The following is a 72,089-nucleotide window of genomic DNA, read 5'->3' as shown; positions in this document are numbered from 1 at the left end:
AAGGCATGCCACAGGCCAACATTAAATACATTATAGCACTTGTGTTGGAGTATCAATCAAACACCATCCTTAAATAGGCAATAGATAACTAAAGATTCAATACTTTCCAGTTTCCAGCAAGTTCCATGTTCATAGTTAGTATTAGCAAGAAAAATGTTATTACTACCTTCCAAATTGTATGATGCTAATGCACTATTAGATAGATTCCAATCTGGAGGCAGTCGCGCTCTTTTTCTTTAAAGTAATATGAACATAAATAAGGTTAACTAATTTAGAATGAACAAACAGAAAATGTCTCATAGCAATACACATGCACAATTGGTGTCTTTAGAGGAATCTGCAACATATGTATATAAATTTTCTGGACAGCAACATCATGAAAGCGAAGGAACGGTTACATCAGAATAATTTTGCTTATATTTTTACTGGTTGCAACTTAGTGCAACACGTTCTCCATTTACAAAGGGCAGACATATGTAGCAGCATGCATATCCATTTTATCAGAGGATATGCATGCTAAGACGTATGCCATTAACCCGTGAGATCATTACGTAATACATTATATAGTTGATAAATAAATGCAGTAAATAAGACACATTATTCACCAGAAATCCCCTAAAGAAGATGAGCTCGAAGAATTGAGAAATGAGACTCTTCGTCTCTTGCTTGATAGTGTACTTCTCGAAGAGAATTCCTCGGATGCATAAAATTTATCAAGCACTGACCTCAAAGCCTGACGAACAGAAGTTATAAGAAGCTGGCACCTTTCAGTATCCTCAATATTCCTTTCATTGCCCTCAGTAATCACGAAAACGCTAACCATTCTGCTCCCTAGCGTAGCAATCTCTGCCCTTAGAGTCTTTAGGGGGAGAGTATCCAGAGCTTGTCGCAGATCAGAAATAAGTTCATGCTTATAGTCACAGCACAAAGATGCCTTGACAGAATAAGTGGCTCCGTCAGATCCCTCTGCTTGTTGTTCAACTTTAACTTCATCAATGTCTGTTGGAACTAGAACGCCTTTGGTAGCTTCTGCTGCATTCACTCTCAATTCTTTTATGTGGCCGATGACTTTAGCAAGTAAAGCAGCCTTGTCCATCTATAATAGAAATGCGCAATTTAGCTAGAATTAAACTCAAAACACTTCAAAGGACATGTGAAATAGTGATGGAACCAAAATTAACTTCACCGTCATCAAAAGGTGAAGTATCTCACCATTGCCCCTCTAAAATGTAAAGAAATGCATATAACGCTGGATTAAACTAACAAGGGGAAACAATTCTCCTTCTTACTTAACAGTTCGAGCACTTCTAACAGTGAAACTAGTCCTCTTCTTCTATCTACAGCCGCTTCATTATAGTCTGGCATACTTTAAACCTATGTTTCATGCAAAACCAAATTCTAAAACCATTTATACAATATTGCTTATCAAAAAAATTTAGTGGCATCCATTCTTCCATGAATCGATAAGCCCAATATCCCTATGGCGACAAGTTACAGAGCTTAGGATGTTTAGAGATCATAATAAAGCTCGAGTGTTACCTGATGAATTCATTGCAAGGACTCAACTGCTAAATCAGGTGTCATGCCATTTCAAAATACTTCTATTATTAATTGGGTAAATTGTTGTAGCCAAAGTTGCTAAGCAATATTAACAATTCAGTCCAAAGAAAAAAAGAACTATTCAACCATTCAAAGAAATCGCTTGACATCTAAAGCGTAGTATATAAACAACACAATAAACTCCTCTTCTACTTACCCAAATATGATCTCTAGATTGATTAGAAGATCCTTTCAGTTAGCTAGAATCTGTTACTTGAACAAAACAACATCTTGTGTAATTATATTAAAATATTTGACGGTACATTCTATACCTTGCTAAAAAACCGATCCTTGTTTACCAACCACACATCAGAGGAAGAAAAATCCGACCTTTCAAGGGAGTTGAAGTGGGTAAAACAGTACTCATTATGGAATTAATTTCACCAAAAGACAACGTTGGGACTAATTGTAATTCTGCTCAATCTACTTATGAGCTAGCCAATGGGCTTCACAAGTTTCAGTGTAAGCAGACCTTAACCATGCATCACAGAGATAGAGAGATTGTTTCCGAAAGACCCTCATAAATCAAAGTAGCTACTAAAAAAGGAAATACAGCAGTGGAGAAAACAAGTCAATTAATACAGAAAGCAGTACAGCTCATTCAGAAAAAGAACAGTACCAACAACACAAAAGACAACAGATGTTAACAGCTATCAAAAAACAACAAACAGTAGACAAAGTTTGATTCTTGAAACAAAATAAACTGAAAATTTACCTTATTAGTGCCAGGTATAAGATTCCTAAGAGTACCCAAATGACCATTAATCCTCTCCCTCCTCCTCCTTTCAGCTTCACTATGATTCTTCAAAGCAATCAAAGCTTTTTCTTGATTATCCCCTTTTCCCCCTGGTTTCACCATTGCCTTCACAAGCTCACCATTCTCATTATCCAAAACCAATGAAGAAGATGATGACAACCCATTTCCTATTATACCCTGAAACCCCCCATAAACTTCATTCAACCCATTAAAAGAACTTAAAAAATCCATCTTTTTTGCAGCAAGAAAAACACCCACTTGAAAATTACAGAACAAAACCAGGAGGACGGTTTGTGGGTGATGACCAAACAGAGATTCTTGGACTGGGTTTGCTTATTTTTTCAATTCTAGTAGGTACTTCCATCACTTAAACAGAGATAGCTTATTGTTATTGGCAAAGTTTCTGAACAAGAAAAGATACAATTTTCTTCTTGAATTGAAGCATTATTGAGGGATTTGTGATGAGCCCCAAAGTCCAAATTTTGGAAGATAAAAACAAGAAGATTTTGAATGGTCCCTCAAAGAGAAAGGGTAGCCAAGAACAGTGATGGACACTTTAGTATTGTTGATAAGACAGTCACTATGTACTACTACTACTGCTAGTTGTTTCTTGTTTTGGAAATTAGTGGAGAACTCTATTTAAACCCAACATTAGTTTCGTCAACTCGTTCGATTGGGAACAAATTATTTTAGAATTGATTGTCCCAAATTAGATTATTCTTGAATAAGTTATTTCAACATATATATGAAATAACTTATCTTATTATTAATTAAAACTGTCTAATACCTCAAATTAAACACAAAATAAAATAATCTTATATTTATTACTAATTAAAAAACTACTCCTAATATAAAAAGGGGTAAGAGGGACAGCAATGACTACCAAATCATATAAATTTTTTGCAATGTAATAAATTTTAAAATGTCAGAAACTGTAGTTGTCTCATGTCTGTGACATTTATTATAAAATCCTGCTGCAAATATTGACATGTTTTCTTTCAAAATATATCTCATAAAGTGAGGCTTTTGAAAATATAGAGTATATTAGTTTTTACAACTACCTTACGGTAAAAATATTTTTCTGATACTTTCGGTTTAATAAAAAAATAATTTAAATTAGTCTAAAAGAAGAAGTAATAGAAATACTAAGTAATAGCAAATTGTAACAAAAACAACACAGTAACAGAACAATAAACATAATAAAATAGTATACTAGTTAAAGTACAAAAAACAACAAATAATAACATAAATCGAAGCATAAGAAATTATAGAAACAATGTCACAACTACTAGCAATCTAGTATGAACGAATAACAAAACGCAGTATTATCTACTAATCTTCTAATCTAATTTGTGTCTTCCACAATCTCATATTTAAAGTCATTTCATCAGTAAATTAGAAACTTTATCTCATAGAGTATAATGTACATTTCGCTATTGCAGTCTAAATATATGAATAAATAACATTATTATAAAATTAAAAAAATACTATTTGTTATAGCATATTATTAAATAATGTATTTTATTTTTGTTAAGATTTTAAATCTCACATGTGTAAGTTCTTTTTTAACTTTATAATGTATTTTCCATATGAAAACAAATTAAAAAAGCAGGAAAAGTGCTAATGTGAAAGGAATGTGGTAGTGAACCTTCAGAGTTGTTTCAGTCCAAAATCTTATTTTGTCCTTTTATGGTGTAAATTAAAGGGGTCCTCTTTTTTCTCATATAATTTGTCGTTTACCCACTAAAATAATTACACTGTCCATTTCATTTTATTTGTCTCAAATTCTTATTTGAACAGTTCAAAAATAAATTTATATTATAATTTTTCAAATAAAAATGGATAATTAAACCAAAATCGATATATATCTATCATATTGATTTGATTTTTATAAAATTGATTATATAAATTTAATTTTGATTTTAATCAAATATTGATCCAAATCGAATAATTAACATTCAACACTCCTAACTGTGATGATTCAATCGTTTTTATCATTGTTGTTTGCTCACCTCTTAATTTGGAAAAAAATAAAAATTGAGTAACAATTAATGTTTAGTCAAATTTTTCGAATATATTTTCTTATAAATACTTTCAAGTTTAGTTTCTGAAAATCAATTTTTGCTACTCCCTAGAAGCACTTATTTTCTCTTTAAAAATTGGTCAACCAATCTTACCTTTCTTAAAATTAAAAAAAAAAAATACTTTTGGTCTAGTAAAAACTTAACCAACTAGACTATTAGTCAAAAATAATCTAGAAAAAGTAAGTTTATAATTGTTCCTTACCAAAGTGACTCACTGACTTCCATTATAAACTCACTATCCTTTAGTATTGGCCCTTTTTGAATACTGTCATAACCTCTTTTGTCTTATATATAAAATAATCACACTCATTCGATATCTATATTGAAGTTCGATTAAGTTTGAATTTGCATAGAAAAGTTTCATATTGAAGTAATGTGTTCCCTAACAAAGGTGACTTCATACCTAGAGAAACTCGAACTCAAAACTTTTGACAATACAACTCTGATTGGTATCTTGACTAATAAGGTCATATTTTTGACAAAATGCTTGAAGGAAATTAAATTTGTTTACCAAAGTCATGAAAATGCACTATTAGACTGTGTGTGTATATGGTCAAGTTAGGCCATCAGACAAAGGCAGTTGGGTAAGGGGGCCACTTTGTGGGTGACTAGTAACCAGCTCACCTCATCACTTTGCCAAAGAGCCAATCACTCACTTACCTACTCCATTTTTCAACTCTAATATTGAGACCCTTCAACTCAAATTACACATTATTATCTTCAATTTTTTTAATAACATAGTGTACGGACCAATTAATTTGGATGCACCTCGATTAATTTGATGATGTATATTTGTTATTTCTCATTAATATAAGTATCAAATTTTGATAAATGTGATAAGTCACCTCCTACGTTGGAATTAAACATGTGTGAGCGTACTTTCGTGATTCTCAATCAATAACTGTTTATTTTGTTGTTTTGTAATCGTTATTTTATTTCAATTCTGCTTTGATTCCACTTCTCTTAAGTCGAGGATCAATAAGAAACAGTTCATCATTTCTATAAAGGTAGAATGAGGTTTATGTATATCTATTCTCAAAATTTATTTATGAAATTATATTGAGTGTATTATTATTATTATTATGCCTCAAAGAGATATGTTTTAGATCTCGTAGAAATGTTTATATGTACAATTAAGTATTTTATATTGGATATAACTCTATATAGATAAACTTTTTGATAAATATTATTTAATTAAGAGAAAATGGTCAAATGACCTCCCAACCTATTACCGGATTTTCAACTACACACCTATTCTTCGCGGGAGTTCTATTACCCCTGAATTACTTTAAAATAGAATAAATAACCCCTTAAGTGCTGAGTAGGCATATAAAGTGTATGTCACTTTCTTTGAGAGAGTGAGTTGCCTATTTTTTTTCTTTATTTCCATTTTTTTTTCTAATTTTCTTTCTCTTTCTTTCTTCTTATTTATGTATAAAACTATACATTTTTCACCATTATCATTATTGAAGTTTTTTCAATAGATGTTTGGTATGAAAATTATCAACAACTAATGCATTTTATGAATAAATAATTTTTCAATAGACTTATTTAGAACATATCTAACAAATTAAATTTATTTTTAAAAATCATACCCATTAATTAATTTTTTTTAAAGTCATGGACTCAGAAGTAACAAAATCAAAGTGAAGTAATTGTATATTTAAAAAATATCCTCAAACTTATTAAAAGAAACTAAAACAAAACAATTTCTTCTACATTTTTAAAGAAACATCCTACATGTTCTCCTAAAACCCATGAATAATCAAAATAAAAAACTTAAATTATAAATTAATCATGAAAATTTTAGAGGAGAAAGAATAAAGAATAGGGAAGAGAAAAGGGGACTTGAATTTTTGTTTTTATAAATTTTTAGAGATATAGAATTTATTGAGGTAAAAAATGGTGTTTATTATAATTAGAATTGAAAAAATGATTGGGGAAGAAATGAAGAGAAAGGAGGAATATTTTTTTAAAAAAAAATAATATTAAATGGTGAAATACACGTGTCAAGTGTGTGTATTTCACCCAAAGACACATGCCTGATAAAGACATTTCAGGGAGGAAATAATTCCACTTTAAAATAACTCAGGGAGGTAATAAAACCCCCGTAAAATATAAGTTAGTTGAAAATCCGGTAATAGATTGGATGGTCATTTGGCCATTTTCTCTTTAATTAATAATCTAATAAAAGTGATAAAGTAACTTGCTATCAAAGATTAAAAAATTCATTAATAATGTAAAGAGAGATTTTATACCGCCATCTGTATATATTACTTTTTTTGCCTATTCGGTGTCCAGGGCATATATTAGAGTTCTAATTAAATTTGAATCACACACTATAGAGTTCATTCGGGTGTAACTCTTCTAACAAAATTTTCTCTATATTCAAGGCTTGAACTCGAGACTTCTAATTAAGGAAAAATTAATTTCACCACTACACCACCATCCAGATTCGTCAATATATATATATATATATATATATATTATACATATTCTTTTAGAGGCTTTTCCCTTTGTCATTATGCATCTTTGGGCTGATCCTGTTTGTTTTGTTTGCCATTGTTCTACAAAAGCAACATTGTTAAAGTTGAGACACAAAAACCAAGATTTAGATTTTGGCATTTCATATTAGTTTCTTTTTTCTTTAATGACTATAGGTTTAGACTTAGAAAATATAGCTAAACCCATTATAGCTGCTTTAATTAAGATCAATTTTATGTTGCTGTACTTTGCTGATCTCAGTATCTAGAAGAGATCAACCTAGTGTCTCTAGTTTTGGCATATCTATATCCTATTTTCCCTCATAGTTACAGGGTCAGAATTTTAACGGAAAAGGGTCAAAAATATCTTTATACTATTCGAAAAGGTTTTAAAATATCTCTCATCCACCTATTGGGTTAAAAATAGGGAAAATTGTATGAAATAACAAATTATTAATTCAAATTAAATGTTATAGCCATAGTTTATTTTAATTGTATTTCGCAGCAAACATCCCCTTTTTTTGTCATCTGATTCGATAAACAATTAGTCATTTTCAGTATACAATTAGTCATTTTATACATTTCGGTATAAAATGTATAAAATGTGTTTGTGTTTGTATAAAGTGAGAGAAAAATATATATACAAATACAAATACATATATTTTCGTCCTATACACTTATAATTATACAAATACAGATCTTATTATACAAATTATAATGTGTAAATGAATTTATACAAAACTGAACAATTTATATAAAACTGGATGTTTGTAGCGAATTATACAAATTAAAAGCTCCATAGTAAACTTAAAATTTGCTATGAAGTGCAATTATGCAAACTCAAACTATAACTATAACATACAATTATGATTTTTATATTTGTTATATGTGAAAGATGCTCTTAAAAATACTCATCAGTCAACCTTTTTGATCCACTATTACCCTTTAAACTAATAGCTTTATATTTTTTAATTAATATTATTATTAATTATTATGTGGCATCTTTCTATTGGATAAAGTTTAATTCCAACCCACCAAACTTTCTCCTACCCCACCCGACCCATATTGACATCCCTTGACCCAAACCCAATTACAAGATCCATTAAAAATAAAAAAAGATTGAATCATCTCTTCTCCCCTAAACCTAATATCATATTTTTCTTCTTCCCCTTTTCTTATTAAGCTATTTCAAGATCAATTTCACCCAATTTATTTTATCCTTAAACACATAATCTATTTTATCCTCATTATGATGAACCTTGGATTTAACAATGGCATTGTAAACAACGAGTTTCTAGCAAAAAATATCATCCAACATCAATTGTACATAACTAGTTACTCAAAAAAGCTAAATGCATCTCATCAGCAACTCATCTACCCCAACATAATCCTGCAGATCCCTCTTGAGTAATTAAATATTTGAATGCATATTCTGGACAGAATATCTGAAGTTTTTATTTGACAAATTCATCTATGTTAATTATGCACTAATGGTTACACCAACATAAAACAATGTCACTATACATAAGTGTTTTCCCAAAATGCAGGAGGTGTAATTAGCCTTTCAAAAAAACAAATTATGATTATAGAGTGACCATGGTGCTTANACATAATCTATTTTATCCTCATTATGATGAACCTTGGATTTAACAATGGCATTGTAAACAACGAGTTTCTAGCAAAAAATATCATCCAACATCAATTGTACATAACTAGTTACTCAAAAAAGCTAAATGCATCTCATCAGCAACTCATCGACCCCAACATAATCCTACAGATCCCTCTTGAGTAATTAAATATTTGAATGCATATTCTGGACAGAATATCTGAAGTTTTTATTTGACAAATTCATCTATGTTAATTATGCACTAATGGTTACACCAACATAAAACAATGTCACTATACATAAGTGTTTTCCCAAAATGCAGGAGGTGTAATTAGCCTTTCAAGAAAACAAATTATGATTATAGAGGGACCATGGTGCTTATGTGCCTTATAATTACAACAACTTATGGTTATTTTGGACGAAATTGATCTTGAAATAGCTTAATAAGAAAAGGGGAAGAAGAAAAATAGGATATTAGGTTTAGGGGAGAAGCGATGATTCAATCTTTTTTATTTCTAATGGATCTGGTAATTGGGTTTGGGTCAAGGGATGTCGATATGGGTCGGGTGGGGTAGGAGAAAGTTTGGTGGGTTGGAATTAAACTTTATCCAATAGAAAGACGCCACATAATAATTAATAATAATAATATTAAATAAAAAATATAAGGTTGTTAGTTTAAAGGGTAATAGTGGACCAAAAAGATTGACTGAGGAGTATTTATAGTCAATAGGTGGATGAGGGGTATTTTTAAACCTTTTCGAATAGTACATGGGTATTTTTGACACTTTTCCAGAATTTTAAGTAAGATATTTAAAATATATAAAAATAAATACATAAAGAAGTCGAATAGATTAAGGAAATTCAACATCTATATATAAAAATCATAATTTTAATTTTATATATATAATGTAATTTTTTGCTAAAAATGTTCTAATCCCTTGGTCCCATTTAACTCCGCCATGCTTCTAGATTTATGCCGACCATAAAAATTAAAGAACAAGTAAATCTTTTTTTTAATTAAAAAAACAAAAACATCTTCAATTCATATATATTTGGAAGATCTTTTGTACACAAAACAAGAGGTTGACTATATGGCCTAGTGGTTCAAAATTCACCTTGTGGTTTTGAGTTCAAGTCTTAGGAATTATATTTTTGTCTTTCAACCCCTCTTGGTGAAAATCTTGTATTCGTCAATAGTGACGTAGCCATGATTCAAAACGAAATGTTATTTTTATGTTCAGTGAATTCGAACAATTTATATATATACTTAAGAAATATATTTTTACCCTATTTTTACAGTATAATATTTGAATACAAAATCTTAGTAACTCAGTTTATTGACTATATGAACTCCATTTTACTGTGAAAATTCGAATCCCCACGTAAAATCATAATATTACTGAATAATTTGAAGAAGGATATGTATGTTTTGTTTAAGTACCTGTTAGTACGTACGTGGATGCAAAATAATTTTTTTAATTGCTTGATGTTGGGGGAATTAATATTAATATTAAAGGGGGCAAGGTCATGTATGCTCATGCAAATTAAATTAAATTAAAGAACGTAACACGTCGAGATTAAATGACAAGAGCATCAACTACTCAATTCATATTTTAATTATTAATTAATTATACATAATTAGTCAACGGATTAATGTGAATCTTATCATTATTAATTCAAAACTCGTGCCTTTTACACTGTTTCCTTGTAAGAGGCCAAGTCGATATCGATTTGATTAAACTTCAATAGAAGAGAATTTGAAAGAAAAAGAAAACGTCGTTATTATTATTTGGTTCATTAATTATATATATTTGTCTTTTAAGATTTTTGTACCTTTTTTAGAACGATATTTATGTGATAGCCTTTAATCATAAAAAGTATGTATTGGTCTAAATCAAATTTAATTTTACCTCTCTTTATATGTCTTGTTTTACTTCACTAATTGAAATAGTAAAGATGATCTTTAAAAAACGAGAGTAAATAAGGACATATTCTTTTCCTATATAACTTCAAAAGCTATGAATGTTGATGATCGAGTTTCATATCGGATGGAAAAAAAAAAGATGGATGGTGATCACTCACTTCTTTTTCATCTGACGTGAGACTCCTTGGGAATAATCTTTCTCTCATGAACTAATTAATTTCTTTACGATGAAACAAAGAAGTTTGTTACAATGGATACAAGGACAGAGCCAGCTAGGGGCTAGGAGGCACGGGAAATTACGTGTGTACCTCTTCGTCTAGTTTAGGTGTGCACCACTTTATTTGTAAAAACATTGACTCTGTCACTGATGGAGTAATATATAATAATTAATCGTAAATCAGTATTGCGCTCAGTTGGAGCACATTAATATTAAACATAATCAACCTTTCGATATATACCTAAGATTTTCATGAGCAATATTTTCCAATATGCCTTTAAGTTTTCTATTTTTTTTATTTCTAAATTGGTGACCTAAATTTCTTTAGAAAAATATCTTAGTGTATCGGCCTTTTAATTAATCTGTCATTGGATTCCACTGTTTAGTTGAGGTTTAGTTGGGAACGTATAATCAGAAAAAATAAATTTTATAGGTGAGGATATAAAAGGAAAATAAATAAAAATTAAATGGTTGGATATGAGTTTAATTAGTTATAAAAAGAAATAACTTTATTTAACTACTCCAATATAAATTATAAATCACTTTGAGTCAACTCTCAGAATAATGAAATTCTGTAATAACGTATTTAGTTTTAATTAGCCTAGTTTTGTAGCAGGCCAGAATGATTAACTATGCTTGTAATTTTTCTTATTCGATGTTATTAATTAAACATGATAAACATATGAATATGCCTTCATTAATGTATCAAATTATGTACTAGTAATAATTACTCTATTTGATTGTTCATATGGGTTGTAATCAATTCTAATTTCATTTTCATTTTTGGTAAACATTGCTAATCTAGTAATTTGATTCATGTTGGGTATATAATAAGAATAATTGGAAAATTGAGGGGAGATAAAAGGAGGAAATATGAAGTGTTTGAATAAGGAAATACTTCTACTAGTTCTTAAAAGGGTTGGAAAGAGGGATCTCTTCGTGTCGTTATTGTCGCTCGCTCGGCTTTGACTTTGAAAAATGACCGAGAGATTATTTTTTGGACAAAATTTTCTTTAATTAATGGCCAGCCCAAAACGACACAATCCAAATCGGATCCATGCGACTCGATCTTGGGTTAAAACGTCTTTTTCATTTTATTTAAATTTTTCATTGTTTTAAATGACTATTCTGAAATGTTGTAACTTTTAGGAACAACCATGACTATTCTCAAAGGTTGCAAACTTTCATGAACAACCATGTATTAGTGATTGTTCTGAAATGTTGCAAACTTTTAGAAACAATGCTTGTTGGCTATAAATACTTATAATTCCTCAGACTTTTCACTATGAAATTTCTGAATTTCTTCTTATTCTCCTGCACAATTAAATATTTGTGTACTTTGCTCTAGTTGAGTGGTTCACTGACAACATTATTTTTGTATCAATACACTAGTGAATAGAATCGTTCTATCATGGGAGGATATATTCCTTTAAACGTCGGGTACTAAAGGAGAATAATTTTCTCAAAGGGACACTGTGCATTCAATAAACTCGATTTTCTTTCCTTTCTGTTTCATTCTACATATCCTGGTATGTTTTTACAGACATTAATTTTTTGTTGAGTATACGTTTTAAACTTTGTTTGTTATGTTTCTGCAACATTGTTGTTATAACTATTTGTTAGTACATATTAAATAACGATTCCTACGTAAATAATTGAAAGATTTAATAGTTCATCGGAATTTTTACTTGAGTATACATTAGTCGATTTTTGAGTGGGTCGTTGTATCGTAGTAATAGGAATATTTGCACCTAAGTAGCGACGGAAGTCTACTTTAAAGTCCAACACCTTTCATAGTGGGCCTCGTAAGTGGATAGGCCCAATTAAACCTATTACATAATGGGCTTGTGGATCTGTAGCCCAGGACTACCTATGGATACCCCAAGTTGGAAAAATTAGCAATTAAGTCATAATACCTAACATAATTAGTCAAAATAACAACACTTTAAAATATTTATTTAAAATGACAGAATGACAATGTTTTATAAAATAATATGTATTCAGATTTTAGTATTTTAAATTAATTTTATTTATGGGAAGAGTCCTATATTGGACCAAATTATATACCAATAAACGTTTAAAGTGAAAAAAATAAATTAAACCAATACCATTAACTTTTTTTCATCACCATTCACGTTTCTTCCCCAACTTTCACGTTTCTTCCCCACCTTTCACATTTCGAGTTTATCTTTCTTCAAGGTGCTAAATTGTTGTTCATCAAGAAATTTTCTTTATTGTTAAACGAAATCTCTTTATTAATTCAAGCAGATTTCTCGGTTGGCAAGGTAATTTTCATTATCCATTTCGATTAGTTATTTATATTTCTTTTGATTTGTTTTCAATATCACCGTTTATGGTTTATATTTCGCATTGTACATATTAAGGATTTTCCGTCATTTTTTTCGATTTTTATGCAAGTTTGTTTACATAATATTTATGTATTTCAATTAGTTATTTAGATTTCTTTTGATTTGTTTTCAATATCACCGTTTATGATTTATATTTCGCATTGTACATATTACAGATTTTTCATTAATTTTTTCGATTTTTATGCAAGTTTATTTACATATTAATGTAAAATTTATGTATTTTAGATTTTTAGTCGATTAAACAATTTTTTTTTAATTTTTTTCTGATTTCGTTTTAATATTTCAGATTTATTAGAATCTACAAATTCATTCATATGTTTATTTTGTTTGATTTTTAATACATTTATATTTGCTTTTAGGGTTTTAGATTTGGGGAAAGCATCTGTCTGTCTACAATGTCTGAATTAACAGTTTATTTGTGTATTCATTCTATCTATATATCAACAAGTTTTACATTTTTTTGTTTTTACATTGTTTTTCAATCTCAATTATTATACCAACATGTTTGTATTTCCTTCTTAATTTGTATTCATCTTAACTGTATGCTAACAATTCTGTATTTCAATCTCAATTTATATGTGAACAAGTTTGTATTTCTCTTTTGTTTTGTATTCAACCTAATTGTATACCAACAAGTTTTGTATTTTATGTGCCTACTTTACCTTTCAAAGTCAATTTGTATTTCAAATGAAGAGAGAATTTAATTTCTTTTGTATTCACAACTTTATATTCAAGCTCACTTTGTATTTATAACTTTGTATTTTCATCTCACTTTTGTATTCATATATTGTTGTATTCAACATATAGTTCATGATCCATTAGTTTGTATTTTACCTTTCAAAGTCACTTTGTATTTCGAATGAAGAGAGTATTTCTTTTGTATTCACAACTTTATATTCAATCTCACTTTGTATTTATAACTTTGTATTTTCATATCACTTTTGTATTCATATATAATTGTTGTATTCAACATATAGTTCATGATCGATTAGTTACATTAACTTAATGGGATACAAATTATTGTATGCATTCAAACAGAAAAAACAGCTACTAAACTAAAAAAATAAAAATTCATTTGTTATACATCATAATTTGGAAACAAAACATCCGAAAAAAGCTATAAATCCCAATGCATACAAAGATTTCACTGATTCAATCAAAAAAAAAATACCTGATTTACAAAAATATATCCTTTTACCTTCTCTATTTGACACACAACGCGGTTTCACATGGAAATCTTCCATTTAAATCAATTTTACAATTTCCAACCCCCATATGCTATCTCCTATGCTTCATTCAAATATTATTATTAATAATAATAATAATAATAATAATAATAATTTATATATATATAAAGCTGGATATAGATAATTTTGCTAATTCACCACTTAAAAAACTTTTTGAAAATTTTACAAACAAATGTGAACATTTCAAAAAGAATTAACAAGAGTAATATATATAAAAAAATTAATTAATATTTTCTTGATTTAGTAAGGTGGTCAACTAATATGGTACAATTATTTTTAATATAGTGATCAACTAATATGAGACGAATGGGGTATATTATCAACCATTAATGGCCTCAAAAGTAAAATATTTTTATTCATGTAATTAAAGAAAGATCCATCTAAGTAACGTGTATCCTTTTCTTTTGGTCGTTGGTCCCTCATCTTTATAAACAGGATTATTTGATCTTTAAGTTTTGTACATAACAAATTGAAAATTAAAAATGAAAAAGAAGAAAAAGAGCAAACACTAGTTGAAGCTTTGAACAGTGGAGAAATATTCTCTAACAACATTTTGGTGGAAGAGTTATAGAGGAATTACAACTTTTAAAAGTAAATTAAAAGTAACATAACTGCGTACTTTCAAATAATTATTTAACAAGTATAATAATGAAACTTTAAAATAGGAATTATACCAATAAAAACGTAATCTTTTCAATTCAAAATAATCTCAAATCTTCTCTCACCTAAATCATAACTTAAATTATTTAAAAGTAATTTTATATATTTTTACCCCTTCCTAAAATCGCTCTANAATCGTTCTATCATGGGAGGATATATTCCTTTAAACGTCGGGTACTAAAGGAGAATAATTTTCTCAAAGGGACACTGTGCATTCAATAAACTCGATTTTCTTTCCTTTCTGTTTCATTCTACATACCCTGGTATGTTTTTACAGACATTAATTTCTTGTTGAGTATACATTTTAAACTTTGTTGTTTATGTTTCTGGCTTTCTGCAACATTATTGTTATAACTATTTGTTAGTACATATTAAATAACGATTCCTACGTAAATAGTTGAAAGATTTAATAGGTCATCAGAATTTTTACTTGAGTATACATTAGACAATTTTTGAATGGTTTGTTGTATCGTAGTAATAAGAATATTTGCACCCAAGTAGCGATGGAAGTCTACTTTAAAGTCCAACACCTTTCATAGTGGGCCTCATAAGTGGATAGGCCCAATTAAACTTATTACATAATGGGCTTGTGGATCTGTAGCCCAGGATTACCTATGGATACCAAGTTTGCTTAGACTTGTAACTAGTGGATATGGATCAGCCCAGCTACTAAAATGATCCAACCTCAATATAGACTATGAGTCTATGACCCAATATTTAGGGTGTGTTCAATATCCTATTTTCTCATGTTTGATTGATCGGTTTAATTTTGAAAATAAGAAAAAGTGACTTCTTTTATGTATTTAATAAATAAAAGTAATAAGACAAACAAATGATATTGTCTCCTCCACCCTCACAACTACCTACGTACCCACCCAACCAGGGGCGGCCCCACGTGGGTTTTAGGGGTTCATCTAAAATTCCTGAGCAAAAAATTATATATAAGGTAATTTTTGTATATTTATGTAGTTATATTAGTTTTGAACTCCCTCATGAACAAGAAGCAAGTTATAGCGCAATGGTAAGTCCTTTTTAATTGATCCTCACGTCCAGGTTCGAATGACCTTGTGTCAAGGTTCGTTCTTTTATTAGCTTCTCTTCATTTAGTTTCGGGGTTCGAATGACCCTCGCGTCGAGGTTCGAATCCCATTGTGAACATTTTCTTTTATTAGCTTCTCTTCATTTAGTTTCAGGATCAATTTTCACATTTTTTTAAAAACGTGCTAAAAGAGTAGATTTAAACCCTAAAAAATCTAAACGTGTTAAAAGGTCTCTTATAACGGAACTAACTTTTTGTACCTATAAAATATATATTACTACTTCCTTGGAATTATGTTTTGTTGGCTTATTCACACGTTTATACTTTTATTTTTCGAACACTGAATGAAAATCCTAGATCTGTCTGACCCAACCCATCAAACCCCATCACTCTATCCTCGTCCATCATCGTAATTTGTGTTAGATATATATAAATACTTTTAGGATGATGTTTTTATTTACACATCAAATACAAGAAAATATTTTTTTTAAAAAAAGATTTGTTTTGTAGAAAATATTCTCCTCTGTATTGAAGACACCTCTAGTACAAAATTATTAATTTTGCTAGGCCTAAGTGGCCAGAAAGTCGGTGTTAATAATTGAATGTCGTGCGTAAATGCAATTTAAAAGACGGAGCTTTCAAAAAGATTATACTGATTTTATTTCAATTCAATTAAATGGAATTACTGTGCCACAAACTTTGATTCCCTTTTTAAAGAAATTAATTAGTTTTTGCTAACAATAAATTCAAATTGATAAAATCCAAATTATATATTGTATCTAGACGCTAGAGCCGTCAATATGGGCTAGACCCGTTAGGCCGGCCTGGCTTAACCCGTGATTTGATAGTGCTGAGCTATGATTTTTGGAGCCCATTTAAGAAAAGGACTTTTTAGTCCGGCCTGAATAAGCCTGTCGATTTGTGGGGCTTGAGAAATATGGATAGGGCCTGCCCGTGGCCAAATAAAAATAAAATAGAGTATTAAAAATAACAGGAGTCAACACTCAAAATCTGTTTAAAGTTTGAAATATTACAATTTAAATACAAATTATGTTTATAAAATATGTACTACATAAAATAAAGTTCCTAAAATTTCTAGGGAATCACTTTTTTGTGTTTTATTATGATCATTGGAAAACAATTAGGTTAATATTCCTATTTAGCTATTTATGTTTTTACTTGAAATCAAACTTAATAAATATTATATTGATAATTTTATTTGTGTATTTGATTAACAGGTAGTAACACTAGTCGATATTTATGATAATATTTTTAAATTATAATTTAATTTTAAAAAATTATAAAAAAATATACTTTTAAGAAAAGAGGGTTGGCCCGACAAAGCCCATAACCCACACACTTGTGGGCTGGGCCGACCATTTTTTGGCCCACATAAAAAATGGGCTAGCTCGGCCTGGCTCGTCAAATTGCAAAACCTGTATGAGTTAGCCCGGATGGGGTGGGCCAGCCCATATTGACAACTCTACTAGCCGCGATAAAATTAATTTATAAAATTATAATCCAGCTAATTTATTCATATTTAAATTGATTATTAAGTTAATTCATATTAACACGCTTAATTCAATTCATTTAGATTTTAAACTAATTCAACTTTAAATTAATTGTTGAAATTAAATGTGACAAATATTATAAGCGAAAGAAGTGGGTATTAGTAGTATTTTTTTAATGCATCGACGGAAGTGGACAACAAGAATATTACGCGAATGCAATAAAAAACTTATTTAGTGGACCAAACGTTCTTTAAAATCTCATTAAATAGCATAAATTTGTCTCTAATTGCTACCAAATAAAAGAATCGGCTAACGATCACGCTTTTAAAATAAGATTAATGTCCAATTCATTTTTACGGATTATTATATTTATTTATCATTTTCAGAAGCGGATCTACCTTAATAAGTGGGGTATAAAAATTAGAATATAATTAATAGTGCACAACGTATGAATATTTTTGTGTCATTGGTACAAGGCATATGAATCACCCGTGAGACCATGATTTGAATCCGGCTAAAGCGTTATTTCTTTATGTTTATTTTAAGTTTTGCTTAAAGATGATATTTGATGCACCCAAAGTCTTTAAATCCTGAGTTCGCCTCGGATCATTTTTACCTTATAAAAAGTATTTTTGCTTTCCTGTCGTATTCTTAATATATTTATTACTTATTTTAAAGATTATTTTTTACAACCTAAGATACAAAGACTATATAATAATTAAAATAAATATTATAATAAAATATAGGTATTAATTATTATTTTAAAAAGCGTGTAAATTTCAGAAAAATATATCACTGTTGTCTCTAATTTTGTCATTTTTATAGACATGACACATTTCACGTTGATGCCCCACGTGCGCACGTATAATCTTATATCTCGATATTGATTTGATGAATTAAGTAATTAATGATGAAGTAAAATAAAAAATTTATAATTATATTTTCTATATGTTAAAAATGACAACTAACAGTGAAAAATTTAGTTTTAAAATATTGAACAAATAAATAATAAAATTAATTTAATTAAATTATATTTCAATTAATATTTTATTAAAAATATATATAAAAAAAAACGACAACTAAAATGAATCGATGAATTAAAAGAGTAACACACCATAGTCTTAGTTCTATTTTTTAATGGTCTTAATTTATTGTCTCGTGAAACTTGACAACACTACATTTAAACGGCTCTTGCCTTCCTCAAAGGGTTCCTCCAAATTTATTTTAAAATTTTAAAACTAAAGGAAAATTCTAAACTTATTTTTGGTCATAAATTTAATTAAAACATAGTGTTTGTTCATATATTTAGTAACACTTGCAAAAATATAATGACTTTTAAATGGTGTATTTCGAGTATAGTTTATTTTTTAGATTTTTTTTATGTGTCTGATATTTATATTATGATTTCAACTAATTTAAATTTGCGTTGCATAAAATTTATTTAAGAGAAAAACGTTATTTTCCATAATTTTTTCTTTACTCAAAATTTGAACACAAATCTGATTAAAAATTGGAGGAACTCTATTCATTCTATCAGGACCACTACAACTTTTATTGTTAGTTCAATTTCTTTTTATTATGTCCTTCAAATGAATTTCAATTTGAATTGTTTTTCTGAGTATAGTTTTTTTTTTTGGTCTTCTCATCTTGTTTGATATCAGCTTATTATATGATTTATGACCATATGGGAATTCCCTATTATATAAAGAAGTACTTTTTTTTTTCATTTTTATTTCACGTAATGATATTTTAAGATGTTGAATTAAAATGTTTGTCGTTATTCAAATCCCAAAGGAGTGGTATTGTTACATTTTTTGCTAATCAAACTAGCTTTGATTAATAATTGATTTATTTTAATACCTAATTTTAACATTTTCAACTATGAAATCATATTAATAATACTCTTTATAATAGTTCCAATTACGTGAATATTAATTGAAAATTATGGGAAATTGGTCATTAAACTCGCTACATGCTCAAAGGAATTTATTTAACACATTAGATAAACTACAATTGAATCGATAAAATAATAACATTTGATTTATACTGATAATATTAAAAAGTAGATTTGTGTTGAAACAAATATACTAACTAATATTCACCCGATTTCCAAGAATTGGTTAGGTTTGAAATTACTTCTTGTTGCTTGTGTTTCAATCATCATACTATTTTGTTATGTAATATCGTTCGTTTAAACTTATTACAATGTAATATCTACTTTATTACTTGCTATCTCTGTTTTATTTTGTATATTTAGTTTCTTATTTTTGAGATGCAATATGTGAGTCAAAAATCTTCTAAAAACAACATTTTTATCTCTACGAGACAAAAATAAGATTTGCATATATTTTATTCTTTCAAAGTACACTCATTGAATTTCATTGATTTTTTTTTTAATTGTTATTTAAGATGATTTATGCATTGATTCGTCTGTAATGATAAAGTGAATTCATAATTATGAAATCTCAAATTTAAATTTCAATAAGATATTGATAAGTATATACTGGTACAATTACAAGTTGGCTCAACACCATATATATAGAGAATTTTTTTTTGAAAATACTATAGGTTCTTTGCAATATGTTTTTTTAATTTCGAGTTTAGACCTTTGTCGTTTGATTGGGAACTAATTATTTCAAAATTAATTATCCTTAGGTTAGTTATCCTGAGATAACTTACCCCACCTTATATATGTGATAGCTTATTCCATTACTATGATATAAATGGTGGGATAAGTTATCCATAAGTTATACCAGACATGTCAACCAAACAAGACATCAAACTTCTTTCAGTACTATCTTTTTTTTATCTCACAACTATATATTTTTATTCCTTACATCAAACGATCCCTTAAGATTTATGTAATGAGTCGATTTTGTCAGTGAACGCGAATACGTAAAAGTACCAAGCCTTTACCCTAGCAAAGTACCACTATCACACTGCAACATCTATAAAACGGAACTCTCCATTTATCATTTTCTCCCTCTGCTTCCTCTTATCCCTCTCTGTAACACTTTCATTTGTCTGCTTTCCACTTCACAATCATGGCGGCGGCGGCGGCGACTTCCTTCTCCATCACCACTTCCACTCCTCCTTCCTCCTCCTCCTCAACCAAATCCCTAAAACCTTCTCTTGTTGGTAACTTAGGGTTTCTATCCTCGTCAACACCATCGCTTAAGCCTCTCAGAGCTCAAGCCGCCGTTTCATCTGGCAGCTCAAACTCCGGCGGCGGCGCGCTTGCGGCTCGCATGGTCGCCGCACCTGCTACCGTCAAAGCTCCTGCTTCGTTCGATTTTGAAACATCCGTTTTTAAGAAGGAGAAAGTAACCCTCGCTGGAAATGATGAGGTGCATTCCTCATCTTCTCTATTTGTTTGTCCAGATTCACTCTAATCGTGTAAATTTATATTTTTGATTGATAGAATGAATCAATCTAGTCTAGTTAGCTTGAAAGTTAGTTAAAGTGATGCTTATGAGCTAAAAGTGGCTAAAGAACTGTGTTTATGCTGAAAATTTATCTGTCGTTTTTTTAAAGTTTTTGACCATATGAAATATTGTGGTGCAGTACATTGTGAGGGGAGGGAGAGATTTGTTCAAGTATTTGCCTGATGCTTTCAAAGGAATCAAGCAGATTGGAGTTATCGGCTGGGGGTCTCAGGTATATCTCATGGATTCAGTTTTTGTCAAATCCATTTTTAATTAGAAATTGCCTTTGATTGAATGATGTTCCTTAGTCAGAAATGACTGGTAATGAGATGTTCTTATTCCAAGGAATTAACTGGTATTTGCAATATAAACTTTAAGGAAAAAGTTCCTTATAGTAGTACTTTAGTGTTGCCTGTCTAAAGTAAAAGAGAAGGATGATATTTTTGAGTGCTATCTGATTGGTGAAAATCTTGGTCAATAGAATTTTTGAAGATTCCTTTTTCTATAATATTGGAATCTGGCAAATATTCCTTTACATTTTCAAATTTCCTAGTGAGCTATTATCTTCTGATGTAATCAGTCACCCAGCTTTGAACTGCTTTTTTCTGTTGCTCTTTCTGAATTGCTCGTAGCACTTCATCCTATGTTGAATTCTTTTTCTATTTGCTATTAGGTTGTTGATGATATGGTTTCTATGAGTTATCTTCGTCTAATTTTGCTGAAAATGGAAACTTTTTTCCTTATATGTGAGATAAAAATATTTTACATGCTTCCTTTCGTGTTTTGTGCTCTTTTTTTCGGTGTTTTGAAAAGCAAAAAACAAGAAATGAAGCACACTCTTCTTTGGACTGCGGGGTAAAATTTATGAGAAGTTAAAAAATGTCAATATACATTAATATAGCGCTTTACTAATTTCAATTTCCAATTCAATAATGTCAATATTAATCGAACTCCTCGAAAAGTTGAGATTGAATGTGCCTTCAAACATTTCTTTTGGATCACTTTGCGCATCATTGTTTGAACCACACTTCTCTGAACTGCATGGTTTCACCCGTGAAATAATAGCTCCTTGGTCTCATCGCTTCATCACTGGAAGTGACAGCTTTTAACAGCACTGCTCTTTTTTCTTCTCTTTTCCATATTCAGATTTGCTTAGTAAATACCATTTCTTTTGTAGGGACCTGCTCAAGCCCAGAACTTGAGGGATTCTCTCGCAGAAATAAAATCTGACATAGTTGTTAAGGTAATACTTCATCTTCTTCTGCTTTCTCCTTCCCATCCCACAGAGACAGATAACAGTGGAAGATGGTGTTTGAAATGGTGGTGAATGTGTTATACTTTTGACATATTGTTAAGCTTACAAGTGTAATTTCTGTTTCATGTAGATTGGTTTAAGAAAGGGTTCAAGCTCATTTGCAGAGGCCCGCACAGCTGGGTTTACTGAAGAGAACGGAACCCTTGGTGACATATACGAGACTATCTCTGGCAGTGATTTAGTGCTGCTTTTGATTTCTGATGCTGCTCAGGTTGGACATTGTTTTAGCCTCTGTTTTTATTGTGGCAACATTTGGTTATTACGTTTTTTGATGGTTACATTTTATTGAAGGCTTCCTTCACACAATAGTTCAACCTCTTGGCTAACTTAGTAGATTTTTTTTGGTTGAGTCTACAATTATTTTGGAATAAGATATGATATTGTTACTTTTTGTCTTCTGTTCATCATCTTTTGAAATCACATTCACGTTTGGGGTGCTAAAATGTGTGAATTACAATGTTAGGGCCAACTTTTGTCTTGGTATAACTATTGCTAAAGCATAGAATTTTAGTATTTGGAATCAATGTAAACAGAAGCATTCTTGGAAGGCGGAAGGGGTTTAAATATTGCTGTCTAATTTTTGTGATGTATGTGCAGGCTGATAATTATGAGAAAGTGTTCTCTCACATGAAGCCAAACAGCATACTTGGGCTTTCACATGGATTCCTCCTTGGCCATTTGCAGTCAATGGGCCTTGACTTCCCAAAGAACATTAGTGTGATTGCTGTATGTCCCAAGGGAATGGGGCCCTCAGTCAGGAGATTATATGTTCAAGGAAAAGAAGTCAATGGTGCTGGAATTAATTCAAGTTTTGCAGTTCACCAGGTCTATTTCAATGACCTTTCTCTACTCTCTTTCCTTCAAGCCATTAATTTATGTTCAATCAGTCTCACACGGTCACACCTTTTACTATCTCCAGGATATTGATGGAAGAGCCACAGATGTTGCTCTAGGGTGGTCTGTTGCCCTTGGTTCTCCCTTTACTTTTGCTACTACTCTAGAGCAGGAATATAAAAGTGACATTTTTGGAGAACGAGGTTAGTGTGTTTTCAAGTCTATTTCTAGCTTACTAAAGCCGTTATGGTTGAGTAATTGTGGTTCCCTCATTAGGTATTTTACTTGGTGCTGTCCATGGAGTTGTGGAGTCACTTTTCAGAAGGTACACTGAGAATGGAATGAATGAGGAGCTTGCATACAAGAACACTGTAGAATGCATAACTGGAGTCATTTCAAAGACCATATCAACAAAGGTCGGTCTTCAATTTTTATCTTCCGAAAGAGTATTATGTCGAGGAAGATGCTTATGTAGCACTTTTGTTAAAATTTCCCTAAAATTGTGGTATGCACATGTATCCGTTTTCCAGGGCATGTTGGCTGTGTACAACTCATTGACTGAGGAGGGCAAGAGGGAGTTTGAAGCTGCATACAGTGCTTCATTTTACCCCTGCATGGAGATTTTGTATGAGTGCTATGAAGATGTAGCTACAGGAAGCGAGATCAGGAGTGTTGTCTTGGCTGGCCGCCGCTTTTATGTAAGTCATCTTTTACTCTGTAGTTTTATGATAGTAACTTGGCCGGGTTTGGACTTTGGTTTTAGTTTAGTTCTTTAATGATTAGGTTTCGAGATGTTTTTGAAGAACAATTCTGGGGAAATTTTGCACAAGTGGATTAATTTGAGAAAATGTTTTTCCCAGTGTATTTGGACTAGTTTTTGTCAGACCTTTGGTTTTTCAGTTACAGGAAAATAAGTAAGATCCCTGAAAGAGTGTTTTAGAAACAAACACAATTGTTTCAGGTTTGGAGCACTATCTAAAAACTTTGCTAATTAATGTGGGCTTATTTTTTTACCCAATCAGCTATGAGAATAGCAGAAGGGCATTGGTTTTTTCTCTATATAAGTTTCGAGACTATAATCCTCCTACTAAGCCAATGTGCCTTTTTTCGGTGAAATCTTAATTTTGTTCACATGTTAGACCTGGTACTATAAGGTCTTCATGGGGATAGTTGAAGAAAAGCGTCAAATACTAAAATAAAATGATTTTATCTTTGGTTTCTGTACACGCAGGAAAAGGAGGGCTTACCTGCCTTCCCAATGGGGAAAATTGATCAAACAAGGATGTGGAAGGTTGGTGAGCGCGTCCGAGCAACCCGACCAGCCGGTGATCTTGGTCCTCTGTATCCTTTCACTGCTGGTGTCTTTGTGGCATTGATGATGGCCCAGGTTAGCATTTCTACTTTATACCTCTATTTTTATTCTTATATTTTATGCTTGAGCAATGGAAGTATTGCATGATATTTCAGGATATGCTTGAAGTGCTCTTTTGCTCTGGTCGCTTTCTCTTCCTTTTTAGATAATCATATTTACTCTTTTGCTTATGTGCCTTGGATTCGATACTTTTAGGACATCCAGCGTAAACGGTGTTAGCATGCCACTTGAACATCTGAATCTTGAATTGAGAAAGTTGTGCTTTTTGAAGAATTTTTTGCCTTGGAGCTCAAATGAATCTTACTATTTTTTTTTAAGTTCTAGAAAATCACTATGGAAAGGGTTGCCAAATGATGAAAGATTACGTGAATATAATATGTCCTGTTCTCTGACATTCCTTGTCATCTAAAATATTGTCTTTGGAAAATATGAACAGATTGAGGTTCTGAGGAAGAAAGGTCATTCTTACTCCGAGATTATCAATGAAAGTGTCATCGAGTCTGTAGATTCATTGAATCCGTTCATGCATGCTCGTGGAGTATCATTCATGGTTGACAATTGCTCTACAACAGCACGTTTAGGTTCCAGGAAGTGGGCCCCTCGATTTGATTACAACCTCACCCAGCAAGCACTTGTAGCTGTGGATAATAATGCCCCTATCAATCGAGATCTCATCAGCAACTTCCTTGCAGATCCCGTGCATGGAGCTATTAAGGTATGTGCGGAACTGAGACCCACAGTTGATATTTCTGTAACAGCAGATGCTGATTTTGTCCGCCCCGAGCTCAGGCAATCTGGCAATTAAGGGATTTACGGGTCACTTTGTGAGCGAGTTAGAATTTTGTGTAATTGTGAGGTGGAGATTTCATATTGTTGATGTGTGTTGGTGAAGGCAAGAATACTTAAATCTGTTAGCTTATAAGAATCTTAGCCTTTTTCGGGTACTAGCACTTTCTCTATGCAACCTTTTGCTGAATAACAGATTCGAAATTTGGGAACCCTTTTAGCAACTATAAAATGTGGGTTATGTGGCAGTAGCATGTTTCAGTCTCTACATGTGTAATTTTAACAGTTTTAGTGCGGTATTTTTCTGCCATTTTTCATCTAACGTTATGAACGAGAGCAACCACTTATTATAAAGAAATTTGTGTAAAATACCAACTTTACAAGTATGATAAAATATGTGCAAAGTATCAATGTTAATTTTATAGATATCAAAAGGTGTGATGCAACTTCATATATATAAAAAGCAAGTACAAAAAGATTAAATGCGCAATAACATCATCATAATGGACAACATATTAAACACAAAAATTAGTACAAACTTAACAATAAAGTTGAACTTTTGCATTGTTAAGCGATATAAATAGTACAAAATAATCAAATTCATAAATGACATATGTACTTGACAATTTCACCATAGGAATAAAAAAAAGAGTAAACAAAAATTTCGTATGTAATATATTGAAATGCAATGTAATATTAATAGTTATGACCAAAAATTGGAAAGAAAAAATAAAATAAAATTCACAATTAGAAGTTTTTCTGAATATAAAAGTATTTGCAAATCTCAAGGTTAAACTCGTATTAAGGCCCTGATAATACTAAAATAAGCACCGAATTCACCTGGCATGAGAACATAGAGTAAAAGGAGAAACTGCAAAAGACTAAACTAAACACAAAATTTCATTGTTTTCAATCCATTGGCAAAGCACTAACAGTAACTATGAAATTCATCCATGGGACTGTTAATTTTACAGAAAAAATGGTAATGGTAGGCAGGCTACTAATCCATAACCATGTGAGCAAGAAACCAGAACAACGATTGAAGTTCTGAGTTTCAAAAATTATTTGATGTTTTTTTTTTGTCACCCTGATCCCAAGAAGACATATTTCCTCTTTCAGGGTAACAGATGTAACTACTCGCTATGCTAATGCCAATCATATCCTTGTTCATTTTACGTTAAGGTCGCAATCATCCTGTATAGCAACTTCAGAGAAGAGGGACTTGAATGCACCTAGGGAGAATTCAGACAGATTCAAGGCAGCATTGGCAATGGATTTGTCTTCCTCAAGTATTTCTATTTTGTCTGATTTTCCCTGTATGAATGATGCATGGAAAATGCTACACTTAGTACAGATGAGAAAATTAAGCAAGATAAAGTAGAGAGAGTGCTAAAACATGTGAACAGTGGACATAGTGATATGATAATTAAACATCGGCAAGCCAACTTCTCTGTACATCTTGGAAGAGGGTAGACAGGAACTTAAATGTTTATCAATTATATCGTAGTTGTAAGTATCTGTCTAAGCCTACCACACAATCCTACACAAATTTGGAAAAGACTTCAGTTGCTGTAACAGGAAAAATATGTTTTGGTTACAGTATTACAACAGCAGAGTGTGTTTCTGCTGTAATCATATGGAATGTCTGTGCCATAAACTCGCAAATGGACTCAGTAACAGGTACATTAATTTTGTGGGTTTGACTAATCAACTAAAGCAAGTATGAGAAGCAAGCATACATATCATCGAAGTTGTAGGACCCAGCCCCATAGATAGAAATAAATCCGACATGACAATAAAGGTATCCGATGGATTTCAAGTAGTGGTTCAGTAGTTTGATGAAGGATGAAAACTTAAAGAAAAGGGAAGTTTCTTAGAATGTAAGAAATTCTAAGGAGGTCTGATTTCTGTTCTAAAAAGTAATTCTCTTCTGGCACTATTTTTATTGGAGGAAAAGTTTTTCCTCCTATAAGTATGGTTTTATTCACTTAATTGTATGACAATCGAGAGATAGAGAAAGATGTAGTTATCCATACAATAGCAACACATCCAGTGTAGTCCCACAAAGTGAGGTTTGGGGAGGGTAGACTGTACGTAGACTTTATCCCTACCTTAGAGGTAGAGAGGTTGTTTATGATAGACCCTCAGCTCAAGGAGTAGTTCTCCATAAGGGAAGAAAAAGAACTAAAGTGAGTGGTATTCTTGTGAGGGTGTCAAAGAAAATGTATTCCGAGCGTGTATAACCTAGTGGGTTTCCTCTTTTGGGTGGGTGAGTCTCTCGAAGACTTTGAAATTACCAGAGCAAAATTTTCAACTATAGTGATATTGTTTTGCTCCTTTTGGGTTGTGGCTTTTCCCTTAAGTTAAAGAAGAGTTTTCCACGTAAAAATATCATTATCCTTCCTTACTTTCATCCTGCTTTTACTATGGTTATCATCCCAGTGTTTATCCTTGAGTTTTAGCTAGTATAGGAGCATGAGAAGGGGTTTTCATAGGCACGGGCATACGATCAGTACTATTTACATGCAACAAGAATAAAGTATGTGCATGCCTAGCCATTTGCAGTGTTGTAATGGATGGAATACGACGAGACCCTTGTATACCTAACCATTGATGGGGTTGCAATGGATTGGAAGGTGTGAGACCCCGGTTTTGGTTGAGATGTTTTCTCAAAAAGAGAGTTGGGCCAAGGGTTTTTTCACAATGTAGATCTTTGTGAGGAAAAAAAAAGGAATGCAGGAGTGAGTGGTACTTCTGATAACCGAGAAATCCCCGAAGACCCCGGCACACGGTTCGAAACTTGGTGGATAATAGGTCCACCCTTCTCCACTTAAGTACCAAGTTTTTGTATGTGACCGGATTCGAACCCATGATGGAGCCCAACATATCACGTATATGTGCTCTTGCCACTAGAACTGCCTTGAGGGCAAGGGTGAGTGGTATTACAGTAAAGGTATTAAAAGAAATGAAATGTATTTTGAGTGTGTATAATACAGTGGATTTTGGGTTTTCAGTTTTGAGTAGGGGACTCATGAGGAAACTAGAACCTCCAAACTACTCTGTTATACTGATACTATTTTGCTCTTTTCGAGCTGTTGTTTTCCCCATAAAAATCTTGTTATTCGTTAATTTTTACCATGGTTACTATCATCCCGGTGGGTAATACAGGAAAATTAATAAAACTATATATATCACCTCATCGTGTGATCCTCTGATGTAACCTACAATCACAACTTCCATTTTGCCAGGATGGATCTGTTCGTCACTTGAATCAACTATACAAGCTTGCTGAAATGGAGTAGAAAAACGACTATGGTCATCTTTAAACTAAGAAAACATATAAGAACGAGAAATTTAAAATAGCAGCAGATAAAAGATAAAAGAGATGATAAAGCTAATGTATGTCAAGTAGGAATTAGGGACTATGCAATTAGACAAATTGTAACTATAAGCAACATCATGCATGAAGCAATTAAAATGCCTCGAGAAGATTACTGACGAACTTTTTCTTCTGCTGAAGAAAACCAGTGAACTTTTTTCATTGCTTAGAACATACGCACTTCCAAAAACTGTGCTACACTATTTGATGCTTAGTAGACAGCATGTCAAACTATATATAGCAGTTGTCCACTACACAGACACATTGAGTAATGCTCAATAAACACTTTATAACAGTCACAATAAGTGTACAGTTAAACACAGTATTCTGCAATACCCCTAACTGAAAACAAATAAGCAACCATAATACTGAGAGTTCCATGAGCATCAAACAGTGTCAAGTGAAGCAGCATTGGGTTAGTTTACTCACCATCTTCCTCTTAGAACTGCAGCAGCCATGTCCCCAACCAACGCCAAGAACAATCTTTATGAACTTGTACGCCTCAGGTTTTGCCCAGCCAAAATAAACTCCAAACACTTGATCTGGTAGAGTAGACGGCCCTTCATCTGGATATGATCTTTAGTCAGAATTCTGAATCTAATAACACAAATAAGAAGGAATCAGGGAGGGAGGATATGGGGCTTGTCCAAGACCTGCAAAATCATGGAGGAGGCCATTTTTGTACAGACCCCTGAAATGAACAGGTTCAACCAGCAACGCATTATCAACCCCTGCAATCATCAAGTAATAAAAGTTGCATTATGCTAGAAGGACATGCAGGACCAGAGCATAAAGAAGGTATACTGGAAAGAAACATACAGTCTTCAAATGGTGGGAGACCCCATACTTCCGGCTTTAAATCTAGGAGTGAACGAAGCACAGAATCAGCTATTGTATATTGATCAAATTCAGAATGGAAAGATGGCACAGCTACCACCTTCATTCCAGCAGCCTTGCCTGCCCTGACTCCAATACTGTCAAAGTTATTGGGTGAGGAACTACTGTCATATCAATTTCGGTTAATAAAAAATGTTCAACAGTCGTGCATTAACTGCACAAACAAGGAGCAAGTCAATTTAAAGAAAAACAGGATTACTTTGATTTCTAAGGAAGTATCTGAAGCCCTTCACATGCATTGGTGTGTGCCACAGCACAGCACAAATATTGTCAGCTTTGACTAGAGTTAAGATGGCACACACTCACATCTCATGTGAATCATGTTTAAGCTGTTCTAATTAGCAAAAATGATATGCTGGAATAGATCACCAGCTTTTGATACCAAAGCAGCATTAAAATTAGTAGAATTACACACTGCAGAAATTAAGACTTCCATGTGTAGGTACGTGTATCAATGAGTTATTTCAGTCTTGTCCAGAAAAGATCAAAACCAAGAGGCATTTATGGTTAAAGCCTCATGTCCTAAGATAGGCACAAGACTCATACCCACCCCAGTTTGCGATTAATGTTTCTATTGGAGGTAAAATAACTTAACATGCTCCATGCACCAGGAATGTGAAATTCAAGAACCAAATTTTTACACACATAACGCAAATTCACTTCTCAGTCCCACAAACATTGTTAGATGGAATTACGTACTCATGATATCATCATATCAACATATGTTAAGAATCAAAATCAGCTTCGAGAGTGTGTTCAGCTAGTCAAGTTAGCTATTAGTAGGGGAAAAAAAAGGAGGAATGTCAAACTTTTTGAGGTACATGTTAATCTGGTAAGAGTTTAAGCAGTAAACTAATGCTAGACAGCTAGTTATGCTGATCGCTTGTGACGATGTAAGTTTGATCCTTGAGAATAGAAATACAGTCACTTACATGAAAGGTGGATGATTTCCACCACTCACTAGCACACAACATAGGCATGCAAAGAACTGTCCAACTTAAACAAGCTAACTAGAAATGAGAAAGAAAAGGCGACTTACACAGAATCCTCTATCACTAGGCAGTGAGCTGCATCTGCACCCATTTGTTTTGCAGCTTCAAGAAATCTAAAATCAATTCAAGAATTCACAGGAAATCAGAAGAAATATATTATCTCACAGGTGACACCAATTATCAACCAATGGAAAAGAAGTTCAGTCTGTCAGTGATATACACAAATTTTGCAAGATTTTAGACTAACAATAGCTTCTGAACAATGAACATGTATAGCACAAAATTGTTATTCGGTACTTATTTTAGACATAATAGGAAAAGGGGAGATTAATTGAAGACGCTTTAAAGGAATTAGCTATAGGGTTCTTGAATTGAATTACTTTTGCTTACATATTTAGTCTTTTTAGTCAACCATGAATATCTAAATAGCAGAGATCAAATGATAGATTTCGGTAACTTTATGAGCTTCTGAAAGAATAGTATCATGAGCAGTTTGTACATGCTATTGTAATTAAGCACCTTCTTGGTTCTCCCGCTATCAATGAAATATTCTCAGATTTTCTTCAAGAAAAATGTGATAACACAAACTTCGAGAGGAATAGAGGATAAAGTAGTATGTCATATCTTATGCATAGAAGTAACCAGAACTATTCAGAGAATCACCCACAGTAGAAAGCCTAACTTACATGTCTGGAGAAGGCTTCCCTGATTTAACCTGATCACTTCCAAGAATTACGGAAAAACATTCTTTCCAACCTAGTTCAATGAAGAAAAAGGATTATGTTAGCTTATAATATACACCTTCACAAGGAAACAACTGAAAGAAAATTGATGTGCTGACCATGATTGAAAGTTCATAAAGGTGACCTCATTTAGGAAGAGAAGGAAACATTTTTTTAACAATAATATGATTCAAAAAAAACACTTTGCTGGCTTTAACAAAAAGAATTTTCTCAGTCCTAAGGAACTGTCTTATGGACTATTTACTTCGAAAATAACAACACTAATTGATGAAGCAAGAAAATAAAAGGATAATGTGAAAAGGAGCATAATGAAGATAAACTACGTTTTACATTAATTTCTTAATGAGTTATAGCACAACCTTCTTGGAGAGAGACTTTCCCATCTATGTTTTTCCTTTTGGAATTTGAAGCAAGGGCAAAGGGAACTCCATGCTTATGGAGATGTCTTATAAGGCGATTAGCACCAGGAAGTGCTTTCGCTTGCAACCACCTGAAACAAAATCGGAAAAAAACTATACGTGAATACTCTGTTGCGCATTTGCTTAAGCATTGAATATCTTAAATCAGTGCAGGGAAGCTGAAACTAGCTAATCTATCACACCGTCAACACAATGTAAGAAGATGTGAAAAATTATTGACAAGTGGAGGCGACTAGTGCATAGTGTTTTAGTAGATTCTGTTAGTTATACAGAGCAGAGCATTAATATCGTGCGGCTAGTCAAATTATTAAAGATGTCATGGAAACAAATATTTCATTCTCATCATGTCATCAACTAGAATAGGAGACATTATCACAGAACATTTCACTCGAAGACATTAAGATATAACTTTGTAACAGAGTGTAGGAAAACGGGAAGATGCATGTGCTCTTAAAGCAACACAAAGAAGACTTCTATTCAACATGTAAGAGCACTAGGAGAATGTAAGGATCAATAACCATGTTACTTATCCAATATGAAGTAAAATGAAATGCACAAATATGATGATTTTGTAAGAAGATGACATCAAACAACATAGGCGGATCCAGGATTTGAACTTAATGGCTTTGAGTTCCGAATTCTACCTCAACCTATTAATTTGTTGTGTTTGGACTCTATGTTTGATACTATTTTAATGGATTTTTTAACACATATATTAGGTTTGAACCAAATGTATTAGTTTGGACACAGACAAATCCAAGATTTGGAGTTTATGGATTCCTATAGTGACCTCAAGTTAATATACAGTAATAATTGGGTTCACATTCAAATATTTAGTGGATTGATACATATACTGGGTTTGAGAAAAAGCCGATGAGTTCACGTGAACCCATAAGTTATGTTGTAGATTCATCTCTATTTTGGACAAATCCATAACTAATGCACTAGGTCTGCCACTGTTAAGTGTCAACCAATTATGCTTTATAGTAGTTTACAAGTGAATATCCATATAACAATATATCCAAAATAAAAAGAAACAACTAATATATTGAGAGACATGGTTTAAAAAACACTTACAAGTCATGATAAAAGGGCATGACTGCTTGGACATACTGATCCGGCGTGATAGGGAGGTCGTAATCACTGACAATGCCAATAGCGTACTCTTTCTGGGCCATGCCCAATCTTTTCTTTTCCTTCTCCTTATCTGGCACCTTCCCATATCCAGCCAGAAATTCCTTCAGAATTTCCTTTGTCAAGTGCTCTAAAACATACACATCCAAGATTTAGTATCAGTGGGCTCATAGTGAGGTGCATACAACAACATACCCCAGTTTAATCCCACTTGTGGAGTCTGGATAGGGTTGTGTATACACATCCTTACCATATCTCGTGCACTTTACTTTTAAAATTGTTTCTATGGGCCTAATTTAGATTATAAGTTTAAAAACTCAAATCTTTCTTTCTTAAGCTTTATCCCACATATATTGCATCCCACAAAATGGAACTGATAGAAGCACCCAAAGGTGTGGCCTAGCGGTTAGTAAAGTGGATTGAAAATCATGTGGTCTCATATTCAAATCCCAGCAAAGACAAAAACACTAGGTAATTTCTTCTCATATGTCCTAAACTTGGTGGACAGAGTTTCCTAATACCTAATACATGTTGCTGGTAGGAGGTGACAACCGACAGGTATCACGGTAATTAGTCAAGGTCATTGACATCAGATATTGACCCACCTGGTGAACTGCCTAGGTATAAGTCCTAAGCGCAAGCTGACTCAGACACCATGGATTTTTTAAAAAACAGGGGCTATATCCCTACATTGTCAGAGTCAAAAACACCATTCAGTTGAACTCATAGTAAAAAAAAACCCCAGAAATGCTACAAACCCAGAAAAAAAATCAAACAAAAACAAAAACAAAGGGAGTGGAAAAAGAGGACCTGTACTCAAAAGGGTACCATCCAAATCAAAAATGACAGTTGAAATTTGAGTATTTCCATGTTCTTCTGCAGAATGAAGATCCCCCATTGTTGTGTGTTAGAGAAGTTTTAGGCTTTGCTGTGAAATCTGATGAATGAGCAGAGAAAACATAGAATATGAAGGATTTTAAAGAAATATTTTAACGAAAGGATCAAATTCCAATTTGCAATGGGCAAAGGTGCTTACACAGTGTGGAGAGTCTTTTTCCCGCCTTCCAAAAGTAATTATTCGGTATTCCAAATATTATTGTTCCACTACGTATATCCTAAATTCCAATATCCTCTTCTTTCTTTTTGAGTGATGTTCCAATCAACAGGCACTTACATTATTTAACTTGTCCACTATTGTGAAATTTGGATTTTCAATATGAGGGTTTGGAAAAACAAAATGTTGTACTATCTGAAATTTTGAACCATCTCAATCCCTAAACCAATTATCATTTTGTGTTTAGGAGATAGAATCTCAAGTCCGGAGTTAAAAGGAGAACAATTTTTTTTGAAAATTCTAAAAAATAATTTTGTTCACTGAGACCTAAGTAACACATTTAAATTAACTTATTTTTAGATGCTTTCAACTTTTAAGCACTTGTTTATTTAAAGGTTATAAAATAGTTTTAATCACCCACTTTTAGGCGTCAAAGATAGGATAACATCTACTTGTCAATTTATAACATACTCCCTCCGTTTCATAAAGAGTGACCTGGTTTGACTTGACACAAAGTTTTAGAAAATAAAGAAGACTTTTGAATCTTGTGGTCCTAAATTAAAGTTATGTCAAATGTACTAAATTGCCCTTCAATCTTGTGGCTTTAAACATGCCACGTGGAAAGCTAATTAAAATGTTACCAAAAAGGGAAAAAGGTCATTCTTATTTGAAACAGAGGGAGTAACTTTTTAATATTGTCATTCTAACTGGCGACACCTTGAAATGCCATATTCGTTTTGATGCTCTGTTACATTATTATTGGTGGAGTAAAATACTAAGAATTTTTTAAGAAGTTAATTTGATTAAAACACTTGTAACGATAGCTATACGAATATGAGTTTCCTTTTCAAGTTATTAAAGATGTTCAAAATGAACAAGTGGTTATAAAAGAAATTTATTTTGAAGAGTGAAATTTCTCCGAGATGACAAATTGTTGCTTATCAAATGCCAAGGGACAATTTTGAAATTTGCACTGTGCCAACAGTGGCGAGAGCGGGATGCATATGCATGTCATCAAGTTATAATAGATTGATAATGACAAGTCAGTATACTAGTGAATAGTTATTTGAAAAGTATAAGACGGCAGACTAAGTGCCCGTTTGGATTGACTTATTTTAGGTGATTTTACGCCAAAATAGCTTTTAAGCAGTTTTAAAATATTCGGGTAAAGTTAAAAAGTGCTTATAAGCACTTATTTTAAAGCCAAAATAACAAAAATAAACCAAAAGCCACAAGTTGGAAATCCTAACTTATGATTTTTGGCTTATAAGTCATAAGCCAAAAGCCAATCCAAACAGGCCCAAGGGGAGGCACAATTGAAAGAGGATTTTAAACATGAACTAGCACAGGCAAACTTCCCTTTTTTCCCAAGCATGGGCAGCTGTAACCATGCTATTTGGTCAAATATAAACAACACCTGATGGCAGTTCCAAGAAACAGATGATAGAAAAGATACTCAACATGAATACGTAACCGTCCACTCTATTAAAAGATACTCAACATGAATACGTAACCGTCCACACTATTAAAGTAAGCAGAGACAAAATACTTATTCTTCTTGAATCAACTACTTTTGGCCACATACAAGGATATAAGAAAGTCAAATATAACCAATCAACCTCCATCAAGATGTAGAGAAAAAGGAAACGTGCAACAATCTTCCCCTAAGAAAAACCAAACAGCACAACTCCTTGGGAAAAGTCATTAGTTATCAACAATCTACCCCCACCAAATTTGTCAAGGCATTTTTGTCATTGCTTTGGCTCAATAAGCAAGAATAACTGGCACTAATTCTAATTCTTCATATCCTTTATTTTGGGGTAAAAGATTACTCATGCAGAGAGAATAAATACTATTGGGGTAAAAGATACCAATAATATGCACCAACATAGAGTAGCAAATATGCTCAGCTTCAAACTAAATGAAAAAGGAGAGAATAATGGAAATTAAGTGACATTGAGATAATAAGGGTGAGAGGACAAGCAAATAGCTGATATCCTCCACTTGGCTGCGGCAGTCATCTGAAAAATAAAACCACCTATAGACCAGCAATTATCTAAAGACTGAAACAACTCACTATACGGAGAGAGGAAATAGCACAGGGATACAAATTACACACTGAGTTGCAGACAACCAATTAACATGTGAAGAATCTGACACGACAGACCCATAATAGAAGTATCTACTAAGACTCAACAAACAAACACCCCCCTTGGCGTATCCTTGTCCTCACACCTCCAAATACACATAGTAGTTCTAACCATTAGGCCCATTCACTGCAAGAACACAAAAAAGTATATTATGATTTGGAATGACTACGTAATTGAATTACTACCAGTCTAGAAAAATCTAAAATCGACTCAAAAGGAAGGAGACTGGATATAAAGAATCTACCTCTGCATCTTCACCTCCACCAGCTTTGTTTGTGGCATCTCCCTTTTGGGCATCTTCTGTGAAAGGGCAACAAAATTTTAACACGCAAAATTAGCAAGTTTTCCCCTCAGATTCAGTAAATTAGGCAATATATTCATCTAGCTCCACCCCCAATACTGCTATTAATATCACGTTTTTATGCCTTGTCAAACTATCTTGCGCTGCATTTATCATATATTTCTAAACGAAATAATTACTCACTGGGGAATAGCATTTTGATTGAAGGGCACATGTAAACTAACTGAAAAAATTGTACAAGTACACTGTCAAAATACAAGCAGATACCCAAGATTCAGCTGAAGGTAACACCAAGAAAACTGCATGGTTAATCCTATGCAAGAAAAGAAACCCATGACATAAGAAAAACCCTTCAAGAACTAATACTTCCTTGCCTGACTCTTTTTTTCTCCTTCAAGGAATAAGCAATGCCACACTTCTTCTTTATCACCCTGGACTTATTTTGTTAAAATAGTGAGTTAGCACTTAGTATTACAATATCATCTTCTTAACTTTTCCTTTCTGAAACCAAGAAATCTCGGAAAGGCAATGGTGCACATTTCAAAACTTAGGTGATAATGGGCCCTTCCTTCTATTACTCCACTTAAATACAAGGCTTCTATATGTGTCAGGGTTTGACCCATGACAACTTCCCAACTCGCATATCACACGCTATGCTCTTACCTTTATACCAAAGCCCTTGGGGCAGTTCTCTTAATGCTATCTAAAAGGTTGCAGAACCAAATTAGTTTTTTCTGTAGACATCTCACATGTGATTAAGCTATCAAAACCACTGAAGAAACTATAGCAACTACTAGCAGAAAAGACACGCAAAGATCTCAACCAAGCCTGAGAATAGTAATTTCAAGCTAAACAGAGATAATTATAAGAAACAAATAAGTAGATAAATAAAGTGCTGTCAACCAGGGAAAATTATGAACACCAGGAAAACTCTAGATTATACAAACGCCAAGGTGTCATAGGATATTAGGATATGAGTCAAAGCATACCAGCATCCTCTGGAAGATCAGAAGTCCACAAGGTGAGGTTGTCCCTTAGAAGCTGCATAATCAAGGTGCTGTCTTTGTAGGAATCCTCATTCAGGCTATCCAGCTCAGATATTGCTTCATCGAAGGCCTGTTTTGCCAGATGGCATGCCCTGGAGAAAACAGATTATAATCAGCTGAGCCTAGAAACAAGTATGGACACACCGATTAAAAAAGGTATGGACAGCTTCAAGAAGATGAATATACAAAAGACAAACCTTTCAGGTGAATTCATGATCTCATAGTAGAAAACAGAGAAATTCAAAGCCAGTCCCAAACGAATTGGATGAGTGGGTGGTAATTCCGCCTCCGCAGCAGTTGTAGCTGACTGCACAAGTTTTAGCAACAAACAATAAGTGGAAGCAGACAGACACACATATATCACCAAATTAATAGGGAATTCAACATCTAAATGCAGCATACAGAATTGGAGAAAAGAAAAAAGGAAAGAATTGGATTTTATTATACAATACAAGAATTGGGTTGCAGCCTACTGGTAGCTACTCTGACCCACTTCTCTTAGATGCAGGTTCTAATCCATAAAAAAGACACTCCCTCTTCTACCTTCCTTCCACTATTCACAGGCCTACCGCCACCCAAAAAAGTTTTTAAATAATGGGACACAGACTATCCTGGTCAAAGAGGACTGTGATAATACCCAAGCAAATGCTAACAAAAGGAAAAGTGAGCTCTAAGTTCTGGTGGGGTTTTAAGCACAAAATGCAAATGAAGTGTGGGATTTAAGAAAAAGTATTAGTTTCATTCTAAGACAAGCTTTTGAACAAGCAAACTCCTCTCACTTTGCAGGTCATTAGATTATGAATCAACCATTCACTGACAATCAACCTACTTTTACTGCTCAACCTTTTACTTGTGTACTTAAGAACTGCTTTGAAGAGTATATATATTAAAAACAAGTAAAGAAGCACTATTCTCAGAAACAGCGAATATTTGTTTATGACAGATTAGAGACTATAGAAAAAGTTTAAATTAAAATTACAGTTAGAAACACTGATTCTAACCAAAAAAAGAAAGATTCAAGGGATTAATGATAGCATCTAGGACATTTTCCACTATCAAGAATAAGGGGGAGCATGGGAACTGACATGTGAGTCACTCTATTTTTGAGAAGCCAAGTCGCAAGCAAACCATATACCTGATATGCTTTCAACGAAAGCTCTGCAACCTCCTTCTTGTCATTACCAGCTTTAAATTCTGCAAGATAACGATAATAGTCCCCCTTCCTGCAGGCAGAGACAGATCAGCTTAACAACTCCAGTTTTCTGAACTTCCCAAAACAACATATATTTAGAACTCAGACCGACAACAAACAGAAATCAGAACCCTCACATCTTGTGGTAAAACACAGTTGATTCGCCTGCAGTGCATGACGGAATTAGATGCTGATCAATGACCACCATAATATCATTGCAAATGTTGGTGAGCTCCGACTCCACCTTTTGCAGGTACTCCTTGATTCGCTTGACATTTTGCTCATTTCCTCTAGATTCTTCCTTCTGCTCAATAGAGGACAAGATCCTCCAAGATGCTCTCCTAGAACCTACCACATTCTTATAACCAACAGAAAGAAGATTCCTTTCCTCCACAGTCAATTCAACATCCATGTTTGCGACATTCTTCATTGCTTCAACCATTTCTGTACCACAATTCACAATTCCTTAAAATCTCAACCAATTACATAAAATATGAAATCTAGTTGCATTTTCCATGCATTTAACCAAACAGATCAAAAAAAGGTAAATCTGTGTAGAACTTCCAAGCAGATAAAAAACATTTGCTAACATATTAATTCTGAATACATTTTTAAAAATCCTTAATACATCAAAAGCACCAACTGTATCATATCAACGAAAACTCAAATTCCAAGTAACCGGTAATCCATTTATGAGTAGTTCAACATTCTTCAAGCGCATCAACTCTCTCCGTACGAATCCTTAAAGGTACTGAAGTCCTACAACCTACATAAAACGATCAGAGCCTAATTGCATTTCTATTGCATTTAACCAAAGTGGATCAACAAAGTTTGTGTGCTCAACTGCTGACCTAAGTCCATTTGCTGATATATGAAACTTCAAAAGCACCAATTGTTGCATCTCAATATAATCAACTTATGAGTAATTCATCCTTCAATCGGATCAACCATCTCTGTACTAAAAGTCCTACAACGTACATAAAATGACTAGAGTCTAACTGCATTTAACCAAAACGGATCAACAAAAGTTAATCCATGCTGACCTAAGTCCATTTACTAATATATAAAACTTTAAAACATCGAAAGCAACAAGCGCAGCATTCCAGTAAAATTTTACATTCTGAGCAACAAAAACATAACTAACAGTTCCATTTCCGAACCTTTTCAGAGTAATCACATGAGAGATACATCAAATTAAAGCATATACTCAAAAGAAACAGAAACAATAACAGATCTACACACAGTAAAAAGTAGAAACCCTAACCATCGTAGCGTTCGGCTTGCTCAGCGAGCTTAGCGACGTAGACGAAGTTCTCACGTTCTTTGGAAGAAGCCATTTCCGATCTCTCTCAAATTGAAATCAAAGATATTTTGTAATGAAGACAGAGAGTTTGCTCTATTCTCTCCCTTTTTGCTTCTCTGGTTCTGTGTGAATGTGCTTTCTCGATGACGATTTTACGGCAGTAGCTACAGTGAGTGGAGTTTTATCTAACAAGGGCTTCCTTAAAAGGGAAATAGCACTTGTCATCCTTTAACTTTTGTTTTCTACTAGAATAGCCCCTAGAGAAGTTCAAATTAAATTTAACCCCTACAAAAATTTATTTTTTACATGTGACTGTCCTGTTAATTTGTGACAAATAAAATATGTGGGAATACATTGAAACCTTTAAACTTCCATAAAACTTTAGGAGTCGTTTGGTAGCTAATTAGAGTTATGCAGGTATTTTTAATATAGGGATTAGTTATGAGTGAATTTATGTATAATTTTATACAAAATTTTCACGTTTTATCCTGCATAAAATAATACATAGATTCTCTCATAACTTATACATGTATTAATTATGCAGATTTCTAAATTATCAACCAAAACGTTAAATTAAACATATTAGTACATGGATAACTTGTTTCTCATCCAGAGCACTAACTTCAATCAAGATCTTAGTAGGCTAAAGGAAAGCAGGAATAATATGCACAAATGACTCAAGTAATCCACTTCACCATTAACTCTCTCATACATTTGCCAAAAGCCAAAACATAGCCAAAGTCAATAAATCAAGTGCAACATAGCTAATTAGGTAATGAAGATCTTTTGTTCTTCCTTTCTTTCTTCTGCAACCATTTCCCTTTCATTTTTATCACGTAAAAATGACTCCTCACAAGCACCTCCAACACAATTATTTGTCCATTTATCAGGTAAAACTAAGCTCTCTTTGTAATAATCAACATAACGCGGATTGTAACACCAACCATTTGTAGAGTTACCAAGGCCAACATCTTTAAACTTTCCAACAACATGATCAACTGAAACCAATACTGTACGATTCGCTTTCACCATTTTTCCTTATAGAGTCATTGGCCTCACCAATTCATGAGTAACCACAAGCTCATCTAGAGCAGACCTTCCATTATAGTAAGCTGTCAAGAAATAATCATCACGAAGAGGAATATAATTTCGTGTAAAGTAACGAGACATAATACTGAACTTTTTCACCCATGAATCTATGTGACTGTTCAGTGTTCACTTTGAACACACAAAAGCCTTTTGGAAGTCCAATGTGGTACTCTTGGGAAGATACAAAAACACTTCTAGTTCTCTGTTTGAGACTCTTCAGTTCTAAAAAAGAATTGTATAGGCCAAAGAACCATTTCTCCGCACACTTTCTAAATGATCAACATCAGTAACAACAATATGATTTAAAGCTGAAACTGTAGCTACAAAATCAATTTACTTCTATGTTAGTGGCTAAGCTGTTCGTGGATCCAAATAGATAAATAAATATTTACTATAATGGATGAAAGAAAATTATTATTGCTGAAATTTAATTTGGCAGCAACTCACGTCATGAACAGCATCTGAGATCAGTTTCATTTGGTTTTCACCTGTAAAATTGAAAAGCAAAATCACTTCCAATGGAAATGGTTTCATATATCATATTCGTAACAAAAATTAGCATGAATAGTTCATTGCACCTTTCTATCAATAGCCCAGACAACATCTGTGGTACTGTTAGGGAGAAAATATGTACCTAAAACAATAAAGGTTTGGACTTGCTTTTCCTATTTTTTTTTTAGATAAGGGTAACTTTGTATTCACAAAAGATTCATCATCCAAGAGATGACGAATTGGAAACTTACATCCCATAGCGTGATGAGCACACCTCCATGATGTTAATCAGATTACAAGTTTCCTAAGAAATCAATTAATTCTACCCATCCCCCACCAAGTCTTGTTTACACCAAAAAAATAGAAGACTATTACAGTTTGCTTTAATCCTCTGAAAATTGATTTTCTGTCCTTCAAAACACCTAGCATTCCTTTCCTTCCATATAGACCACCAGATGCATGCTGGGATGAGCTTCCACCATTCTTCCTTCTTGCCTCTACTTCCAACTCCTGGCCAGCTGTTCAGGACCTCCAAAGTAGTCTTTGGCATCACCCAACTAATCCTCAGACTGCACAAAAACGTATTCCACAACCTTGTAGCGGTTTGACAGTGAATGAACAGATGATTATTCCACAATCTTTAGACCATCCCCCACACTGATGCATATGTTGCTCCTGAAGTGTGGCCATAATCTTCTAATGGTCTTCCAAACACTACATCCAAAAGTGCCCATAACCTCTTTAGTTGTCCATTGATTAAATAAACCATATTTGCCTGCAATGAATCTTCTCCATAAGGCTCTGTCTTCAGTACAAAATCTCCATAACCATTTCTGAAGTAGACAGCTGTTCTGTAGACTCAGGTTCTTCAGGCCTAAGCCTCCTTGGATTCTATTGAGTGTGATTGACTCCCACTTTACCAGATTATAGCCTCCCTTTTCCTTGTTACCCTGCCATAGAAAAGTTCTCTGTAGCCTATTAATTTTCTTCTCAATGTTCTTGGGGATTGGAAATAAGCTCATCATGTAGGTGGGCAGTTAAGCACCAATATTTGTTGTCTTTCTTTTGTTAAGAGCACTACTTCAGCTGAGCAATCTGAGAAGAACAGACCAAATTTGACATAAAAATTGGAAATTGAAAGAACAAACGAATAGGAAAGAGTAAGAAAGCTCTTCTCTCTGTTGGAGCAACAATGTTCTGGGTGTAGCAGGCATGAAAGGCATATCAGTGGAATAAAAACTCTGTGGTAGCCGATGACATGAACAACTGAAATAAGCAAAGAAAAATATTGTCAAAAGGAAATACCAATATTGACCTTGGTTGTAACATCAAGTTTCACTTATTATACGTCGTGTACAAGTAGAAAGAATGTCAGAATAAGCAGAACAGGCTCACATACCTTAACAGAAGTTTGGAGCCGGTGTAAACCAAAGTTCACTTGGCAGCAGATCATTGCTGAACAAGCGGTTGTGCCAACGTCTAAGAGCTCGTTGATGAAATATCGCTTGTTCAACAATAGTTGTGCTGTCAGGGGAACTATAGTTTATCTTATGGTAGATCCAATGGTCGCTCTTTCAGAATTCTGAAGGGAAGAAGATAAATCAGTTGGTTAATAATTATATATGTAGATTATGTCTAATGGAGGAAAATGTTGCCAGTAAAATAAGCAGTGATATAAAGAGACAAAATGCTGACGGATATATGAAGTGACCAAGGACGGTTCTCAAAGTCATTCAGTTACGTGGAGTCAAGGTTGTGATCCGAGAAGAAGTTACTGAACTGTAATGGTTGATAAATAGTACACTATATTTGGCATTCGGTGTTTAATTATCTTAATCGTATGAATGGCACAACAAACTCCAAGAGGCTCATATTCAAATCATTTTGCACAACAAAATTTACAATTCAAAGACCTTAAAATGGTACATAGTTTGAGCCAAGTTCAATATTCAGAGCAGTTCTTTTATTTTGCCGGTGACCTGGACACTCTAAAAGGTGCAAGGAGTGAAAGAATGAGAACACATACTGGTATGAATTAAACATGAGACTATTCACTCTGTTTGTATTATTGTAGCCCATCATATCACAATTAATTGTATTATATTGTAGATACAACGTTTGGATAAATTGTACCGTTTGTTGTTGTTTAATAATATTTTTCACGTTTTGTTTGACTGTATCGTGTTGTATTGTAACAGGTAAGTTTACTACAATACCCTAAACTATTGTATGCATTAAATTTATCACCAATTTGGAAGAACAACTAAGACATTGTATTTCTGCTAATTTTTTTGCCGACTTCCTTGCTTACACTGTATCAACATAAACTACTCAATAGCACATGCTACATAGAATAGCATCAGATTCACTTCACAAAAAAAAGAGACATGCAACTCAAAGACAATTATTTTCAAAAAGAATTTGAAAACATTCTTTTCTTTTGGATCAAGCATATCATGTATGGTCCAGAACTTATAACAAAGTAAGTGTTTTCCAACAAGTCATGTTATTAATTGTTAATGGTCCAGGTTCTCTTAGCATCTATACTATTGTTCGCGTGTTAAAGTTCATACTAATAAATATAGTGATGAAAATAAGGAAATGCAAAAAAGGTTCTCCATAAACTGAGATATAGTTAAAGCAGAATAATAACTTTAAGAATATAGTTATGGACAAAAAAAAGTACCTGTATTTCGAAACAAGGGCAGAAACCTGAGCAAATAAAATAGTTAACTAAGAAGAAAGAAAAAGAGTGCAAACGTAGGGTATGGGTATTTCAATGGAGTTAAATAATATAGGGTAAAGGGTAAAATAGAATTATGAAATATTAAGTAAGGACATAATTTGAAAGAGAAATTAGGTAACGACGCGATCACACCATATAAAGTCATTACATAAAAGGGCGCTTTTCACTGTTACGTAATGACAGAATTAGCAATATAATATAATATATTTTAGTTAACAATCAAAATAAACATTGTATATACGATACAACAATACAAACACTATGTAAAACAAACCTTTAGTAATGGACGGCTTAGCTGTATTGCAGTTTTTATTACAAGCACCTGATGTAGAACCTAACATAAAAATATTTGTCAATATATATTAATGATTTTTTGTAGATTTGGCTAAAGTTATGACAACTTTCAGTAACTTACCTTCCTCATAGATAGAATGAAGACTTCCTATGTCAAAAGCGGGAAATGAGGGAAGCTCAGTAACTGCGTAGATCAGGCAATGATCAGAATAGATGTTCAGAATAGTAAGTGAAAAGACATATTCATGCAGAGGAAGAAATAAGCATTTGCACAAAATGGTGAAATAGAGTTTGTGTTTTTTTGAAAAAGGGTAATTGTAAAACGGTGAAACAGTGTGTTCAATCCAGAGTTCAATAAATTTTAGATCTGATATGTTTACCAGTTTTGGAAGTCTAGCAAGAGTTTTTCATATTAAGGATACGCTTTTCATTAGCTATCATAAGTTGGTAGAGTTCACGGCACCTAAAATTTCTATCAGCTTATTTCTTATCAGAGTTGGGGCATTAGCTTGTTTGTCCAGCATCCGTGGATATTAAACTTGTTGCTCCCAAACTTTTTGTTGCTGCAAGTGTTCTATCCCAGTGTTATCAAAGGTGAAAAGCGCAAAAAAGCTCTAAGGTCCGTTGGGACTTTAAGCGCAGAGCACAAATAAAGTGTGGGCTTCAATGAAAAAAGGCGCAAAGGGAGAAAAGAATACAAATATATATGTTTAGTCCAAGACTAATAACTATAAACATGAATGACTAACATATGACCAAAGAAATTGAAAAAGATCATGATAAAGTGAAATATTAATTGTTTAGTGTCACTTCTTCAGAAAAGGCTCATTGGCAAGGAAAAGTTTGCCTTAAAACCTTAATGACGACATTGAAGCGCACATAAAGCGAGGCAAAGCGCTCAACACGTTTTGAGCCTCACTTCAGGGCTTAAGCACGCCTTTGACTACACTGTTCTACCCTCTTTACTACTGTTGGACCTGCTTCCCCAAACAATTTATCAAATTAGTATTATTATACGGAAAATTTTGGATAAAGAAAATCTAAAGCAATAAAGATAACTTTAAACGGACAAGATTTTTTATCAAAAAAACTTCAAAAGTCATGCCACATATTTAGAAAGAAGATCAAGGAGAGAAATGTGTAGTTATCCATGCAATCAAGCCTAAGCTTGATCAAGACTTTAGCCAAACACTTGATCTGCAAGTTCAACTCTTTCCTCTACTTCACCTTTTAACCCCGAAGTCGGTAGAAACAAACTAAACTATTGGGAAAATGAAAGTCAACCAAACTATCAGCAGAGAAACCAAGTACCAAGTTAAAATACAAATTCAAACCCTTAAATGCAAATAGATAATAAATAATAGTTTATTCTATGGAACCTGATAACATGATATGGAAACACCATCAGGATGGACTATTCTTAATAAATGGGGTGTACAATAGGAGGCTGACTGAAGTAACAGAGAGGTCAACAGGACTGGAAATTTGTATGGAAAAATGTGGCACCAATCAAGTTGAAATGCTTCACCTGGCTAGTAGTCAGAAGAGCTATATCTTGTCGGACTCATGACGCACTACAGAAAAGGGAAATCTACATTGCTTCAAGATGCTCATCATGTAAGGAGGCTTTAGAGACAAACAACCACCTTTTCCTACATTATAAGAGTTACAGCACAAGGGTGGGCATCATTCATCAATTTGGCTAAAGCCCGCTAAGGTGAACTGGTCTATGTCAGAGCATACTGCTAATCTTTTATGTTGTTGGATTAGGATGGGAGGTAGCAAGTGCCAGAAGATTTGGTGGAATACAATACCTGCCTGTATTTGGTGGAACATTTGGAAGGAGAGAAATGAGAGGATTTTTGAAGGCAAAGAGAGCTCCGTATAGAAGATCAAGTGGAAAGTCATAACTTCTTTATGTTCTTGGTGTAAAGAACAATGTATAGAAGAGGAAGTTCAGTTACTTGACTTCATGGGATTACTGCAATTAGTTTCTATAAAGTATAATTTTTTGGAGGTGGCCAGCATTAGGGCATGCTCAGGAATAAAAAGTTACTGGTTCAAAAGAATGCAAACAAAACCAGTTCACAGGCATGGTGATGAAGAAACCAACTGCAAAAGAAGAGTGAGGAGGCTGGAGATGTTCTAGAGTACAAAGAAGCTTCAGAAACTTTGGCAACGGAAGATACAATAGGAAACAAAAAAAATGCAGTGTAAAAACCTGGAAGAGAAAACGGAGGAACCTAGCAAGATCCAGATGTTGCATTTTAAAGCAAATGGCCAGGCAGGCATGTTGACAAAACAGAGGCCTGAAGCAGGAAACAGTTGCTTCTCATATGAGAGAAATGTACAATTTACTTACTACTGTTTTGTCTAATGGCCGAATGCCCCATGATGTTTTCTGGGCTCCTCCTTCAAGGCCTCCATCTTATTTATCAACTTACTTGAATTATACTTATTAGTTACCCTTTTTCAGAAATTTCTAGTTCTCTTTGAGTGTACAAGGAGGGCCGGTTATTCACCTAGACTTACTGAATTAGGAATTCCACCAAGTTCTTGAACACATGCTGATATGAAATTAATGCACTGTATTTGTCTTTTAAAAGAATGAAAGATCTCTATATCTTTACCTTCTCGTTTTTCATCTTATCTTAGAATCTAAAGATCGACGATATACCTTTCACTTTTTTTAAATCCCTCTCTTCTTAGTTGCTCATCTTTCTGGGAATCTAACGGTCGTAGACTACCTACTTGTGGCTATGTTGAAGAATTATTTACCCCTAGCAGTAGCAAGGACCCTTGATCCAAGGGTCTTTTGAAAACAGCCTCTCTAACTTCACGAGGTAGTGGTAAGGTCTGTGTACACGCTACCCTCCACAGACCCCACTTTGTGAGATTTCACTGGATATGTTGTTGTTGTTAGTAGCAAGGACTTGCAACTTTCAAAGGGGTTACCAACCACACGAATCACTATAACAAACCCTCACTTTACTTAATGGATAGTGTTTGTTCTCTTTCAATAAACAAATTGAGAAATTGGGGAGAAAGAAGAAAGCTAAATTTGGTGATGACCTAAAAGCCATTGGACCCTATACCTCACTGACCAAAGACAGAGGTGCATTGTATTGGACTGAAGTATGACCACTGTATACCTGTGTGACTGTGTCATTGACAAATATAAGCCAGTCAAGTACACATCATCTTGTAGCGAATTTCGTGCAGAACAAGCAAAATAAAAGTAATGCTAAAGGAGGAAATACCAGACAAAGAAACCCAAACAGTTTCCTTTCTAGAAGCAAATATACTTCTGCAAAGACTGGTTGCATAAAATTTCTAGCTAGTACATCAAAAGAAACCCTAGCGCAACTGCATGTTAATGGCAACTGAAATTGAAATTTCAGCTAAGACGAAGACTAAACTCCTATCAGCAAGATGTAGAAGAGAAGAGGAAGATGAAGGAACCAGAGAGGATAAGCCCATCACAACTTGTTGTAAGATCAACAAAATAGAAAGAAAGGCATGTGATCATGACAACTAAATGCAGTTCATAAGTGGTCTTTAGAATTACTACCGAGAAAATTGGCGAGAAACAGTAATCAGTTAGTCTGCAAACCACAATCCAAGACTATTCTACCATTCTTAATCCAAAAGTTTAGCACCCACGAGCAAATGTGCACTTCAATTTGTGTAGTGACAGGCAATTGTTGGATCTGTGATTACGGTTTATTAGACTGTGTGAGTTATGCCTATATCCCTAAAATAACCGTTATGTTGCGGTGAAGGAAGAAGGATCACAAGGCATTTGAAGATAACCTGAAAGATTGTTCCAGCATATACTGTTTGGTTTTTTTGGAGTAATAACAGCTATGCTACGGGCGCTACCCAAGGGGGAAACACAACAGATATCCTCTAACAAATCCAATTTCAGTAAATAGACGATGTAAAAGTTTTCTAGTATACTAAAAAAACCAAGGTGCCAAGATAAACACACAAACCTTGAAGTATCATGCACCAAACATTAGATAGATATATAAACACACAAACCTTAGAAGTATCATGCACCAAACATTAGATAGATAAACACACAAACCTTAGAAGTATCATGCACCAAACATCTATCAAGAAAGTAATTAAGACAAGTATTTACAGTCTGTCTTTAGAACAAAGAGTTTCAGTACCCTAGAGTATTAAATATGCCATACGCTTCTGGCTCATGGAAGCTTTGACCTTCCACTACATCAAAAGAGGTCTTCATTGTGAGACTGAACCCTGCCAAATAATGTAATGTTTGCATGAAATTGAGAAGACTTTTAAGAGAAAATAAGTTGGCATATGCCTAAGGGATCAACACCTAAACTTCAGTGAACTAACTTCAATCAAAAACTTACTGAGCTAAAGGACTTCAAGTGCAACATAGCTAATTAATTGGACAATGAAGGATCTTTGACTTGCTTGATCTTCCTTCCTTTCTTCCGCAACCATTTCCCTTTCATTTTTGACACGTAAAGCAATCCACTCATGTGCAAAAGAGATGCAATCCGGATTCTATATTTAGATTTTTCCCTTGAGATCCTTCTTTTCCCATCTTTGGGCTCTCTCTTCCATAAATTGGATGACTCCTCACAAGCATCTCCAACACAATTATTTGTCCATCTATCAGGTAAAACAAGGCTCTCTTTGTAATAATTAACATAACGTGGATTGTAACACCAATCATTTGATGAGTTACCAATGTCAGCATCTTTAAACCTTTCACCTGTATGATCAACTGAAACAAATAATCTTCGGTTACCTTCCCATAAGATTTCACCATTTTTCCTTATAGCCATTGGCTTCAGAAATTCATTAGCAATCTCAAGCTCAGTTGGAGCAGCGCTTCCAGAATAAGGTGTCCAGAAAATGTCATCACGAAGAGGAATATGTTGTGCAAACTGATTATTTTGGATGCTGAACTGTTTCACCCATGAGTCTGGTGCACCATACTCTTTCATCATCCAAATATCAATAGGTTCACGTTTGTCATAGTTATTATCAACCAAACAAAGAGATTCCTCTGACACAAAAAGGAACATTTCATCATAGTGTGATCGTGACTCATTGATTAAACTACTCGGCAATATCATCTCTGAGAATATCTCATCATGCATGTTGAATAAAACAATCACATTCACAAATGATAATACATCCCATTTGGAAGCAATCCAATGAGAAGCTCCATTCACATACGCCTGTGATGTAGTGGCAAGGAATAGGTAAGACAGAGAGACATGGCTAATGTCTTCCCAAACACCAGTACTTAGCTTATAAAGATCAACATGAGGTGGAAACGGATGAGACGAAGTGTCTCCTACTCTTACCACCTTGTAGTCATTGGTAACATGATCAAAACCAAACCCCAACGCATAAGCATATGTATCACATTTCTCACATGTATAAATTTGTTCTGGGAGTTCTACAGGCTTTCTGATAGATGGGTTCCAAAAGTAGAAATGATTCAAGTAATTCAATTGGTCGGCAGCAGCAAGGCACACAATCCCATTACAACTGCCCACAATAGTTACGACACCGTTACTGCACTTGAATGAAAAATCTAAGTGGTTATTTTGATCCAATTTCTCATTATAACGGAATAACGCATAAATATCTATTTCTGTGTTTCCAGAGTAATTTTGAATCAGGATGTGATCATCTTGTTTCTGATTGAGATGCGTAGAGATAAAATTAGGGCTAGTAAGAAGAGAGTACCATGACTTGCAAACACTTCTGCATCGAAGGATTGATTTGATTGGTAACCTTGTGAAGATCTTAATCATCAAGTCTTTTGGCACATAATCCGACATTTCTCTCCCGCGGCGAATCTGTTCAACTGAATTGAATTTCTCTGTTCTTCGAGAGCTAAAAAAAACTAACTCCACTCTTCTACACCTTCGTGGTTGAACCCTAAAATCTGCTGCTAATTTATTTGTGCAGCTTCATATCTCGATTATCTATTTCTAGTTTAACACAAAACTTTTTTGAAGTACAATGTGGTACTTTCAGGAACAAAAAAGGTTAAAACTGATAGAGAAATATCCTTTATTGTTCTATTGGCCCCAAAATATTCTTGACATCAATCTTTGTATCCTTTTATTACCTTTATTAGATTCACCACACGTTCTTTGCATGTTATGTCTATTCTTGAGCACGTGTATGTCTATTCTTGATATCCATGTAACCGTGAAATAACGTGACACCGACACTTTATATAATTCGATTCACGTAACCGCAAAATAACGCGACACCGACACTTTATATAATTTGTAAGTTGCTAAGCTCGAATCAACATTTGGGTCTCGGATATATGTAAAGAAATACAAGTACCTTTCAATAGTACCAAGTCACTTGTATCCTAATTTTTAATAGTTTAAGTCTACATGAAAGTAGCATGTTCTACGGTATTTACATGGTGATGATCATCTCATCTCTTATTCAACCGAACCTATGAATACAGCCAATGAACTTTCCATTAGCTAATCAAGCAGTGCATACTTACTTTGTGGGCATTTAGACACCTTGAATTTTTAAATTTTTGAATTTTTGGAAAGAAACTAACAAGAAGTGATAATTAGGTGTAAACGTATTAAATTAAGTATTCTATTCCCACTTTATCATTGTAACGGAACAAAGCATAAATATCAATTTCTGTGTTTCCAGAGTAATTTTGAATCAGAATGTGATCATATTGTTTCGATTAAGATGCGTAGAGATAAAATTAGGGCTAGTAAGAAGAGAATACCATGACTTGCTAACACTTGTGCATCGAAGGATTGATTTGATTGGTAATCTTGTGAAGATCTTAATCATCAATTCTTTTGGCATATAATCCGACATTTCTGTCCGGCGGCGAATCTGTTCAACTGAATTGAATTTCTCTGTTCTTCGATAGCAAAACAACTCCACTCTTCTACACCTTCCTGGTTGAACCCTAAATCTGCTGCTAATTTATTTGTGCAGCTTCATATCTCCATTATATTTCCAGCTTAACACTAAAGGGGCGTTTGGTTTGAAAGTTTGGTTTGAAAATGAGTTATGATTGGATAAGTTATGTTGGAATTAGTTATGATGGGATAAGTTGTGTTGGGATTATTTTTTATTGAGTGTTTGGTTTGTTGTATTCAAAATAATAAATTTTAAGAACAATTTATTTGTTTATAAAAATGTCCTTCATTAATGTAAAAAATGATATAACAAAAGGGTTGAAAGAGACAATTTTTTGTCATTTACCTATTTTATCCCGAAATAAGTTATTCTGGGATTATTATACCACCCAAAGAGAGGAATAACTTATCCCGGTACTAATTATTAATCCCGGGATAAGTTATCCCGAACTTGCCAACCAAACAACAAAATAAGCGGTACTATAATTTAATTCCGGGACTATTTGGTATTATCCCTCACACCAAACGACCCCTAACTTTTTGGAGTACAATGTGGTACTTTCGGGAACAAAAAAGGTTAAAAACTTACTAGAAAAATACCTTTATTGATCTATTGGCCCAAAATATTCTTAACGTCAATCTTTGTAGCTTTTTAATTACCTTTATTATATTCATGCATTATATTTGTATGTCTATTGTTGTACATGTGTATATTTATTATTGCACGTGTATGTCTATTTTGAGATTTATATAATCGTGAAATATTATCGAAATGTTTTTTACAAAATTCTTTATTATTGTCATCGAGAACTTGCGCTAACACTTTATATAATTTGTAAGTTGCTAAGCTTGAATCAACATTTAGATCTCGAATATACGCAAAGAAATACAAATTACCTTTCATTAATACCATTTCACTAGTATCCTAATTTATAATAATTAAGTCTACATGAAAGTAGCATGCTCTTCGCCCTTCGGTATGTGCATGGTGATAATCATCTAGTCTCTTATTCAATCGAACCTATAAATACAACCAATAAATTTTTCATTAGTTAATTATCCCGCATACTTATTTTTGTGGGTGATTACACTCCTTAAATTTTTCTTTTTTTGGAAAAAGGCTAACTGCCAGAAGAGACTACGAAACGGTAATTAGGTGTGAGCGTATTAAATTAAGTATTCAAATTTCATCCACAAAAATGAGAATGTGGTAACAATTTATGTACATATAAGGAAACAGGGAATATTAAAGCGTATATGAAGTGTGTCATTTAAGTTTGATTTTTTATTTTTGATTTAAAAACTATTTTTTAAAATCAATCCAAACGGACTCTTACACTTAATAATTGAACTTATATATAAGATACTCAAAAAAAATAAAACATCAAACAACAATATTACATAATATTACAACCACGAGGATTCTCATCACTAAATGCATCACCAACACGACTACCAAATGTGTTTGAATTGCCCCTGTAAAGACTATAGGCACGACCATAGTTATCGTAGCCGTGTTTGCGATAGTTATAGGCGGAAGCCGGTGGTTCTCCGGCGTAATAAGTGGCCGGACCACTGCAACCTTGTTGTTGATAATAATGATCAGTGACATAACTAGGGTTATTTCTCATCTCAGGATTATGAGGAAATTGCCATATTTCAGCTCTTTTACCAGTTCTTCTAACTGTTTTGAGTATTTTCTTTTGATCAGCCCATCCTGTTACCGTCACTTTTTGCATAGCCATATCTATTTCTACACTATCAACACCTGAATTTGACGTCAAAAAGTATATTGAGAATATAATTAACTAATAAATGTGTGTTGTTTCTAACAGTTTAAACTTTTAGATGAAATGATCACACACTTCAACATGATATCAGAGCAGACAAAAGTTTTGGGATCGAATCTATTGTGAATATAGTGCATATAAGTATATTACCTTTAACTTTCTCGAGAGATTTTCTGACCTTGCTCTCACATCCGGCACAATCCATATGTACTCTCATCTCTGTCATCTGTACTCAACCAAAACATAGTACTTATTAAGGCATATAAAATTGGTTCAAAATCTTTCGTTACGATCGAATTATATATAGATTATAGAGAAAAACTAAAGATAGAGGAGATAGTGATTACCGTTGTCATCTTCAAGCTCTTGATGAACTTTAGATATGTTCTTGTTTTGTTTCTTTAGTTACAAAAATATAAAGCTTCTCCAACATGCAACATTTAGTATCCAAAGCTTTGGCTTATAAAGACTTGATACACGCTTATAAATTAATTATATTTCATTCCTTCCTCCTTTTTTTAAAGGCGAAGTCAGAATTTTAATCTCGTGTATTCTGAATTTTATAACAACGATTCAAGTGTCAATAATGGAGCTCTAAAGTCAATATTTATACATATTTAGTTATATTATTTGAACAAAAGTTACTGAGTTCGACTGAATCTATATCCAAACTTCTAGCTCCGCGTCTATTCCTTCTCCTCCGTTTCCCGCGTTCTCTCCTACTTAAGAAAATAATATATGTCACCGACTTGTCTCTTCTTTGCTATTGCAGCAACAGAGGGTGCAAATGGGAATATGATTAATGCTTGAGCTGTCACTTAACATGTAACGTAGGATTTATTAGTATGATTGCTTGAGCAATTAGAAAGTTTTAAGTACTTTGACTTTGCTTAATAATATTTAAAAAAATATTGAAATGGGAATTTAGATAATTAATTTTTAAGAATATTGAAACAGAGTAATCAAAATAGTGTAATTACATGTGAAGGCGGAATTAGCGTTGAAAAGGTGCATGTGGAACAGGCGTCGATTCCGATTTTAGCTTCCCCTGTTGTCGCACGTCTATGGTTTTGGGGCGCTGCTGCAGCTTCAATAGCACCACTTCGATTACAATTTACAATCTACAACACAATGCGTTAAATGGAAATAAATTTAGGTGATGGGCCAAATAAACGAATTGATTATTAATTTGCATAAAGATTGCTTGAACTAAAATGAACTAGATCAAGATAAATAAGTAAATAAATAATGGGTCGTAACAATTAACCCAACTTGTCCAGCTTCAACCAAGAAACTAAAGCGTGACTCGATGCAAATTATATTTGTATGTGTCCCTCATTTGTTTGCATGTGTAATATTTCGATTGCAACTGTCGTGGGCAGGGGCAGACCCATATAGGTTCCAAGTATTTTAACTATAATCAAGGGTATTTTAGAGTGAAAAAGTGGATGAAATGTAGTTTTGTACCATTTCGAATACTCCAAGGGTATTTTAGGTCCTTTTTAAATTACAAATTAACTTTACATTTCTCATGTCCTAATCATTATAATTAATAAAAGTTGAATAACATAGCTACAAAATTATATGTACATAATTTCTTGAGTAGTATATATGTATATGTTAATTTCCTTTTCTATTTTTATTTCCAAAAATATCCTAGCCTGAAAACATGATAAGTTAACCTTACAACAACAACAACAAAAACAAAACAAAAAAATTAACTTGTCAAGTAAAAACTTTAAAGAATATTAAATTATGAGTTAAAGAAGGACCATGTTATCAACATAACATAATCATGCAAGCACTAGTTCACTAGAGAGAGAAGCTCCAACTTCTCACTAAAAACTCAAAATACATCATCAATATGTCTCAAAGCCAAGCAATATTAAATCCACCAGTTCCACCAGACAAAATAGGGATTAATGTGACCCCAAGCCAAGATCCAACTAATGGGAGAACAATAACTTTCAAGAATATTCTACTTGCTCCAGTGCCGATACAAGGTGGGGAAACCAAGCAATGTTCGGACCATATAGCCGACATGATCTTGGACGAGCCGAGCAGTAGTATTAGCAAACTGGACGAAGGAGAACATACAACCAATACTGAAGGGGAGGAGGAAGAAGGCAATTGCATCTTACTATCCGAGGAGGAGAAAAAAAGAATTTATCGGCCCTGGGCATACTCTATCATTATCAAGCTACTAGGAAAAAAAATTAGCCACCAATACCTGAAGAAGAGACTCGCCCAATTGTGGAGGGCCTTAGAGGAGATCATTTTAATAGATTTGGGCCACGATGTTAAAGAATGACCAAAGTCCTACATCGGTGGTTAATGAGATGGGTGGACTCCTTATAAGGCTTGGGCAATCCTCCTCCCTTTGAGCTAACTTTTGGGGTGTGAGTTAGGTCTATGTAACACCACCAGTAGGTAGAAAAACATTACCAGAATTAGGATTAGAGATGTGTTTAACATCAGATAAAATCCTAGGACTATGGACCATGTGATGAGTGGCCCCTGTATCCACTATCCAGTTAACAACGCCAGCATGAGATGTGTTATAACCAGATCCATACCTGCTGATAGAGTTGTACCATTACCATCATTCCCTTGGTCAAGCATATGCAGGATTTGATGATATGCTCAGGAGTAAAGGTGGGTACGTTTGCATGTGTTCCATATGAGGTCAGTATCTGTGATGAATTTTCTCCAAGATGACCTGCAGAGCTAACACCAGGATTTTGTTGTCCCTTAGATGCATTGATGGAACTTCCAGCATAACTACCAGGATCAAAGGAAAAATTCTTGTTCCATTGAGATCCATATTCACCATCAGTATAGTTTGCAGCACCTCCTCCTTCAGAATTGTTACTGAACTTCTTCTTGAAGTTGTGCTTGAAATTAGCTGGGTAGCCATGTAGTCTGTAACAGTTGCCACTAGTATGGCCAGTGTGGTGACAATAGTCACAGTATAAGTGTTGATTACTCTTTTTAGACTTGAAATTGGAGTCAGATCCAGTAGTCATAGCTGAACCAGAGCTAAAACCACCACCTGAATTGGAACTAGTACCTCCACTGTAACTAGTACCAGGCTTATAGGAAGCATTGCCGGAGCTAGATCCAGGCTCACATCAGCAGGCTGAATTACCTTGCCCAATGACCTTTGTCCCTCCTCTGAAATCAACATGAAGTAGGCTTGATTAATGGAAGGTGTTGGAGTCATCATGAGGATCTGACTACGACTCTGAGCATAGGAGTTATTTAGACCAGTCAAAAACTGAAGAAGTCTCTGATATTCAAAGTGATGTACATATGTCCTAGACTCTGGACAATTGCACCCTGGACATGGCATAATTGCATCAAATTTATCCCAACGCTCACGTAATCTAGAATAATAGCTAGATACAGTGGAAGTGCCCTGAGACATTATATGAATTTCCTTATGGAGAAAATGAATTTTGGATCCATCAACCTTATCAAAGCGTTCCTTCAGATCTATCCATACTTTGGACGCATTCAAAGCATAGATTACACTGCTTAGGACGTCTTTTCTGATAGAATTGATGATTCAGGAGAGAACTATGGCATTACACTTTTTCCATAGATCATGAAGAGAATGAGGAAAAAAATTCTCTAGGATGCTTATCAACGAATCCCAATTTACTTTTCCCTAGCAAGCCCAGACGCATCGATCTACTCCAGATCGCATAGTTCTCTTGGTCAGTGAGCTGAATCGACACCAGAAAACTACCAGGGTATCACTTGGTTGAAGAAATAAAGGATGATTGTGATCATTCTCAAGTCCACGAGCCACTGGTGGTGTATCAACATGCTAATCTTCACCTTCCATTGAAGATATCTTCGAGGAAGCGCAAATTACATAAATTACACTAATAGAGTGCAGTCGAATCAAATAGGAAAAATCAGATCTCTGCTAAATCGAATACAAAGCTTTGATACCATGATAAATTGTAGAGAAAACACTGATGAAGAATTAATCTAGACAAGAGATGCTTTGAATGATAATAAAAATCTTCTTTAATTTTCTCTCATGTATCTTCATGCACCTCTTGTCTAGATTCATTCTTCATCACTGTTTTCTCTACAATTTATCAGGCTTAGGCAAACCTCCTCCATTTGAGCTAGCTTTTGGGGTGTGAGTTAGGCCTAAGACCTAATTTAACATGGCATCAGAGCATGGCCCGTCTCACCCGATGTTGGGGCCCCCAAAAATCAAAATTGTCCACGCACCAGATGCTAAGCATTGGGCGTGAGGTGGGGTGTTAAAGAATGACAAAAGTCCCACATTAATTGTTAATGAGATGGGTGGACTCCTTATAAAGCTTGGACAATCCTCCTCCCTTTGAGCTAGCTTTTGGGGTGTGAGTTAGGCCTAAGACCTAATTTAACACACGATTATTGCATAGTTAAATTTTACAAAGAAGAGAATATGCAACACACCCTACAACAAGGTCCTTGGTTCATTAACGACTACTATTTATCGGTTAAAAGATGGCACCCAAATTTCGTGGCCTCAGAAGCTAGAGAAAATATTTCAACCATTTGGATAAGACTATCGGAATTACCGATAAAATTTTATGACCACCCAATCCTAGCACGCGTCGGGAAAAGGCTAGGGAAATTGGTTAAGACAGATGTATGCACCTCATTTACATTAAGAGGTCGGTATGCACGCATATGTGTTGAAGTTTCCATGGGTGTTCCGGTTAAAAAATCTGTTCACATAGGACAACACAAGCAACCTATCATCTATGAGGGATCCGACATCTTCTGCAATAGTTGTGGAGTCCTGGGACATAACGCCATAAACTATGTGGTGCCACAGACAAATCAACAAAATATGCAAGCTATGGAAATAAGGCAAGGCGACAATGCAAGAGGTTCCGATGTGCAGACGTCAACTCCTTATATGGCAGATCCAGAAGAGAAATGGCAAACGGTAACCTTCAATAGGCAGAAGAAGCAGAACAAAAGAACGCCAAAAAAAATCAATAACGAACCAGGTATTAGCGTTAAATTGTTTGAAGCCAGTACAGGTAAGTATCTTGAATCTAAGATTTTTAAATACAAAAAAAAACACCTCTCTTAATGATAATATAGATCGATTACCCCAATCTGGTACTAACAATAATTATACTAACGTTCTTGGAGCTCGACTCCAGGAACATACCAACAATCCCCCCAAACACTATACTGCTCACGTCATTAACCATGATGTCATTAATAAAGATAAAATAATTGAAAAAGAAACCAAAAAAAATTCATAACAAATAATTCCCCATACGTAACCCCCAAGAAAATGTATAAGGCGGCAAGTACAGTAGCCTACCAGCTATTTTAACCTCTAATGTGACCCCTATAGACACTGACAATCTAGAGCCTAATTCACAAAAGAGTAACTTAACCAACCCCTACTCCACCAATGAGAAAGTAGAAGCCAAAATTGCTCCACTAGATATGGTACACGTGGATTCTAAATTATCCACACAATCATCCAAATTGATGCCATTAAAGGAAAAAATAAACGATATAGATATTCAACCGACTCTACAAAAAGAAGCATTACTTGAAAACTTGGATGCTCCTTCTCTAATAGACAAGGCTGCCACAGATAATAAAAAACAAATAACTAATAATTCTATTAATGCATTAGAAAGTCATCCTACCAGTAAAGTATGTATCCCTATTGATTCTATAACAATAGAACTCCCTCCTTTAACACATAATGTCACTACCCACTATATAACATCAGAGGAGGCATCTAGTGACTAGAACTCCATCTCGCTACACCATGAAAGCATCATTAAACCTATCACCAACAAACTTCATGAGAAACCAAAACACCTTTTTGGAATCCCTCTCGAAAACATCGATGGTACCACAATAGATTCTCTCTCTCTTTTCTCTAGAAAGCTTAGATCCAAACATAGAAGTGAATCTAAAATTAGAGGAGATAGAGGAGGCTCTAGAATGTATGAGGGAAACATGAGCAAAAATCATGATTCTAAAGGAATAAAAAGTATTGCTATCCACAGAGAAATTCGTAAAAAAATGCATACTTATTTATCCGCTGACTCTATAAAAAAGCTTGATAGATATAAGAACTTTGTGCAACTTGAACATAGGGAACTTCCTTGTAGCGATGAACCCAAATCTGAGGATCGGGAACCCATAGCTTCATAATCCAACTTTGAGGATAAATCCACCCAATCTGAACAGCTCAATGAATCTCATAATATGGAATTGTAGGGGATGTAATGGCTCTGAATTTAGGAGGAACTTTAGGTCCTTAATAAGCTGTCATAATCCACCATTGGTAGCCCTAATTGAAACAATAATGCAAGACCACCAAAGTCTAGTTGACGACTTCCAGTTCACAAGAATGATCCAAGTTCCCGCAGTGGGAAACTCCGGTGGATTGGTTATTCTATGGGACAATTCCCTAATAGAAGTGGATGAAATCACAACAACGGGACAAGAAATTCATGCCATGGTCAAGGTATGTGCTACTAATGAGTATTGGCTTTTTAGTTGTATCTACGCTAGCACATACCTTAATTTGTATAAAATCTTATAGGAAAATCTAAAAAAAATAAAAGATAACTATGATGGTAAATGGTTAATAGGAGGAGATTTTAACGAACTTATGAAAAGTTCAAAAAAAGCTGGAGGTAAGCCTATAAACAATCCTTGTACAAATGAGTTATGGGATATGGTTAACTACTGCGAACTTATAGACATGGGATATAAAAGAGGGAAATATACTTGGCTAAATAAGCGTTTTAACAATAATTCAAGTTTAATCCTTGAAAGGCTTGACCGTTTTTTCGCAAATGAAGAGTGGCTACATAAGTTCCCTGATGCACAAGTACATCATCTACCATGTACACACTCTGACCACTGCCCCTACTCCTATCCGTACTACAAAATAGCCCTAGAAAACGTAATAAACTATTTCGGTTTAAATCTATATGGACGACACACCCAGATCTAAGGAACATCGTACTAGGAAGTTGGGAGGGAAAAAAGGACATCTTAGATGCTATTCCAGACTTCTCAAAAAAAGTGACCACTTGGAATAAAAACACCTTTGGGAACATATTTCACAAGAAAAAGACTTTACTACGGAGATTAGAAGGAATACAAAAATCTACTAACTACACCTCTAGTACCTTTCTTCAAAACCTAGAACTAGAACTTAGTCAGGAGTATAATCAAATTCTTCGTTTAAATGAAGACTTCTGGAAACTGAAATCAAGAGTTACATGGCTAAATGAGGGTGACTCCAACACTAGGTTTTTTCATACAACTACCCTTAACAAAAGAAGGAAAAATCGAATAATGGCATTACAGGATGCACATGGGGAATGGATTTATGACTTAGAGGGTATCAAAAACTTAACGTACAACTACTTTAATAATCTAATTTGTACTTCTCAGGATTCTTCAGTTCATAATAAAATAACTCCAATAACCAACCAACACTCATTAGATCTATTAGAATTAGGGAATATCCCGTCTATCAACGAGATCCAAACAACTGTATTTTCCTTTCAACCTTATAAAGCTCCAGGACCTGACGGATTACACCCTCTTTTCTATCAAAACTATTGGAACATAGTAGGGGAATCAATTGTACCTCTTTGTGCAAAAGCCTTCTAGGAGGAATGCATACCAAAAGATATAAACAAAACTCATGTATGCCTAATTCCAAAAATAAAAGGTGCAAACACTCTTAAAGACTATAGACCTATAAGCATGTGCAACATCACCTATAAAATAATAACAAAGATTATCTCCAATCGATGAAAACCCATCATGAATACCTTGATTAGTCCATGTCAATCAAGCTTCCTAAAAAATAGGCAAGCCACTGATAACGCAATCATAGTTCAAGAAACCATGACTCACTTTCAAAAGATGAAAGACAAAAATGTAGTATGATTCTAAAAATTGATCTCGAAAAAGCCTTTGATAAGATTGAGTGGTCCTTCATTAGGAATACACTTATATATTTTTGCTTTCCCCATAATATCATCAATCTAATCATGTCATGTGTCTCCACAAGTAGTATATCCATACTTGTAAATGGGGATCATACTGAATTTTTTCAACCATCTCGAGGAATACGACATGGGAACCCAATGTCTCTATACATATTTATATTGTGTATGGAAATGTTGTCATGAAAAATAGAAATGAAAGTTCAACTAAAAAAGTGGAATCCCATTGAAATCTCAAATAAGGGTCCAAAACTATCTCATCTATTCTTCGCAGATGACCTCATATTAATGGGTAGGGTTGATGCGAAAAACTGTGACATAATCCAAATAGTTCTTGATAACTTTTGTAATGAATCTGGTCATAACATTAATTATGGAAAACCTAAATTAATATGCTCCAAAAATTGCAACACTGACCTTAGGAAATATATATCAAACAACCTCGGCATAAAAATTGGCAAATCCTTTGGGAAATACTTGGGGTTCCCCATTTTTAATAAAAGACCCAAGACAAGTGATTACCAATTTATTATAGACAACTTACAACAGAAACTAGCGGGTTGGAAGACAAAATTCCTAAACATAGCAGGACGAACAACCCTAGCAAAGTCTAGCCTTAATAACATACCAACCCATGTAATGCAATACATACGCCTCCCAACTGAAATCACCAAAAGAATAGATCAAATTCAAAGGAATTTTATTTGGGGAACTACGAGTGCAAAGAGGAAACTTCATATGATTAACTGGAAGATAGCAACAAAGAGTAAGCAAGATGGAGGTATAGGAGCACAACAAACTGAGACAAAAAACAAAGCTCTTCTAGCTAAGCTAGCATAGAGAGCCATCAATAACCCAAACTCCACACGGGCTTCACTCCTAATAAAAAAATACACTAGTGATGAAAAATTTCCAGTAGAGATTCATGTGAAACTATCGCATGGTAACCTGGAAGAACCTTGCTTTGGGTTGGACTATATGTAAACAAGGTCTACAATGGTCAATTGGGGATAGATCCAGCATATCTCTATGGTTCGATAACTGGCTACTTAACAACACGAAGCTAAGAGATCTACTAATAGAACCACTAACATTAGAAGATAATCATTTGAAAGTTAAAAACATCCTTACGAGCATGGGTACTCGGGAATATAACAACTTGTCTTATGATCTCCCATCGACTATAAAAAATATGATAGAGAGTGTCTATGTACCAACAACTTCTGAAATTAAGGATAAACCATCCTGGAGCCTTAACCCTAAGTGAACTCTAACTACTAAAAATGTTTATCACCATATTAAAGATAAAGGGGAGAAGCACCACAAGATAGACAAGGACCATACCTGGATATGGAAACTACATTGCCCTAACAAAATTAAATACTTTCTAGGGCTTTGCAATCACGGAGGATTACTGACATGTTACTATTTAAACTCTCTGGGAATAGATTTTAGTAAGTCTTGTCACATATGTAATATCCCAGAAACCATCCAACATGTCTTCATTGAATGTACAAATGCAAGGAAGTTGTGGTCTGAGCTAGGACTTATAAAAAACATCAACATATTCACATCCAACCAAGACATGAACTGGCTAGATTTCCTTAGGAACATTAGCATAGTGATAAAAAACCGCAACTAGAAAGAACTTTATCCATTCTACTTGTGGAGTATATGGCTTAACAGAAATGAAAATTACCACAATAATAAAAAAGGGAAAATAAATGCTAATATTTCATACATGCATGCCATCGAATTTTTCTCACTCACAAACCAAAGGACCAATATAGAAAAATCTATAGTAGGGTATGTAAAATGGAAACCTCCAAACATTGGATTTAAGCTTAACACTGATGGTTCTACCTCAACTAAATTCGGCACTAGTGGAATAAGAGGAGTAATAAGAGACAAATATGGTAATTCGGTGGTAGGCTTCATGGGAAACATATATGAAGCAACAAATATTGTTTCTGAACTATTAGCGTTGCAAAAAGGCTTAACTATTGCACTAACCTACAACTTAACACCACTTGAAATTAATGTAGACTATCAAGATATTCGCCACTATCTAGCAAATGATCATCCATCCTACTCTAATATTTTGACTGATTGCAGGGAACTTCTACTTAAACTTGGAAACCCTCTGGTGCAGCATAAATACAGGGAAGAAAATCAAGTGGCAGATACCTTGGCTAAAGAGGAGTCTAGATTGAAGGAAGCTAACTCCCTCGTACTTTGGACAACTCCTCCATTGATTGTTTCTAGTAGAATAGAAGCAGATAAAGTATGAACTCTTTATGTTAGGCTAAAAAAATCGTCTTCTACTATAAAAGGTATTAATGTGTATAATGTAAACCCAATCCCTTTCCCAAACGTTACTAGCCATACTGGGCCATTTACTTGTACTAATGCATATTAAATTATAATATTTTATCTTGTTTACCAAAAAAAAAAAATAACATAATTCAATTCTCCAAAACCTACAAAGAGAAGAAAACAGTACAATGAATCAGATTCCTTAGAAACTACAAAAAGAAGCAATAAAAAAAAATCTCAAGAAACTACAAAGAGCAAAAAAAATCATTTTTTCTAAAAAATTTCATGATTTGTATCATCAAGAATCTAAAAATAACAATATTAATTATATAATTGCAATAGAAAAAATAACAGCTACATATATAATTACAATAGAAAAAAGTGATAATTATACTATGCACGTCAAATCATTTTACCTCGTAAAATCAAATTATACAAGAATGCCTAATATTCTTTATTATACATCTCTCTCATGCAAATCAGATCGAAGAAGATAAAAAATTGACTAACCAAAGAGATAAATGATAAAGAATAAGAAAAATAGTAATAAAATAATCATTATATATGTCTTGTTTTATTTTTTTTTTGTAAGTGTGATTTTAAGGAGTTATAAATTTGTATATTAAATAATTTAAAGGTTACGAATATGAAAAATCGGGAGTTATAGACATTACTAAATGAATTAAGAGTTGAATTTATGTAATTGAAGACGTATGGATTAAGGAGATGATTTTATAAAATAAAATAATAAGAAAAAATTGGAGAAAATGTAAAAAAAATAATAATACAAAACACAAAATAGAAAAAAGATAAATAGGATCCTTGACCATTGATGGAAAAGCTCTACCGAACATACAACTAGTGATTCATGTGTAAACTAACAACTCTCGAAGTCATTCGAGTGGCGTTGTTATCATTTTAAGTACCAGATCTTGATTGAAGCTTTCAGACCTCCATAAGGTTGTTAAGAACCACTAACCAAAAGGAAGTTACTGCTACCTGAGCTATCTAGAGCACGTGAGTGTATCGTGAACAAGAAATTTGATAGTACGACCACCATCAAAATTCAGCATCTCAAGACATTCATGCAAATCTGCATCATTTACCAACATCACTCATTCCTCCTCGTCATCAAGATACATGAGTTGGAATATCCCAGTCTGGAGTTTAAACCTCTTAGAACAATTCTCATAAAGTTGGAAGCACCCTGTTGAAAGGTCAAACGTAAATTTGACGATATCTTCTCTGTAAGTGGATTTTTATTGATCCACTATCACCATAGTTCACCTCAATTTTAGAATGCTACTCTGCACCATGATTGCTAAAGCTTGATGAACTATCATTCATCATCGACCCAGACCCATTGGATGAATCTATCATGGCTGAAGAACTGCTTGGTTATGTTCAATCACCCCACCATCATCATCCATTTCATTATTTTCTTTCATCTTACTGTCAACATCACCCCTAATAATCATGGGATACGAGCACCGAAAAGTGAAATGACAATCAAAATTGTCCAAGGTGTCATGGTTCAATCCCCACCTCATGCATCCTTCTTTTGTAAGGAAAGATCCCAATGATGCATTTTCGGAATCAGTCAATGGCATCGCTTTCAAATTTTCATGTCTAGATGACCCTGCATCTAACGCTGCCAACTTGGATTTATAACAAAATTAAATCAAATAAGACAAATAATTGACCAACCAAAGAGACACATGACGAAGAATAAGAAAAATGAAAATAAAACAGTCATTATATATGTCTCAAAAGAGGTTTTTTTGTCTTTTTTAGTTTAACGACCCTTGGGGGAGGGGGGGTCAGGGGCTGAGCAACACCCCCATGCCTTGACCCCCCCCCCCCCCCCCCCATGCCTTAACATTAATAACAAAATACGCAAAATACAAAAAGGGGGACATAAAACCTTACTTCCGACTAGGGGTGTTCACGGTTTGGATAAAAATCGATCCAAACCGAAAAACCAAACCAAACCGATAAAATAAAACCAATTTTATTTGGGTTTGGTTTGGTTTGGTTTTAGATTTTTGAAAACCGATAGTATTTGGTTTGGTTATGGTTTTATTCGAAAAAAACAGAAGAAATAACCGAACCGAACCGATGAATTATATACATATATTTTATTAATATACATACTTAATATATTATTTTTATAAACAATTTTAAAAATCTTATACATATTTTCATAAAAAATTCTTTATAATTTACTTATTGAAAGCAAAAATGCCCAAGATGAAACATTTATCTTATTGATTTCATGTATATGAGTGTCTCTGTCAATTCTTTGTGGGACTGAAAATGTTATTGTCAATTCCTTCTGGGCCAATATAGTGAATTTTAAAGCTTTATTGATAGTAAATTTAGTGATTGAAAGTTTAGTAATTTAAGTCATTCTAACTATTTTTCGTTTTGAATGGATTGTTGTCACTTTTTTCACATTTTAAATGAATTGTTTCTTTTATTTTTGTGTATGGTTATTAACCGAACCAAACCAAACCGAAAGCGATAAATGTATATTATATTTGGTTTGGTTTGGTTTTGATAATTTTAAAACTAATTAAGTTGGTTTGGTTTTGATTTTGACCAATAACCGATCCAAACCAACCCGTGAACACCCCTACCTCCGACCTATGGTGGTTTATAAATTAGTCATCCTACTAAGGCTAGCCAACTCATCCCCAATACTAGAAAAAGAAACCTAATAGTTATGCTCCTAGAAGAGATGACTCATCTCGATACAAGAAACTAGGAAAACATAAATAAGGGAGACTCTCCCTTTACAAGTGAAACAAGAAAAAGAGAACCTATACGAAAACTAAAAACCTATCAAGAAGACAATAAAAGAGTACATGAGTGCACAAGTTTCGAAGCAAACTGAAGCGCAAATTATGGTGGCTTTTTTATCCTAATGGTCTTCATTCGTCTGAGGCTAGCTAGACCAATCTTGTCCAGTTTGTAGTAACCTTTAACATCGTGAGGAAGCTGATGGGTAGTAGTGTAATGACCTGGAGAAGTAAGTGTATGACTATACTTAGATAAAACATCTGCCGTGAAATTAACTTTTCGATAGACATGAATGCAAGTAAAAGAGTGGAACACTCTCGTAATCTCCACTAGCCACTGATTAAAATTATAAAGGTTCCACGGGGGCTTTATCTGATGACTAACCCATTTAGAGAGCAATTCGGAATCTACTTCAACAATGACACGTTGGAAGCCTTGTTGCACACACCAGCGAAGTCCATATATAGCTGCTTCCATTTTCGCTTGATTGTTAGTTCCTACTCCCAATGAAAGAGGTTTTTATAGCATGATTTTAAGGAGTTATAAATTTGTATATTTTTTAAGGTTATGAATATAAAAGGTTAGGAGTTTTAGACTTTACTAAATTAATTAAGAGTTGAATTTATTTAATTGAAAAGGTATGAATTAAGAAGATGATTTTATAAAATAAAATAATTAAAAAATATTAGAGAAATTGTCAAAAAAATCACAAAAAAGATAAATAGGATCTTTGGCCATTGATGGAAAAGCTCTATTGGACATACTACTAGTGATTCATGTGTAAACTAGCAACTCTCGAAATCATCCGAGTGACGTTGTTATCATTTTAAGTACCAGATATTGATTGAAGCTTTCAGACCTGCATGAGGCTATTAAGAGGCACTAGCCAAAAAATAGTTATTGTTGCCTGAGCTTACTAGAGTATAAGATGTAGCGCGAACAAGAAATTTGATAGTATGACCACCACCGAAATTCGGTATCTCAAGACACTCATGCAAATCTATAGTATTTACCAACATCGCCTATTCCTCTCCACCATTAAGACACTTGAGTAGGAATGTCCCAATTTGTAGTTTAAACCTCTTAGCACATCCTCATAGGGTTGGAAAACCTTGCTTAGAGGTCAAACTTAAATATAATATCTTATTTACAAGTGGCTTTCACAGTAATTGTTGACCCAATATTACCACAATTCATCTCAACTTTAGAATGCTTCTCTGCACCATGACTGCGAGAGCTTGATGAATGATGAACGGTCATTCATCATCGACTTAGACATATTAAATGAATCTGTCATGGTCGAAAAATTAGCCTGCTTATGTTCAGTCACCCCACCATCACCATCAATATAATTATCTCCTTTCATCTTAGTGTTAACATCAACCCTAACAATCATGGGATATGAGTATCTAGAAGTGAAATGATAGTCAAAATTGTCCAAGGCGTCATTGTTCATGCCCCAACTCCTGCATCTAAGTCTGTTTACTGGGCTGGGCGGCCCAATCCGACTCATTTTTTTTTATTGATATACCGAACCTGATCCTCCCAATAATGGATCGGACCGGTATCGATCAAAATAGTGAAAGAAGACAAAAAAAATTGGCCTGCGCTCGATTAGGGCTTTGCTACCGAGCCCGATTTATAATAATGGGCCAAACCGACCATTATTTTTTATTAATTATTAATTTGAAAGTTTGATGCAATTAACAATATAGTATATTATTATCTATTTAATTTTGTAATAGTTAAAACTATTTATGACAAACATGCTAAATATACTTATAATGTATACCAAATAGTCATATTAGAATACTTAACATTATACTATACCAAATTGTCGGAAGACGAAAATAAAGAAAGAATTGTAAAATTGATGAAATGTTGAACACTTGAAAGTTGAAAATCTCCATTGAATATTGTTAATTGCAAAATATAATATAAAATTGCTATCACAAAAGAAAATTGAGAAAATGAGAAAGAATTATAATGTATACCAAACAGACATATAGACACTATCTACTATCTATTATAGTAGCATACTTACATTATATTATACCAAATTATCGGAAGACGAAAATAAAAAAAGAACCGTAAAATTGATGAAATGTTGAACACTTGAAAGTTGAAAACTTCCACTGAATATTGTTAATTGCAAAATATAATATAAAATTGCTATCATAAGAGAGAATTGAGAAAATGAGAAAGAATTAGAAGATTTGATTTAGGAAAAATAAAGAAATGTGTAGCTATCTATAGAAAAAAAATTGTGTATTAATTTTATTTTTTAAATATCATTTTGGCCATTTTTTTTTTCAAAAAGTGGATAGCCGTTGGCCAACGGATATCACCTACATTTTAGTTCCTGTTAATTTTAGTTTTTTTCATTACTGGACCGGTCCATACCAATTCACTATTGGACCACGTATCGGTTTTTTACCGGCTTGTGAGAGAAAATAATCTGAACCGGCTCACCCCACTAATATAGGGGTCGGCTTCCGGTTTGGGCCTTATTGGGACAATCTTAATGAGCTAAAACTGTACGGCCGACCCAATTGACATGTCTATCTACATTCTTTTTTTGTAAAGAAAGATCCCAATGATGCATTTACGAAATTAGTCAATGGCATCACATTCAAATTTGCAGTATGACCCTGCATCTAACACTGCCACCTTGGATTCATAACAAAATTTAGACACAAAATCAGATCAACCAAAGAGAAAAATAATGAAGAATAAGAAAAATGAAAATAAAATAATCATTAAATATGTCTCAAAGGAGGTTTTTATAAGTGTGATTTTAAGTAGTTGTAAATTTGTATATTAAATAATTTGAAGGTTATGGATATGGAAGATTAGGAGTTATATACATTACTAAATTAATTAAGAGTTGAATTCATGTAATTAAAGAGTTATGAATTAAGAATATGATTTTATGAAATAAAATAATTAGAAAAAATTAAAGAAAATGTCAAAAAATCACAAACATAAATAAATAGGATATTTGGCCATTGAGAGGTGTCACGTCACTCATTTTTTATCTAGCTTTATATATATTGATTGATTGATGATTGATTTGTTGATCTTATCGGAAATTCATGAAGTTCAAGTAAATGATTTGGTTGTGGGTTGCTATTTCCTCTTGTTATGGCAACTTGAGTATCTTATTATACTAAAAAGTTTTGTTAAACTAAGTAGAACAACTACTAGAGTTAAACGTGTTTAACACAACTGCAAATTAAAATATTTGAAAATAGTTCAAAATCTATCAGGTCAAACCATTATGATAATAAATCAAACCTAAGGAACATCCAGTACTTACTCCTCGTTAATTAGGGTGTACATAGTCAAAGTTGGTTCAAAATTTTCAATATCAAATCAAATGAAAGATCTAGTTTTTATATTTATAAACTAAATCAAGTCAAATTAATAATAGACGAGTTTTTCAAATTTCTATTATTTTTTTTAATCTTTTAAATAATAGAGAAAAGGACCACGCCGAACTTTGAAAACTTTTAGGGTTAAACTGAAAAATAAATAAATAAATAAAAAGACAAAATACCTTAAAGATCACTAATTGCATATCCAAATTATCATTAGTCTTAATATCTCATGAACTTGGCTATTTGATAACCTTAACTCCTCCTCCCGAACGATCTCATCCTACCATAGTGATACACTCGCATGTCATATAGATTTTTTTTTTTTTTTTACAGAAGTGTCACCTTTTATATATATATATATATACCTTTTAAAATTAATTAAATTTTTAGTGTANAAAGACAAAATACCTTAAAGATCGCTAATTGCATATCCAAATTATCATTAGTCTTAATATCTCATGAGCTTGGCTATTTGATAACCTTAACTCCTCCTCCCGAACGATCTCATCCTACCATAGTGATACACTCGCATGTCATATAGATTTTTTTTTTTACAGAAGTGTCACCTTATATATATATATTTACCTTTTAAAATTTATTAAATTTTTAGTGAAATTTTTTCTGGGTCAAATTAGTAAAAAAAATACTTTGCCATAACTCATCTTTTGAGGTGATTTATTGGCTCAAAATAGCGAAGTTTTAGTCATTTTTAATATAAATTTTGCCCCAAAAAATACACTATTAAAATTGCTAATTATTATATTTAAATACAATATAATAAGAGAAACTTCATTATTATGTAAGATTTTTTTATTTTACTAAAATAAAAAGTTGTAATAAGATATTTATTTTAATAATAAGATTTACCCTGAAAAAAATTAATTGCTAATTGGATTGAATTTAATTATGATAAGATTTTAAATTAGAAGAAAATATTTTATCTATATAAATGCTACATAGGATAATAAAATTGAAGACAAAGAAATGAGAACTAAAGGTTTAGAATAAATATGTGTTCAAATTTAAATTAGATTATAAAAGTATGTATCAACAAAAAAAGAGAGATGGAAAATGGGCAAATACTTCCCTCAATTTTACGATTTAGAATGATTATATGACTACCCCACAGTCTAACAAATTATGCATATTTATCTTTTTCGTTAATAGACTTATATTTACTAAATTAAAAATCTAAAAGTGATTTTCTAATTAAAAAAATCTCACGTCAATTTAAAAAATCACATTCATTATTTTTACTCGTCCAAACTCAATTCAAATGAAAAAAAAGCTCAATCCCTCTTATACTCAATCATAAAATAAATTTGGATCGAGCTTGAATAAAAGAAGAATTGCGTTTATTTAGAAAGTCAAGTCTAGAGAAATAAAAAATGAGTGAGTAAATTTTTTAAGCTATATGACAAATTTGAAACTAAAAAAGTCAATATAAACATTTTTTTTAAAAAATAAAATCAATATCTTTACGAAAAAATAAATATATACCATTTATTATAGACGACCAGTGTATACATGCACTAAATGCAAAATTGACTGTACATAACTTTTTCTGTTTCCAAAAAGTTTAGTGTTAAACTGAAAATATAATATAGAAGCAGATTTTAGGGTTCAACCACAAAGGGGTAGAAGATTGGGGTTTGTTTAGCTAACGAAGAACGGAGAAATTCAGCTCAGGTGAATAGATCCGTCGCCGGAGAGATATGTCGGATTATTTGCCCCAAGAATTGTTGCTTGATATCTTCACAAAACTACCAGTCAAATCAATCCTCCGATGCAGAAGTGTTTGCAAGTCATGGTATTCTCTTCTTACTAGCCCTAGCTTTACCTTCACACATCTCAATCGAAAACGAGATGATCATATGCTGATTCGGAATTTCGCTAAAAACACCCGAAGAATAGATATGTATCCTTTGTTTGGTAACAATGCGAGGTTGGATCCGGACGATTTCTTAGATTTTTTATTTCGTAGAGGTTCCGTTAGTATAGTGGGTAGTTTTAATGGTATTTTGTGCCTTGCCGACACCGACACCGATACTGACACCTTGACCCATTTATATTTTTGTAACCTATCCATCAGAAAGTCGGTAAAACTCCCAGAACCAGTTTATTTATGTAATGATCGCAATACCTTTGGTTATACACTGGGGTTTGGGTTTGATCCGGTTACTAATGACTACAAGGTGGTAAGAGTAGTACACACTAAGGGTCATTCTGTGTCACCTCATGCTGAGCTTTATAAGTTAAGTACTGGTGTTTGGGAAGACATTACCCATGTCCTTGGGCCTTACATATTCATTGCCATTGCACCACAGGTGTATGTGAACGGCGCTTGTCATTGGATTACTACCAAATTGGAGTTTACACCAGCTCGGAGGGATTGGAGGGT

At 33.5% G+C, this 72,089-nt stretch overlaps 7 protein-coding genes and 1 pseudogene across 8 annotated transcripts; 3 read left to right on the top strand and 5 right to left on the bottom strand.

Annotated features, from left to right (window-relative positions):
* Positions 1–399: 399 nt before the first annotated feature.
* Positions 400–2,869, bottom strand: LOC125875856 (transcription factor bHLH30-like). Its single transcript, XM_049556900.1, has 2 exons — positions 2,315–2,869; positions 400–1,096 (listed from the first exon to the last, which is right to left on the bottom strand). Exons 1-2 carry the CDS (start codon positions 2,585–2,587, stop codon positions 602–604), a joined length of 768 nt encoding a protein of 255 aa, XP_049412857.1. The 5' UTR covers positions 2,588–2,869; the 3' UTR covers positions 400–601.
* Positions 2,870–20,346: 17,477 nt separating this feature from the next.
* On the top strand, positions 20,347–25,503 carry LOC125875841 (ketol-acid reductoisomerase, chloroplastic). The gene is made up of 10 exons (XM_049556885.1): positions 20,347–20,843; positions 21,061–21,153; positions 22,099–22,164; positions 22,307–22,447; positions 22,834–23,061; positions 23,156–23,273; positions 23,347–23,486; positions 23,601–23,768; positions 24,302–24,457; positions 24,879–25,503. Exons 1-10 carry the CDS (start codon positions 20,541–20,543, stop codon positions 25,245–25,247), a joined length of 1,782 nt encoding a protein of 593 aa, XP_049412842.1. The 5' UTR covers positions 20,347–20,540; the 3' UTR covers positions 25,248–25,503.
* A 617-nt stretch (positions 25,504–26,120) lies between these two features.
* Positions 26,121–33,815, bottom strand: LOC125875846 (bifunctional riboflavin kinase/FMN phosphatase-like). Its single transcript, XM_049556890.1, has 10 exons — positions 33,603–33,815; positions 32,736–32,922; positions 31,599–31,729; positions 31,183–31,252; positions 30,544–30,609; positions 29,427–29,581; positions 29,261–29,338; positions 29,037–29,173; positions 28,424–28,516; positions 26,121–26,542 (listed from the first exon to the last, which is right to left on the bottom strand). Exons 1-10 carry the CDS (start codon positions 33,688–33,690, stop codon positions 26,396–26,398), a joined length of 1,152 nt encoding a protein of 383 aa, XP_049412847.1. The 5' UTR covers positions 33,691–33,815; the 3' UTR covers positions 26,121–26,395.
* Positions 33,816–35,783: 1,968 nt separating this feature from the next.
* LOC125875855 (14-3-3 protein 9) lies at positions 35,784–40,018 on the bottom strand. Of its 2 annotated transcripts, none has more exons than XM_049556898.1 (7): positions 39,800–40,018; positions 38,673–38,979; positions 38,479–38,566; positions 37,541–37,650; positions 37,287–37,435; positions 36,241–36,296; positions 35,784–36,122 (listed from the first exon to the last, which is right to left on the bottom strand). In XM_049556898.1, the coding sequence occupies exons 1-7, from the start codon at positions 39,870–39,872 to the stop codon at positions 36,120–36,122; spliced, it is 786 nt and encodes a 261-aa protein (XP_049412855.1). In that variant the 5' UTR covers positions 39,873–40,018; the 3' UTR covers positions 35,784–36,119. The 2 variants fall into 2 exon arrangements, with proteins under 2 accessions (XP_049412855.1, XP_049412856.1); XM_049556899.1 differs by having other exon boundaries at positions 36,241–36,293.
* A 2,524-nt stretch (positions 40,019–42,542) lies between these two features.
* Positions 42,543–50,679, bottom strand: LOC125875845 (F-box protein At3g07870-like). Its single transcript, XM_049556889.1, has 8 exons — positions 50,205–50,679; positions 48,848–50,003; positions 48,638–48,728; positions 44,581–44,643; positions 44,440–44,499; positions 44,106–44,131; positions 42,819–43,001; positions 42,543–42,685 (listed from the first exon to the last, which is right to left on the bottom strand). Exons 1-2 carry the CDS (start codon positions 50,297–50,299, stop codon positions 48,881–48,883), a joined length of 1,218 nt encoding a protein of 405 aa, XP_049412846.1. The 5' UTR covers positions 50,300–50,679; the 3' UTR covers positions 42,543–42,685; positions 42,819–43,001; positions 44,106–44,131; positions 44,440–44,499; positions 44,581–44,643; positions 48,638–48,728; positions 48,848–48,880.
* Positions 50,680–52,773: 2,094 nt separating this feature from the next.
* LOC125875860 (heavy metal-associated isoprenylated plant protein 28) lies at positions 52,774–53,590 on the bottom strand. The gene is made up of 3 exons (XM_049556904.1): positions 53,514–53,590; positions 53,317–53,392; positions 52,774–53,144 (listed from the first exon to the last, which is right to left on the bottom strand). Exons 1-3 carry the CDS (start codon positions 53,520–53,522, stop codon positions 52,774–52,776), a joined length of 456 nt encoding a protein of 151 aa, XP_049412861.1. The 5' UTR covers positions 53,523–53,590.
* A 4,227-nt stretch (positions 53,591–57,817) lies between these two features.
* LOC125875863 (uncharacterized) lies at positions 57,818–63,586 on the top strand. Its single transcript, XM_049556906.1, has 2 exons — positions 57,818–58,190; positions 63,306–63,586. Exons 1-2 carry the CDS (start codon positions 57,881–57,883, stop codon positions 63,401–63,403), a joined length of 408 nt encoding a protein of 135 aa, XP_049412863.1. The 5' UTR covers positions 57,818–57,880; the 3' UTR covers positions 63,404–63,586.
* Positions 63,587–71,283: 7,697 nt separating this feature from the next.
* Positions 71,284–72,089, top strand: part of LOC125875843 (F-box protein At3g07870-like) — a 1,493-nt pseudogene continuing 687 nt past the window's right edge.

Source organism: Solanum stenotomum, chromosome 9 (genome assembly GCF_019186545.1).
Source record: "Solanum stenotomum isolate F172 chromosome 9, ASM1918654v1, whole genome shotgun sequence".
NCBI classification, from domain to species: domain Eukaryota; kingdom Viridiplantae; phylum Streptophyta; class Magnoliopsida; order Solanales; family Solanaceae; genus Solanum; species Solanum stenotomum.
This window is presented reverse-complemented; position numbering and strand designations above follow the sequence as displayed.

Bases quoted from the DNA above. Each gene is read 5' to 3' on its own strand.
- LOC125875856 (XM_049556900.1), bottom strand. From the start codon at position 2,587: ATGGATTTTTTAAGTTCTTTTAATGGGTTGAATGAAGTTTATGGGGGG. The intron at 1,097-2,314 runs GTAAATTTTCAG...TTTCTATTATAG, and splicing joins TTATACCTGGCACTAATAAG to ATGGACAAGGCTGCTTTACT.
- LOC125875841 (XM_049556885.1), top strand. From the start codon at position 20,541: ATGGCGGCGGCGGCGGCGACTTCCTTCTCCATCACCACTTCCACTCCT. The intron at 22,448-22,833 runs GTTGGACATTGT...ATGTATGTGCAG, and splicing joins TGATTTCTGATGCTGCTCAG to GCTGATAATTATGAGAAAGT. The intron at 23,487-23,600 runs GTCGGTCTTCAA...TCCGTTTTCCAG, and splicing joins CAAAGACCATATCAACAAAG to GGCATGTTGGCTGTGTACAA.
- LOC125875846 (XM_049556890.1), bottom strand. From the start codon at position 33,690: ATGGGGGATCTTCATTCTGCAGAAGAACATGGAAATACTCAAATTTCA. The intron at 31,730-32,735 runs GTAAGTGTTTTT...ATTTTGTTTCAG, and splicing joins ATGCCCTTTTATCATGACTT to GTGGTTGCAAGCGAAAGCAC. The intron at 28,517-29,036 runs GTGAGTAAACTA...ACTCCATTTCAG, and splicing joins GCAGTTCTAAGAGGAAGATG to CAAGCTTGTATAGTTGATTC.
- LOC125875855 (XM_049556898.1), bottom strand. From the start codon at position 39,872: ATGGCTTCTTCCAAAGAACGTGAGAACTTCGTCTACGTCGCTAAGCTC. The intron at 37,651-38,478 runs GTATATGGTTTG...AAACTTGTGCAG, and splicing joins TTTCGTTGAAAGCATATCAG to TCAGCTACAACTGCTGCGGA. The intron at 37,436-37,540 runs GTTTGTCTTTTG...TGTTTTCTCCAG, and splicing joins ATCATGAATTCACCTGAAAG to GGCATGCCATCTGGCAAAAC.
- LOC125875845 (XM_049556889.1), bottom strand. From the start codon at position 50,299: ATGTCGGATTATGTGCCAAAAGACTTGATGATTAAGATCTTCACAAGG. The intron at 50,004-50,204 runs GTACTCTCTTCT...TATTGTGGGCAG, and splicing joins AGAAGTGTTTGCAAGTCATG to TTGTAATGGGATTGTGTGCC.
- LOC125875860 (XM_049556904.1), bottom strand. The intron at 53,145-53,316 runs GTAATATACTTA...CGTCAAATTCAG, and splicing joins ATCTCTCGAGAAAGTTAAAG to GTGTTGATAGTGTAGAAATA.
- LOC125875863 (XM_049556906.1), top strand. From the start codon at position 57,881: ATGGGTGTTCCGGTTAAAAAATCTGTTCACATAGGACAACACAAGCAA. The intron at 58,191-63,305 runs GTATTAGCGTTA...GACTGATTGCAG, and splicing joins AAAAATCAATAACGAACCAG to GGAACTTCTACTTAAACTTG.